Below are 61,826 nucleotides of genomic sequence, written 5' to 3'. Positions count from 1 at the left end.
AGATGAGTGAAATGGTGGAATGAAGAAAGTGGGAGAAAACGGGAGAGCCCTGAGAAAACCCACGAGCACGGTTTTCGTCCACCACAAAGTCCACACGGCGCAAGCTGGGATCGAACCAGGGACCTATCTGTAAACTAGTTTCTGTTGTTAACACGATATATATATACAGTGAAACCTCTCTAAAGCGGACAGCTGTGGGGAATCAAAAATTGTCCGCTATAGAGAGGTGTCAATATTTCTTTACGTAAATTAGTAAACAATGTAATATCCAATTAGAAAAAATAATTGCATGAATCATGTATTTCGACTGCATTATCCTCTGCCATTGAATACTCTATGTTCTCGACACAACATGGAAATAAGATGTTATAGTTTTCTGCACTTTAGACTTATCACTACTTATTACATTTACAGTATGTTCCTTTAATTTGTGGGTTAATTGCAGTCTAGTAGTGTCTTTTTTTTTTTTTTTTTTAAATATGCGTACTCGAGGGCAGAAGATTCTAAATTTGTCTTCTGCTTGGTCAGAGATTCCAGAGGGACAGTAGAATAACGTGTCATCTCAGACGGCAGGCAACTGTCAATCACTTTTGTGTCTAAAACAGGTTGAGTGGGAGAGAAATGCATGCAAAGAACATGAGGGTGTTGTTAAACAGAGAATGCTTCGTCTGGATTGCTGAGTAGACAGTTGAGGAAGCAAAATGTTGTCACAATGCTTCCTTGATGACACATGTATGAATTACTAAAAATGTATTTTTACTGTATTTTTCAACTTGTTTCTAGAGAAAGTATCCGTAATACGGAGGAAAATAATACCTATAAAAGACAGAAAATACTGTCCGTGTCCGTACTAGAGAGTGTCCGTTTTAGAGAGGTTTTCCAATATGATTTTTCCTATTACAGTGTTTGGGGATTACAAAATATGTCCGTTACGGGAGGTGTCCGCTTTATAGAGGTGTCCGTTAATAGAGGTTTCACTGTATATATAAAATGATATACGAGGAGTGGTCAATATACATATTTGCCGTCGTATAGAAATGTTTTAGCTATTTGTATGCAAATTATGTACGAAATGCGGCAATGTCTGATGAAAGTAATGTGCAAATTTTATGCTTCTAGGTTCAGAACTGTTGAAGATATAGCGTCTGGAAAGAGTGAAAGTGTGGAAGTGGCAAAAGTGGAATATCGCGCAGTCATAAAGCTCCATCTAAAGGAGGTGAAAGACAAAGACATCTATGCAGAAATGAAAATTGTTTATGGTTAAAAGTGTTTATCCTTAACCTCTATTAAAACATGGAAGAGACAGCTGAAATGTGGACGGATGAATCTAGAGAGGGAAGACCGTGTTCAGCGATTAATGACGACATGATTCGGAAAGTGGTACTCCTAGTGATGGTCGACAGACGAATAACCATGAATATTATTGTTAATGAGTTGAATATTTCCCATGGCTCTGTATCCACTATCTTGCATGATCACCTGCACCTATACAAAGGTATGTTTGCACGGTGGGTTCTCAGGTTACTCACTCCTTTTCAAAAACAGCAACGCGCTGATTGTGCATCGGAAGTGTTGGCTCTCTGTGTACCCAATGAGAACTTTTTCGATCTCTCATGACAATGGATGAATGTTGGGTATATCACTTTGACCCAGAGACTAAAATAATAAGTGAACAGTGAAAACATAGCAGCTCCCCATCCCCTAAAACGGCCCGTGTGTAGCCTTCTGCTACGGTCATGCTTTCAGTTTTCTGGGATCGCAAGCGGGTTACTCTTACGGATTACCTAACTTATGGGCATAGCGTGACTGGAACATATTACAGAGGTTTGCTGGAAAAACTTCGCGGATGCCCTAAAGAAAAAGCGCCGTGGCATCCTCACCAAAGAGTTAGCCTGTTAGTTGACAATGCTCCTGCCCACAAAGCTCAAGAAACCATGAAATTTGTCCAACGCCTAAGATACAATTACTTTCCCATCCTTTATATTCACCTGACCTCGTGCCGTCCGATTTCTTCTTGTTTCCAAAACAACATCTGAAAGGACGGTGTTTTTCTTCAGATGCAGAGGTCATTGCTGTAGTGAAGCACTGGTTTTCCAGCCAATGTGACACTTCCTACAAAGAGGAGTTGTGAAGGCTGAAAGACCTGTTGCAGAAATGTTATTAATACTTTGCTTGGTGACTATGTAGGGAAAGACTAATCATATGTCTGCATTTGGTCCTTCTCTCTCAATTCCTTCATAGTGAGGACAAAAACTTATTAACCGCTCCTCGTACAGAGTAATAAGCAATGGCTACCTTTCTTAGTGCATCTTTTTTCCCAAGTATCATGAAGTATAGTGTAAGACAGAATTAATACAACACATGAAAAAGACGGACAAATATTTTTTATTACGTAATATAACAATCGCATTATTTTTTTCACATAGTGTGTTCCTTTCTTAGGTCCAAGTTAATCAAATTAAGGCACAGTAAAATGAAATCTTTCTTTGCTTTTTCATATAACAGTACATACACAACAAGGCACAATCAATCACAGATTCTTGCTTACGAACGATATAAAATCTACTAACCATGTCTGAACATTTTTCCATTACGTAATTTGCATACAAAATATTACAAAAAATATAAATGATAAAAAATAACATTTATTTCCTCACATGCAGCCTCTAAGTATGGTTTGCATAATTCTGGCAATACACGTAGACTTCATATGTATATTTACAATTTAATATTTGGAAAATAAACTGTTAACTAATAGTTAAAAACCGTGCTAAATTCCAACTTATTCTTGTTTCATTCTGAGCCAGCCCTTAAAAAAAAAAAAAAAAAAACTTTACATAAATTTGTACTTCAACCCAGGCTGTCTCAAAATGCCCAACTGCCCTGTTTCAGAGGTAGATCAAACTTCAAGGCATTTTCACGTGAACAGGCACTAGCATAATCCATGTATCACTAAGGAACTTCTTTCATTTACCTATTTTTAATTCCTCAACTGTAATATATTACATTTATATATATATAAATCCTTTTCTTAGAAAAAGAACAGAACACAGTACCTGGTGCAATGGTATAACTCCACCTTTGGTGTGTAACACAATTCGCGCGCGCGCGCGTGTGTGTGTGTGTGCTATAGTTTTAAAGCAGTTCAAAGGTTTTATTTGCCACGTTACTAGGGAGAGTATTAAAATATTTATTACGTATTAAGTACGAATCGTAAGTATATATACTATTTGGCGCTAAAGCCACCGAAATCTATAGCCCAAGCTTTTGCTTGAAGGACCGTAGTTAGCTACCCCTACTTCAAATAATCTGCAAATTGTCCCATGATGCTTGCTAAAAATCAATAATATTCTTCATAATTTTACATTATTAACTTTGTTACATACTCGAAATCACACATGGTCATAAAAAGAATACTTTAATACGATAACTTTTGAGTTTGTTGTAGACAATTTCAACAATGATGCATTTCAAAACAAAAAAATATACTAATCTACATAGTGGCTAGAATGCTAGAAACTATGACGCAACGAGGTAATAGCAACGGTTAGTGTAGAAGTTTGGAGACAGCTTGTTATTTACTGGATTACTGAAACACTGTATACCAGGGTGTCTACTGGAATACCAGAAAGTAAATTCATGACTTTTTCATGACTTTTCATGACCTTTTTGTTCAAATTTTCATGACCATGGCGATAAAAATTTACCATTAGTAATAATTAACTCCTACCATCAGTGGTGCATCGGAACTGCGGGTTGCTAGTCTTAAATATCACTTATTGTGAATCTTAAAGAAAGAATCTAAAATTCTGCCGCCTTGTGCTCGAGCACAGAATAGCACTTACCTAAATACGGGCCTGCTCTTACCAGTGAATCACTCTATACTGTATTTGAAGTTTTAATTCTGAGTATAATTATCCATCTAGCAGAAATTTGTCTGAAATTAAGCACTCAGAGAACTGCCCAAAGACAAAACAAATTAAAAAAGAAATTCGTTTTAAAAAAATAGATCATCAAATTTAAAATCTGCAAACTCAAATGAATAATATTATTTGCATAAGTCTAAAGGCCCAAAAATACACAATTTACATTTCTTAGAAGTAAAGAAATAGCAGATCAGAAAGTTGGACAGTAAAAAGTTGTTACTATATTACAGAGACTAGAAGATGAAATGGGGAGCAGCTAGGAAGACAGTAAAGTACCAGTTAGCCAGCACTAACTGGTGGGGGAAATTCTCACAATTACTGACCTGATACAACTGTTTCAGTATATGCAGTATGAGGTACAAAAGTATGAAGTATAAAAATATACTCTGAGATTTCAGATTTTCATGACCAGTTGGGTAAATAAAGGACTTTTTCATGGCTTTCATGACCACTAAGCAAAATATATGACTTTTTCATGACTTTCATGACCAGTAGACACCCTGGTATACACTTCTTCTATGACACTCTGTGAGAAGCACTACGTTGAGTTTAAAGGGGATAAGAACTAGGGAAGATGCTGACTGGAGGTAGCTTACTTATCACGCATCTAAAGTGAGAATTACAGTGATAAACCATATACCGAGGAGTAGTTATATATGACAGTGCCAAGTAGGCCTAACTCATTGGTGAACCCATGTTTCTATAAGCCTGAGGCTGCATTTGAAACAATGGCATACACAAAGTTTTACAGGAACTAGAAAATTAATGAAAATATTTTCCAACCCCTTTTCGGAGATTGTTTGTCAACAGAAAGTCGCCTTGTTTTCAGACGCTGGATTAAGAAGGGGTACCAGGGCTAAACCCTTTGGAAAATTTTGAAATATGGGAAGTATGATTATGAGAAATTTCGAAATTCGTTTCATTTTTAGCAGAGGATAACAACTTCAACGGTTACTGTGAGTCCTCACATATAGAAAAGAATGTTAAGAAACACAGGGAAACCTTTGAGGAAGTGTTGTTAGAATGGTGTAAACGAGTGAAACATGTTCTTCCATTAAATAATACGGCCAGTTCTCTCATTAGTTCAAAAGGTTTCCAGCACATTATTGTTTCTGTTTCTGTTCAGCACCTAGGATATTCGAGACGTGGATCTAAAATTTAATGTGGGACACGAGTCCCTGAGTTCCCATCGGGACTCGAACTCTGAAGGCAAGGGCAAGCAAGCTAATCATATAAATCAGGAGACAACTCTTCCAACCTATTACATTAATTCACCACTCAACGTCCGTTATTTATTTTTTTGGTAAATCTCATTAACCGAGAAGTAACCTGCAATAAATCTTGTCTGCAACAGATTCTCCAAGTAATAAACCATTGTAAACAACCGGAGCAACCATTACACCAGTAAGAAACCACTGAAAATGTACTTCCATAAATATCTTATCACAAAACAAAACAGGTACATCGTGCAAATCTTGTTCAACAATTAACAACATACAATCCAACAATAACCTACATTTCAACAAAACCAAACCTCCTCCAACACCCAACTTGGATAATTCATGGACCCTTTACATATCCAGTAAGTAAAGCCATTCTTTTCGCATGCATAGGTACTCTATACATTACAAACCAATACAACCTATCTGCAAATACGTCAGAATGGGAATTTCGTTTCATGTCGATCTTCACTAAAAAAGTTTGCAATTTGACATGAAATCCAAAGAATCCGAACCGGGAACTAAACCATGATATTCAGTAGCAAAAGTGAGGATCTTAAACATGTAATTAAAGGGAAGCTCAACATCAATTTAGAATATATTTATCAACGTACTAAGGAACTTGAAAATAAGATTATTTATTAGTAAAATGTAACGACCATTTTCTACTGAAACTTCTGAGATATGAAAAAAGGCCTACCATAGGTACTATAGGTTACTGGTTTCCTGATAATATCAGTTGATTATATTTGCTATGATTGGCTTTTTTTTTTTTTTTTTTTTCCACATCTCGAAATTTTCAACACGAAATGATCTGTCGATTTGTAAAGGGTAAACTAGCCTCAACAGCCAACAGCCATGTTATCAATTCACAATGTCACACTTACACACGTTAGGAGATATGCCCGGCTGACTGGATTCAAACCCACGGTCTCCTAATTATGATATAAGAGTATTAAACTAGCATTAGAACTGCTTTACTTTAACAGACTGAAAAATAACTAGTCGAGAAGAATCAGCCATTAGAATACGGGAAAAAGCTTACTGAAATACTAGGGTAAAAATGTCCCGATATCGGTTTGGTCATTATTATATTTCGAACCCCTACTTACCAATTTACAAATAAAAACTAATATCAATTTATCTCAAAAATCATCTTTTACCTGGAAATTACGTTGTTCCTGTGAGAAAGGGGATAAACCATTTTCTTTTTCTTTTAAGTAAAAACCGGATTACCTCAGATTCCGATTTTATGTACTATAATCTATCATGGCCTAAATGGACCTACAGTTCAGTTACACAGCAGAATACTAACCGATAGCTTATTTCTATTTACGCAATGGTAGAATATGTCATGTTAATACAGAAGTTTATCCCCTTTACACGGAAATAAGCAACATTTCGAAGTAAAAATAGTGCCAATTTTAATTTCTTACTGGATAAAGATAATTAATACTTCTATTTTAGAATTCTTACATTAGCGCTATTTCTCATTTTTATGTATAAACAACAGTGTATGCACATAGGTATCTTAACTCCTTCATGTAACAAAAACAAACTTTTCTTATATACACATATCATACTGTTTTAAGTGTTCCAGTGCCTACTAAACAGAAAAACTGAAATGACCGAGTTATATATGGTGCTGAAATGGCAGACCAACAGGCTCGTGTATAGTTCAAAAGTGATCGCATATCAATTTACATTACCACAAAACAATTTATCATGAAATACCATTTAGCAAAAAATCTAAACATATATACCCTTAAGAGCCTGCCTTACTAAAAATATTACAAAATTTGCCATTTTTCTTTTCATTGTTGCTTGTTCATTCATAAGTGAAAGGAGATAATGAAATGCAATGCAACTTACCACAATCATAGATAATGTTATTCTACAACAGAAAATATAAACCTAAAGAATTTTCAGTGTTGCCATCCATAGAAATTACAATTTTGCCAGAATTACAATTCCCCCAGAACAAAAGTTAAGGCAGCAACTAGAGGAACGAACTCAACTGCATTTGATTACGTATTATGCTGTTTTGGTACCCTGTGAACTACTTTTTAAATAACATTATTATTTAATTTTATTAACTGTATGTTAAAACTATTTTATTACAAACTAAATACAACAATTATTTAAAAAAAAAAGTACTTCACAGGATTTCAAGGCAACACGATACCTAATCAAATGCAGTTAAGTTCGTTCCTCTAGTCGCTGCCTTTACTTAGGTTTTGGGGAATTGTTATTCTGGCAACACTGTAATTTCTATGGATGGCAACACTGAAAATTCTTCAGGTTCATATTTTTTGTTGTAGAATAACATTATCTATGATAGTGGTAAGTTACATTTCATTATTGCCTTTCACTTATGAATAAATAAGAAAAAGAAGAATGGTAAATTTTGTTTATATTTAGTAAGGCAGGCTCTCAAGGGCTTGACATTCGATATCTACAGACATCACACAAATAACCTACAAAAACAACTAAAACATCTACTTTGGTTTCTTTCTTTGTGACAATTCTATTAACATTTCTTTTTAAACAATTAAAAGAATGCATCAGAAACAAAAATTAGCTTTTTTAATTTTTTTTTTAACTAAACGGAGTACTACCCTTGCGTAAAAATTTAGTAATGAATATTAATAATACTGGACATAATTAGTAAAATATATTGTTAGTTTTACAAAAATTAGTTTACAAAACATAAAAGAAAACTTTTTTTAAAAGAGTAATCACAATACTGCACGTAGATATATATATATTATACAGACATATACAAAGATTTTTTTTACGACGGGAAGTCAAAGTGTACAGGGATTTCTGCAATTTCTCGCACTAGGGTTTGGTAACACTGCTAGTATCCAGCACTTAAGTAGTGTTGTTTGCAGCACTCCTATGTAACGTGTCACTTTTATTCCCGCGTTATTCGTTGGAGTGTAGCAGAGTGTTAAACATGGCAGCTCCATTGTCGATCTGCTCCAAAAGAAGAAATGAAGGCAGTGATTTGCTTTTTGTTTGTGGAAGATGTTACAGCTGCGGAAATTATTCGTCGAATACAAGCGCAGTGCGGTGAGAGGTTTATTGCGAAGCAAGATTTACGAAGCGCGCAGGGGAAGAAGATTTGCAACCGAAGTAAAAGCCATTGATGCGGTGCAAAATTGGTTACAGGTGCAACCGATTTTTTTTTTTTACAACGAAATAAAAAAAAAACATGAAACGTTGGGGAAAGTGCGTTGAAATACAAGGAGATTATATAAAAAAAATAAGGTATGTTTCAGTTTTCTATCATTAAAATAAATGTACCTTTTCTCAGAAGTCCCTTTACTTTCTGACTTCCCCTATGCAATGTCGGATCAATTTTTGTTACTAGCTGTCTGATATTAACACCAACATATATAAATATTTTAACCAGAATCAAATCGATGTTTGGTGAAAAAGATAAAATAATTCAAGTTCAAAAAAGTGCAAAATTCATTCATGAAGTTTGCACTGTTCCACGTTCCAGTATATTAAGTGCTAGACTTGTCTTTCAATTTGGTGAGTCTAAAATGGACGTTTTCTGCACTTTGAAGATGTTACAACTTCAGTAAAAATTGACGGGGAAACATACTAATTGTTTCATCAATTTTAATTGTTTTCATTGAAAGTGGGTATCAAAACATATTCTCTACCAGTGCTATGTCGTGGGGGGGAAGACGGCGGCCCCAGGCGCCGAAGTAAGGGGCGCAAAATAAGGGAGAAAATAAGAAAAGAATGGGAAAAAAGAGGAAAAATGTTACTCATGTTAGGGAAATGCATGTGCACGTATATAAAATGGAAGGAAAAACGCAATAAAAAGCGCCCAAAATCAAGAAAAAGCAGGGTTTATTTTTGAAGATTTTCTTACGCTTCGCGCCAAACATGGTGGCGCTTCGCGGCTGGTCTGTAGACCTCACTCATACGTACGGGGGCGCCGTTGTATACTCTCCCCCGGGGCGCTGATTTTAAAGGCATCGCACTGTTATCTACAATGTTTTACAACAGCATAATAACTCGTTAAGCATTCCTATCTGTCAAAACAAATTCTTAAATAATGACTATTAAAATTAGTATTAAGCCAGAGACCATCATTATATACGGGGATTAGGATACCTCACATATATTCACACGCTCATACATTTCCACCCTCTCTGACATTCTAATTAATCCATAATCATTCATTTTCCCATTCTGTCATCATTCTACACACTAGCTTTTACTTGTCTTGTCACACTTTTATCTTATATATGCAAAAAATTAACATTTGGGATTTACATTCTTAAGCTATATTCGACAATTGTGCACACCAATTTTGCTATTCGTACACCCAATATGCGAAATTTGTGAAAGTATCAAGTTTTGCTGCTATGTACAGTTAAGAAAAAAATTAAAAAAGACAATGCAACTTTTACACAAATAAAGCAACCTTATAGTTAAAGAGACGTAATTTATGAGTTTATGACAAACCTTTCCAACACGATGTAACCAAGCTGAATTTTGTAATATGCCATAACAATATGCATACAAGAAAGTTAAGAACTGCAAAATTTTTGAACGTAATTGAACAAAATGTGAAGTGAACAGTCCTCTCAAACAGATAACAAATAACCGTTAAATGAAAAGTTAAATGATACCTTAAACTCTTTATATATAATACAAACTGTAAAATGAAATTTCAAAACTTATCTTCATAGACTGTTTCCGAGATCCTACTTAAAGAACACTTACCTACACTTCTTTTCATAATAGTGTTATCTCACTTGGTTTTGTCTGTACAAAACGAAATTAACCAGGAATTTAATCATTTACTTTTTGTATTGTCAAAAGTGAGAGAATCACCTCTTTAAAAATAATATTAAGCAGTTTACAGGGTAATTATTTGTAAATAACTTAGGACATAAAGCTTAAGTCTGAAAAGTTAAAACTTTTTACTACTCCTCACTATTTAATTTCCTAAACTAATTAATTAACTTGTTCTGTGATTTAAAACATGATTTTAAATAATTTTAATCTTCAATTAAGGAAAACTGAGTTACTGACAAAATTAAGAAACTTTTCTTTTTATGTTGACATTACGTAACTAGGGTAAACATGTAGCTTAAATACAATCAGTGACTCCCGGCAATATACTTCATCACCCACGCTGGTTACTTTCATTATATATCTTCAGTCTTATTATGCTAGCTGTATTCAAGAAAATAATAAAAACAAAATACAATAAAACAACCTATCCACCTACTACAGTTGAATTATGATATTTTTCGGAACAAACAGAAAAAACAATACACATCTCTTTGAAAATTTAAATGTTTTGGAAACTAATACCTGTTTCTTGTCTGTACGGAAACATTCCACTCTACTTCAAATCATTTCGAACAAAAGATGTAACAATCAATACACTGCCAAATTTTTTACAACATATTTGCATTTTAAAAATTTTATTTTTTTGAATTTATTTATTTATATATTTATTTTTACATTACAGGTAGCTCCAAAGGAAACAGTGCAAAATAACAGCATAAACGTCCAAAATGGCAGATCTTTTCTATATACAAAACTAGTATATATGCAAGAATACATATTGTAAGGTAACATGCGGATGGCACTAATACAAAAATATATATTTATTTACACAACGTACACACGAACACATATGAACTACATAATTTATAAAAGATCAATCTTGTTTATAATAGTACTGTATATAATATACAAATATATATATTTATGTGCACGAGGACTAGAAGTCTGTAAAACTAATAAACTTAGCTATAATCAAACTAAGAGGCTATTTTTGGTTTATGTAACTGAACAAATAATAAAAAAGTTACGACAAAAAAGTACACTATATGCACACTATTGTATTGAAAATCAAGTAGCAACATCGTTGTTAGCTAAAAAATAAACATTTCGCTATTTATATCTTCCTTTGGTACTTAATATTTTGCTAGCAAGTTGATAGAAACAACTACATGAATCCTACCATTAACTACATACTTTCAAAAACCCGCTTTAAGAACATTTCCAGTAGTATCTAGCAATAAGCTAGTTCGCGTTTACTATTCAGTTCAAGCCGCGGCTTGATATGGAACACAACCTAACCCAGTATCTGACTCCTAAGAAACTTCGGAACACAACTGAAGCAGTATAACAGGAGAGAAACTTCTCTCATATGGACAGCTCTGTGACGTAAGTTCGTCTCTACAGCAAGAACATGTACCGTCCAGTTAAAAAAAAAAAAACATAGGTACTATGATACTGTGATGCAACTGAGCCGAGATATTTTCAACATGGATACAGCTAGGATTTCTAAATCATGCTGACCTATTCTATTCATTTCACAATATACAGGGTGACCATGAATATGCCACCTTCGATCACTCCGTAGCTTTCGTATTAAGTTTGCAATTTGCTTTCTTTTTTGTTTTTCGTTACAGGCATGCCAAATTTAACCAACACCGCTGCGGAAAAATGAAATAATTCACTTGAATTCCCACTATTATGCCATTTAGGATAAGGGAGACGATTAAAGCAAGTGCATGATGATGAATCTGGCGGAATGAAAAGTGGGAGGAAACTGGAGTACCCCGAAAAAACAGACGGACACGATGTTGTCCACCACAAACTTACTCTAAGCACCAGAACCAGGGACTCTAAGCACCAGAAGTAAGTGCTCTACTACATCGCTGGGGAAGAGAATTACATTCAGAATGTCACTAAATTGCCTAAGTGATGAGTAGCTTCTCTATTACTAATAATGTGACAAATACATATACGGATGGTTAAAGGAATATAGACACCTCAAACACCAAAATATGATACTATCGCAAAATCAACACGTTATTTGATACAACTGGTAGTGTTTTAGACTTAAAACATCAAGCAGGCCACGAATGATAAGGACGAAAGCCAATAAAGACCATCTAAGGGAAGAGTTGGCAAATTTTCCCCAAAAATTCAAAGGCCTGGCGCCGATTGTCCAAAAAAAAAACATCATTAAACGTTCAAATTCTATACAAGTTACTACAAGATCTTGATTTTTCCACCCACACCGTCTATAAGTAATAAAACAAACAAAATCAAACCACTTGCCATAACAGCCCATTTAGAGGCCCTGAGCCGCTCCAACGCCATCTGTCAGCGACTGGCTGAACTACGTCGCCGTGTCACTAACCGGCGTATCGGAAGCTTCCTAGACTTAGTAGCCGTTACGTTTTTCATTCACCTGACTCCTCAATTTGCATCACGACGCTGGGTGAATGCCGAAAATTGGAAAGTGCGGCCGGGAACCGAACCCGAGACCACGCGGACATGAATCCAACGCTGTAACCACTAGACTACGCTGTCCCCTGTCTACGAGTAATCCATCCTCTAAATATGGATGAGTCTGATCGAAGGATGAAGTTTGCAGAAAAATGGACTAAAAAATTTAACAAAAACCACGATTTATCTTCTCCAGACTTCTTGTTTTGAGAATATTGTGGTCTACTGCTACGGAATTCAAAATGCGGAACATCTTCGAGCCGTTTTTTTTTTTTAGAAATTCAAATCAGCTGCTAAACAAATGTGAAAATATTCAGCATATGAAAATATTCGAGCTTGCTTTGGTTTAAAAGTCCAAATTGATTATGTGGAAAACAGATAAAATTTCCACTGCGATTCTAAGTTATTATCTCCAGATAATATAATATATGCCTCGTTGTTAAATGTAATCCATAATCAAGAGGTGCCCCCTTAACTTGTGACTATCTTGTACAGAAGGCAGCACAGCAGGCAAATCTAAACTACAATTAAGAAAGTTTTTTTGAAGACAAGAACATAAAGACCAGGCCAGAGCATCTCTGCATTGTTCATGATAGGAGAGATGTCAATAGCAAAAGTAATTTTCTCTCGCAGTTTAGAAACGAAATTTCGGTAATTTTCTCTTAACACAACACACACACGTACGCAGTTCGTCAAAAGTTGATAAAGAACTATCTTCAGATCCAAAAAAACGTGTACTTGAAAACAATTCTTAGAAAATATTTTTTAGATGTCGTAAATCTACAACAAAACTGTATTCTTCAAAGCAAAAGTGATCCCAGAATATCCATCACACATGTTTAATGGTATGCTCCCATCAAAACTCAAGACTTCTAAGAAACCATGTGAAGTACAGAAAAATAAAATTTCTATATTATTTTAAAAGCTCTATATTATTTTAATTTCTACGAGGGACAGTCAGAAAAGTTCCCGGGAATTTCGTTGTAGCTCTTTATTACCACAATGTAAGTACACATTTACTTAATCGCTTTCAAAGCAGGTACACTCATGTCCAAAATTATTGTCGCATGTTTATCAATATGTTGTTGTAGGAATATAATTTGATAATGAATTCACCCAGTATTTCTTATAATGTTAGTATGTGTATAATTGGCAGAGACATGTATGTGGCAAATTTCATGTCGAAAGAACAGTAAATAAGAACAATAAAACGAAAACAAAATTTTCTTGTCCATTTAGCAATGTTTTGTTTTACTCATTCTAATTTTCGTATTTACAATTCTTTTCCTATGAAATTTATCTACAAATATACATTTCCCGATTATACACATAGTATCAGTATTAAAAGTAAACTGTAAAACCATTATCAAATTATATTCTTACAAGAAGATAATTATAGATATGCGACAATCATTTTGGACATGAGTGTACCTTCCGACACACACACACCTTTGCTCCACCGCTCCTGCCATTGCTGGAAAACACCGACGAACAGTCCTCTTTTAGTATGTACTGAAGTTTAACCGTCGCGTTACTTTTGATCTCTTCTACGGTGGCGAAACGAGTACCTTCGAGGCTCATTCTAAGCTTTGGGAAGAGTCAAAGATCCGATGGTGCTAAACTGCTTTTAAGAGTCTTCATCCCGGCGAAATTAAAATACCGCTAATTTTACAGTAATTATGTGATATCTTCAAATAGATAAAAGATAATCGAAATGTGGAACAAGAGCGTCCTAGACAATATTATTTTACATGAGAAACCGTCATCACGACTCACTTATCTGCTTTCGATTTCGAGCCATTTTGAAAATCGGCATTTATTTTCGCGTTTCTAAACAGCTGAAAACGGAAAGCCGCTAGGTGACTTGTGATAACGGTACTTCACGCAAAATAATATTGTCTAGGGCGCTCTTGTTCCATATTTCAATTATCTTTTATCTATTTGAAGATATCACATAATTACTGTAAAATTAGCGGTATTTTAATTTCGCCGGGATGAAGACTCTTAAGGCTATCAAAGTCTGTGAAGCAACCACATGAACTTGGATGTTTGCGCGTTGCTCGATCTATGAAACTGCGCTAACTTATCACTACTCTCTCCTCAGCTCAGCTACACTACTCGTGTACTGCCTGCTTTGACCTTTTCATTCTTGTGAAATTCTTAACTAGGCAACCTAAGGACTGTACTGCACTGAAATTGACTGTGACTGTATCACAAGTGCCAAAACAACAACAACAACATTCCGGGAAATTTTTGACTGCCCTTCGTATATATTATACAATCATAACTTCACAGAACACTAACATGTAATACTATCCAAACTGTAAGTACCGTTAATCAGACGTCAACCTTACGACTTACATTGTTTTCTTTGATTATTACACCAGAGCTTTATCGGAAAGCAGTTATCTGTAATTAATTAAATTTGCTGAGAGAACAACTTGAAGCAAATCGTTGTCGAACAAGTATATACAGAAATTTCTCTTATTTGGTAAAGCAATTACTTACAATTATTTAAAGATGTTAATAGGATGCATATTAATAATTAAAAACTGAAATCATACTAACTCAAGCACTCAAATGGTGACAGCAAATTGATACTACTTTTTAATGATCTCTTGTCACTTCGACGCGTGTATTAAAAAAAATAAAATAAATAAATAATATCTTACGACATTCCATTATAGGCACAATTTAGAAGTTACTTCAATCACTGCTATATGAAGTACTTATCGAAAACCACTCTCTTTCAACGTTTTTCAAAAACATGTTAACAACCTATCATAGTGTTAATAAATATTGGTGTTGCTTTTCCCCAATATTTTTTAAACTGTTGGTTTAACCAATAACTTAATGAATCATGAATTCTTATAACTTAAAAGTGTATTGGTTCCGATTATTGGGCCTCGGCCTCGGATGAGTGTGGTATCGTTATCTTTCCTCAGAGGGAGCCTGAGAAACGGCTACCACATCCAAGGAAGGCAGCAGGCGCGCTAATTACAACTCCCGACACGGAGAGGTAATGACGAAAAATAACGATACGGGACTCATCCGAGGCCCAGCAATCGAAATGAATATACTTTAAATCCTTTAATGAGAAACATACAACTTAGTTTGAAGATTCACTTGTAATTTCAAGTTTATTTTACGGGCACTATTTTCTTTTTAGAAGTGAACAGAGACCCGATTAACATTCTTAAACTACGTTGTAAGGATTCATGATTTGCTGATTTGCTTAAACCAATACAATTACTGATACACAGTAATATTAATTATCTACTAATCCGAATAACAATCCTTCCTATATTTCGAACGCACTCTTTGGGCATTCTTTCTCAAGGTCATAAAGCCAAGTCTTTATTTTTGTAGGGTTTTCACATCGTTCTCATATTTCAACACACAGTATATTTACCTATACTTGTGGTTTGTCTACTTGTCCCAATAAGTATGTTAACTTGAACACGTAACATTTATATTTGTTTTAAAACTGTGCATTAGCTATTACTATAACCGGCGTTTTTATTTTAGAAATTAACATACTATTGGGACAGTTAAACGAACATTGTCACAATATTTTGGGAATACATTTTTTAGACCAAAATAAGAAGAAAAAGTTCATATGGACCTATGCTCAGAAGTCTATGGGTTTCGTAGTTATAAGGTACCGAAAACGTGAAAAAATGAACTGTAAAGGTCCATAAAGGACCCAGAATATCCATTTCTCACAACCTCCGGTATTCGTACAATCGTTTTTAGAGAGGCTGCTTGGGAGTATTTGATCACTCTGCATCTACCTCTCTAAAAATTGGTGTGCAAGTACTGGAGCATTCTTAAACATGGATATTTGGATAGTTCACTTACCAGTTCCTCAGTGTTCTTGATCCGACTACGATGGCGCCCATAGTAGTGGAGCTATTAAATGTTAAAAGTACACTTATTTCACGTTTTCGACACCCTAACACCCTATAACTCCGAAACTATCCAGTTTTGAGCACAGCTCCATATGAACTTTTCTTCTTATTAATGTGAGGAAACTGTTCCCAAAACATTGATACAATTGTGAACACCATATATATATATATCAGACATAAAATGCCACTGCTGAAACGAATTAAAAATGTGACGCCACTAAAAAACAGATAACGACTTAAGCCTTGTAGCCTTGAGAAAAAATGCCCGAACAGAGCATTCGAAATATCGAGGAAAAACCAACACTTGGAAAGAACATTATTCAGGTTCATACATACTGGAGAAAAGTAACACCAATATTTATTAGCACAATGATGGATTATTCACGTGTGATTGAAAAATGTCAGAAAAGGAAAAAAGTTATTTTCGACAAAGAATGCAGTGCAGGAAACTGACCTGAACGTGTAGTTCTACGTTTTTTTATTTTTTTAACATCACATAAAGATGGTAAGAGGACACTGAAACATAGCGTCAATATGCTGTTACCATTTGTGTGTTTCAGTTAGTATACTTTTAATTTTCAGTTATATATAACTTTAAATGGCGTCAATTTACCCAAACCCAAGAAGTACATATATCTGGTTTATATACGTTTACCAATTGAGTGTTTAATATACCTAGTTGTAGCTTTATTTTCATTTTTAATAATTTTCTGAACGTCTTATATTCACTTCTAGCTTTTTCCAGAATTTTTAATTAAGCTATTTAGTTTGATCTTTTGGATTCACATCCACAGAGGAAATTTTAGTAATACAATACGTACTTTTAGTACGTCCCCTACATTTACGGTTGAATATACTAAATAATCAATGCTTAATTTACTCTCAGATTTGTTATACAAACACACTAACGAGTGAAAAAGAAAAATAATCTAATGCACAGAAAAATGACATACATTCTTTCACATGGATTTTATTATATTCTAATCAAGTAAGTTTTAAAAAAATTAGATAAGCAATTGATTCAAGTATCTCACTCAAAAGAGTATATAGTTTGTATATGCTACTCGATTATCAATTTATTTCAGAAAGCGGGTATCTGATGCCATTTTTTTTTTGAAACAGATGTTTGCACATCTTTTTAATTTCTATTTACTGATATTACTACAATCTTATTTTACATTATTTTTAGATGAGAATTCATTTTATACATTCTTACTGTTAAATAGTCTGTCTGCTCTAACTTTTGTTAATTTAATTTACCTAAAATAAAGCAAAATAGAGTGGTTGGTTGATTACCGTAACATCCCTTCTGTAGTCTATATGAGACATGGAATGCTGCTTAATGTGGGATCAGAATCACATATGCTCATACCGAGAATCAAATACAAGTCTCCCGCGTCGAATGCGTGTATGCTAACCACGTAGCCATTAACGAGCTCTAATGCAAAACAGGAGTTACAAGATACAAAAACATTCCGTGTTCATTGAAACATTAAGATTTTTAAGTCTTGTATATTTTAGTATCACATGACGGTCGTTTCACTCACTTCCCCATCTTCTTTGTCAGAAATGTGTATTTATCTATTGATATACTGTTAAAAAATGCATGACTGGGTCGAGAATCGAACACAGATCTCTGGCTTACCGTACCACTTTTAATCCTAAGACGGGAACATATTTTCTCAGAAAAAAAAAAAAAAAAAGCCTATGGACTATCATGAAACTTATCTTTGGATATATAAATCTTATCCACCCGTTTCTGCTTTATTGGTATTCTATTGAATCCTGTTACTTTTAGTTAGTAGGGATCACGCAACACCGTTATCTCCGACCTACCAAACACAAATCCGTACCTGTTAAGAGCGTATTATAATGTAAAATATAGCATAAACCCCACCGACACTTCAATAAACTCATCATAGAAAAGAAAAAAATAAGGAATTGTACTCGTATTCTGTTAGTGCTCCCACTGTGAAAAAAATGGAATAAAAATTGATTTTAAAAAATGTAAATACTTATCATCGTGTCTCCAGAGTTTTGGAAAATTGCATTTTTGCCTTAATATTCAGTTTATTTTACACAGCGGCATACTGGGTTAACTCCTCCATTTGTCATATGTAATATATATCTAGGTAATTTAACGGTCAGAGACGTTCAGTATAGTAGACACTTGACTGTCCAACAGGAGTTGTAGTACAGTCTATCTGTAGTCTTGAGTGGTCGAACCGACTTCAACAATCATAGAATGTATAGTTGCACACGGAGTGGACTGGGTAGAGGATGGTTAATGCATGGTACGGTAAGTCGGAGACCCGGGTTCGATTTCCGATCTACTCATACAATTTTTCCTCCTGGTATATCAATAGGTTAGTTCATACAGCGGTGTCCATCCTTTTCCTCCAATATTTAGAGCTCTCTCCTGGCTATACTCGGTTAGTGTACATGACTTCGGCGGGAAAAACCGAATTCAATTCCCAACAGATCTTCATGTGGTTTGGGTCTCTCGTTAAGCTCTTAAGTCCACGTCTCATAAGTCACAAAGCTGAAAGGGACACAAAATTCCACTTCCAACTACCCTTCGAATTTCCCACTCGTTCCCTCCCCCCAAATACGCAATAGAGGAGACTGCATTTAGTTGTAACAAAACGAAGATAACTTGTGTTGTAGGCTAAATTTTATTCAATTTAACTTGTTAAAAGCATCATTAGAGTAAAGTTTAACTGTGCTATTTTCAATGAAAAATTGCACCCCACCCCCCCAAAGAAAAAAACTACCCTAAAACCCGCTTGTGGACACCCTGGGCATACATCTCTGACGAAGCTGACGGGAAGCAGGAAAACTATCGTTGGGGAGTAAAATACACACGATGTAAAGAAAAGTAGAATGTCTTTACTTTAATGGGTATCCGTAGTCCAAACTTACGTATGTGCTCCTCCGCAACACCAATCCAACAAAATGCTGGTATATCACTTTGTCGTCTTGATTAAAAATATTGAAAAAAAAAAATATATATATATTTGTAAGAGAAAAAAATGCCAGTATATATAACTAAGCAGTACTTTCTTTCTTTCTTCGAAAGAGTGATTATGATCTACTTAACAGTACAGATGTATAAAATGTAATACGCTAATTACTTAATTTTCCTTCGTTCTTTTGCGTGAAGTTACAGAAACATGGCGTTTCAAGTCTGCGCTTTCACTATTTATTTGCTACGTCTAGAACTTGGCCACCTCTTAATTCGGCCATTATCATTAAAACCACATGGATAATTTTCAGTTGGTATGGAGACAAACTGAGAAATATTTCCAACAATATTACTTATTTTAATTCCCAATTTGTGAACAATGCTTGCATTTCATCACGAAGAATAAAAAATATCAGTAAAACATCTACAGTTTAAAAAGGAACTGGCTCATCGCTTCCGCACTGCTCTTTCCTTTTTATTATCCTACAAGTTTTTACTTCTATTTTTGTTCTGCGTGATTAAGACTGCTCGGGGAAACCGAATGCAGTAAATGCAGACATTATTCAGGGACTGAAATTTGAGATCATATTGATATAGCTATGTACTACTATTGCTTCGTAAACTGGTTACTTGTGTAAGTTAGACGTTTTATTTCCTTTCTTGTGAAAACAAAGGTGGCCAAATTCGACTTACAAAGATTTTACTGTATTCCATAGTTATGTAAGTTCTAAGAAAACTTTTGTTACTTAATTCGAAACGAATATAATGTTTTGAGAATATCATATAAAAAGGAATGTGAAATTTAAAAGTTTAGAAGGTTTAGCTAAATATGTAGTTTACGTACACAATTACATTTAATTACTTAATAACTATAAAAAGATAAGACTCTTTTTAACTTCTGAAACTTACTGCTACTATTGTTGCTGTTGTTGATGGAAAGCTTGGTTGAAACGAGGCAGGGGAGTGGAACTGGATGGCGTTGTCCCTTCCAGCTCTCCAGGTACAAGAAGTGAAGGGATAGTTGTAGTCGACGTGTGACTGGAAGTTTCTGGTACGGACAACGAAGATACGGACGAACTTACAGAAGAGGTTCCTGAAACTAGCGTCGACGGCGCTGTTTGCATAAGATGAAGCAGCTGGCTTTCGAGGGCTGATTGGGTAAGGGCAGCAGCTTCAGCACGAGAAATACCTAATTCTTCAATTGATTCCAAATCTAACTGTGGAGGTTCACGTAGAACGGAAATCCCTGAGCCACCATCCTGAGATGTTATCACATCACTTTCCATTGGTTCTACAGTGTCTCCTGATGTGTTCCCTGAAGGTATTAAGTTCATTAATTGGCTAATATCCACATTTCCTGAAGTTAGATGCTCAGTCTCTGCTGCCAAATCCCTCTCTATTTTGATGTCTTCATACAACTTGATATCCATGATATCCGATGGATAGGGCGGCGGTGGTGGCTGTTCTGTCTGAGGTGAGGGGTAAAAGATGGAAGGAAGCACTGGAACCTGGGTTTGAACCACGGACTCCTGATGGTGCCCAGCTTTCGACATAGTTCTTCTTAGTGTCTTCTTTTGAAATGAAGGGGTCGCTGTAACCAGTGCACTACTTTCACGAGAAGAACTAACCGAGGGTCCGGCTAAAAGAATATCGACGCCACTTGATTCTACAGATACCTCTCTTTTTAATGGATAAGATTGCAGAACGGGACTTTGTTGTATTGGATCGTCTTCCAAAAATAACTGAGATTCCAGAATCGACGCGCTTGTAGAAGTCGACGGAGTTGGTTCGTCCTTGATAATCTCTCTCTTCGATCTTGCTCTGGCATGACTCTTCTTGATATGTCTTACAAGATGGTCCTTGCGGCCAAATCTTTGTGGACAAAACTGGCACAAAAAATCCCGCCTCCCAGTATGTACCACAAGATGTCTTTTTACATCCTTTCGCGTGAAAAATTTTCGTTCACAATAATCGCACTTGAACTTCTTTTCACTTGGATTTTTCACGGTCCTAGAACCCGCGTGCACTTTTAAATGATACAAAATGTCATCCTTCGTTTCGAAAACTTTGTTACAAATTTTACACTGTAGATTTCCTTCTTCTGCCGCGTGCACTGCTATGTGCTTACGAAAACTTAAATACGAGTTATATTCCTTTCGACAACTTTCTTTCTCGCATTGGTACACTTTCTTATTTGGATTATGCACTTTCATGTGGTTCTTCAAATGGTCTTTTCGGTGAAAACATCTCTCACAAAATAAGCACTTATGTTTTCGCTCATTGGAGTGAATCAGTACGTGGCGCATCAATTTGAATTTTGACGAGAAGCCCTTAGTGCACTCGTCGCATCGGAACGGTCTCTCGCCAGTATGGGAGTACATGTGCTGACTCAGTTTTCCCGGGCTACTAAACTCCTTTTCACAAACACTACACTTGTGCTTGCTTCCTTTGGTCAATCGTAGATTAGTACCACTACTACTACTTGGACTAACAAGCATTGGCTGCAACGATTCTCCCTCATAACGCTGCAAGTTCTCTTCGTTCTTTTGATCTTTTTTGCTCTTCTTAAGTAACCTTTGGCTTAGAACTTCTGGTAACTGCTCGCTGCCCAGCGTGTGGATCGGCACCACCCCTCCTTTGGAAAATTTCCTTAAAACCATGATCTTTGAGTGTTGCTCCTTCGGGGTGATGCTTCCTTCTAACTTCTTTATTAATGGCTTTTTCACAGGCATTTGGCTCACTGTAGCTTCCGGGCTTCCCTCGATGGCTGGCAAACTTGAAGTAAAAACTGACTTTTTCTCTCTTGACCGAAGTTTTCGACTTAATTTCACATCAGCCTGGCATGGACCTACAATAAAACACAAATTATTAATAATTATATTTCTTGTGATTGAAAAAGCAAATCATAAAACCTGGAATTAAAAATCTTTTAAATTAAGCACACAACAAAAACACTGTTTTTTAATTTATATTGTTCACTTTCTTTAGATATATAAGCTAGTGCTTGAAGCTTGCAGCTAATAAAACAAAAGTGTGAGTAGCCGACTGACATGGTCCAGCGGGCTTAGGCAGGTTTCTCAACCTGTGGTACGCGAGCTACTGTTGGGTGGTACCAAGCCCGTATTTAGGTTAGTGCTATTCTGTGCTCGAGCAGAGAGGGCGGCAGAATTTAGGGATCGGAAAAATTTTAGATTTTTTAAGATTTACAATAAAGTAATATTTTAAACTAGCAATCCGCAAAGTACAGTGCAAACGCGAGAAAATAAGTTAATGTGTTTAATTCGCTCTAATTACAGTAGTTGCTAATTAGCTAGCTTGTCTGGTTATTTTTTAGTCATCCTCTCCTACCCCCATCCCAAAGGGTGAGGATGAAATTGAACATTATGAAAACTGTTACCGTTACTCAGCGACCTCGAAAACTATTAATTCAACACTAATATCTGTCGGTTTCGATTACTTTTAAAATCTCGCCCCGTCCCTGGGGAGTGGAGTGTGACCCTGAAGTCGAGTTGGATTAAAATTGTCACTATTCATCTCGCGACCACAAAATCTAAGATTTCATCTCTAATATTGGTCGTTATTTTTAAAATGCCCCCATGTTATTCTTATGGGGACTTTGCACCCGTATATCTCAGCTCAGGTGTGACCTAGAAACCTGGAACAGGTCATTTGGATCACTTCTCTGAGAGCTTTAGAACATATTAAAATTTCACGTTTTTATTTATTATAGTTCTCGAGTTGAAAAGACCTACAGACAGACAACTTATTGTATTATTAATATGAAGCTATTAAACCATTACTGACGGTGAATAATGTAAACAATCAGTTATTATTAATAATTATTGGTGTCTCACCATGACGTCTACCAATGAATGTCAGCCAATCCCAGCTTCAAAATCACGCCCCATTATATCTTTAGTAGGCTACTCTCTCTCTCTGTGTGTGTGTGTGTGGAAGGAGGGGGACTCGGGTGTCACTACGCTCCCCTTCCACTTCCCGTGGGTCAGTATCAGTGACAACAATCCCTCTCCACTCATGTAAATTCATTATGTAAACATATTTTTTTTTTTTTTACATACAAAGTTTTATAAAATGCTTCTTACTAAACTCACTATAATCTTTACTTATGTGATAAGTCCAAAATGAACAACGTCAAATACATTGCCTAGTTTTTTTGTTTTTTTTTAATTTCATTTTTTATTATTACAGTGATAAGAATAAATATTTAAGAAATTCAACCATAATTTAAGTGAAATTATAAATATAAAAATGACATAACGGTTGATTAAGAATTAACAGAATGCATTTTCTCTGGAAATAAATTAAAACCTACATGAATAAATTACAAGCAAGTATTGAGAGAATGTGTCCCCAAGGAATGAGTGGTTAAGATCGTTGCCTTGTAATCAAGGAGTCTCGAGTTCAATTCCCGGTGGGGACACAAGTGATCTGGATCCCAAGTTAAGGTGTCCCAGCAGAAAAAAACACGTACCGTACATGCGCATGTACAACATGCGCCTGGAAAACCATTGAAATTGGAACACTGTTTTACGCCTGATCATGTGCTCATGTTTTTTAAAAACATTGCATGTTCAGTCCCTGGAAACGGAAAAACACACGTAAACAAGGAAGAAGTGAACACCTGGTTTGTACCTGGAAAACACATGTTTTGTACCTATAACCGAACGGAACATCTGTGGACTGCATGTTTTGCAACTGATCTTAACGTGTTTTTTCTTCAACAGCAGCTGATCATCCGCTGAACATTGCATGTAAACGGAAGAAGACCAGTGCTATTCTAGTATTGTTCGAGAGCACTGAACATGCAATGTATAGGGATCGCAAACATGCAGTGAAAGGGGAACTGGAAATAGGCAGTTCAGACGATACGAACACTACATTTTTCGATTAGTTAATAATGAATGCACAGGTCCCAATTTCAAGATGGCAGCCATTATTTCAAACTAGCGGGCATCTACACTATAGGGAATAATTTTCTGTTTTTTAACCTGTCCCTGGTCTTTAGACCTACTAGCTATTTTCCATTTTGTAGTAATTATAAAATGTGTACACTGTTGAATGAAACTTGAGTTCGAAATTTTGCTGAAGAAATAAGAATAAAGACTGAATTTCCAGCAACACAGTGTTTCTAAACATACCAGTATCTGCTGCTGGTCCAGGAAAACAAATTCGCACCTGCAAATTTCTACCCACACAGTGAGCCTTCCAATATTGTCGAGATTAGTCTGTTTTGCTGGAAATTCAAGAATTCATTCAAAAGCAACATGTAGCTGGACACTGCATGTACATGATGTTGATACAAGCAACATACACCTAACAACAAAACAGCTTTTTTAAAATTATTATTATTATGAGAAACCCATCTGAAAAGGCCTTTTCCCGGATTTAAATCTGTCTACCGGGCATGTTTCTTTTATATTTCAGACAGTGTACTGTTTCTCTGTAACCTGCAAATACATGCTGTCACTACATACCATGTACAGTTTATGTTTATACAACCCTTTTCTGCTAAAACAAACCACCTGGAAATCATATTTTCCGTATTAAAAACATACCATGTACCAGACATGTAAACGACAAACTCCTGCTAGATGAACAATTCTCTGGAACCTGCATGAACATTCGGCAATACAGGGAAAAAACAGCTCATGTTCACAGCAGATTTCTTTTGAAATTCAGCATAGCTGAAAATCACGTTAAAAAACGGAACACATTATATGTAATGTGCAGAAAATTTTCGTTCAGCATTTAAAATACCGGCCGGCCTGGAACGCAAATGTACATGTTTACAACATCCGTGGAGTACAGTGTATGTGTTGGTACCATTACATACGCAGACACGTTTTCACTAAATACCACGTGCTACACATGAACTTACATTCGCTGATCTGCACATGTCTGCAGCCCGCAATATTTTCTTCTGAACATTCCATGTACATGCGCGTCGCACAAGTACTGATCAGTCAATGTGCAGTGCACACATGTGATTTCATGTCAGGACAAGAATTATTACATTCAAAAACAGGTGTTATTTCCCGGATAAGTGCCTGTTTCTGTTCCAAACCATTTACTTTACACGTAACACCTGTAGCACATGAGCAAAACATGCGAGAACAAGCACTGTACATTGCCTGTTTTCTCAAAAATTTTCACGAGGGGTAGGTCCCGTCCTTAGTACGTCATTATCATCCGATGGAAGGCAATGGCAAAATACCATGGACTCACCTTGCTCACGGACCTTCGGATCAAACACCTACCTTCGGCAGAACACCACATCATAATCATCATTGAGAGAATTAGGCCATTTGAAATAACGCTGTAACTTTTGTAATGTGTAATACCTAAACTGCTACTCAACATGAGATGGTATGTTTGCAAAATCACGGCTTGTTTCCTTCTTCGAGACATAAGTGTGTGTGAGGGGTAAATTATTTAGAGACAGGGGCGCACAATAGATAAATACGGGCCTGGGTGGCACGTACGACTTATAGTGGTATTACTTGTGATAGTACGCCGATGGAAAACGTTGAGGACCCTGGTGTAAGGGTAGCCAGGTAATTGAGTTTACATTCCTCTCCGGGTATGGGCGTTCATTATCATCACAATTACGGAATCAAACAAACAAAAAATACAAAATTCTTATAAATAATACGAAGATATTACCTCCACAACACAATAAAATGGAAAGAGACAAAAGTATCTAATTACTTTTTCAGAGATATATAATGAAATTAACGATTAACGCTTATACATCATACGCTAAAGGAGACCACTGTTAATTGAAATGAATGATAAGTCCAGAAACTTAAGGATAGTGAAATGAATATGCTGTTGAACACAAAGTTCAAATGGCCTGAGATCAAAGCACAGATTCATCGTGCGTTTCCCTGTAGTCTCGTGGCTAGCGTGCGCACCTTCGGTCCGTGGGCCTCAGATTCGATTCCTAGTGGATGTGCATTAACGTTGGTTCGGATTGTCTCATATAGCTTCGGTGGTGAAACAGGACGTTAACCAACCAATGGACTCATCGTACCAGAGATGAGCGCCCTACTAGTGCATCACTATCCCTCCCTTGAGCAACTTATTTGCTTAGCTCGACATCCTGATTTATTCCATCCACAAAGCTAATGGAGACTACGCCTCCGCCTCCGCCTCCGCCGAGAATCGAATCTGGGATCATGTGAAATGAAATCTTTCCGTTCAACGTCCCACGATTATGCCCTTAAGGCTAAGGGAGACGGATTATTAAGGCAAGTGAATGATGGAAGAATTGGTGGAATGAAAAGTGGGAGGAAACGGGAGTATCTCAAGAAAACCCACAGACACAATGTTATTCACCACAAACTTACTTGGTCGGAGATCGAACCAGGATCCCCACGAACCAGAGATAGGCGCTCTACCACTAAGCCATCGTGACGCAACGAAAATTAATTCTAACACTAATGATTCGGGTGGGCGGTATCAACACATTAACACACCAATTCCACATTAAATAAACAACCCTCATATTTACACAACAGCTGCTCTTTTCTTAATATAAAATTTAAAGGAATACTGATTTGAAGTTTAAATACAATGTAGAATGTTTTCCCTTCAAAAGCGGCTGGAAACAACCGTGGATTATTTTTATATTTATGAGCTACCCGAATAAATTATGTGTGTTGCTTATATGATTGAATCTATCTTCCTGTGTCTTTGTTTTTGTTGAAACCAAAGTACTGCTTGATACAAGCAAATATTGCATTTTTGAGTGCGATTAAGCGGCTACCCACCATTCACATTAATCCCAAACTTCACCTCGCTAACTGGTGCACTCGATCCTGAGTAGTGCTAATGATTAACTGTATATGCGTTTGTATGAACTTAATACGTTACAACTAACGGTGTGATTACTTAACAAATACAGGGTGATTATTTTAAAACTCATGGATTTCATTTGGATCTAGAACTTCTATCTGAAGTCCAATTTTCATGCAGTTTGTGGCAAATGATCAAAGAAGGATGGGAGATTTATGGGACTATGTTTACTGGTTTAAATTCATCAGAGGTAATATCGATCACGCCTCAAGAAAAACAGCAAATATTCGCCAGTGTACCTAACAATCGGAATGAGGTTTTGGATTTTTGAAGCGAAATTGCAGAATACACATTAAGTGTTAGTGGTAGCACCCATAAGTCACATGTTGAATAGCTAAAGCCAGTTTCTTGCGACAAACGACGGACATATTTCTTGGGCGACCTAAGGAGTCGACAACTGATATCTTTCACAACTCCCGCTTGCAGGGTCCGATGCTTCCTTATCTCATTGAAAAGCGATCCGATTTCTTTCAACTTATTCACCAGCGACCATATTATGTTCGCGTCTGGGGCGGAACGTGAGGTAAATTAGTTTTTAAATGCCCTTTGCGTATCAATAACAGGTTCAGTTCTCCAAAAACTTTTAACGATAAACTCATGTTTCTCCAAAATAGTACACTATTCTCACTGTGTCCTGATCATACCAGTAGCACAGTACTGTACAGCACAATTCCCAATACAACGGCCCAGTTTCCTGTTTGTTATTGATCTTGGCGAAGTTGCCATCTAACGAAGAAAACTCAAATCTCCACACCGTACCACACCTCATTGAAATTGTAAGGTACACTGGCGAATATTTGCGGTTTTTCTTGAGGTCCGGCCGATATTACCCCGGATGAATTTAAACCAGTGAACATAGTTCCATAAATCTCTCACTCTTCCTTGATCATTTGTCACAAACCGCATGAAAATCGGACTTCAGTTAGAAATTATAGACCCAAATGAATTCCGTGATTTTTTTTTTTAAAAAAATCACCCCGTACCATCTGATGTTGCACTATGAAAAAGGTCACAAAATTCTTTATCGTGTTATAATGCGTTCCTTACATCTGTAAGTAAATGTAAAATAAATCCAAAACAATATTTTTAGCTTAAAACATTTCAAAAATGTTCCCAGTAATAATAATAATAATAATAATAATAATAATAATAATAATAATAATAATAATAATAATAATAATATAAACAGTTCTGCGACCAAAATGATGCCCGGGACATTTTGGTCGTTTCTTATAGATTTTGGGGCGCTGAGTTCGAAAATAGTCAGAATTTGCCCATTACGTCACATTTTCCTTTTAAATATCACCATTATTATTATCCTAGAGACCCCGGATATGCATTTCGAAAGATTAGTAGACTTTTACGTTTGCAGCCCTGGCGATGTCCCCAATTGTCACAGAATGAATAATACCTCGCTGGAAAGATTATGAAACAGATTTTAACGAGGTATCATTCATGCTTCTCCGTCCAACCTTTAGAAGAAGGAGAAGAAGAAGAAATTTTTTTCTTTATTTTCTTTTACTTTTGGGGCTCTGGCAACCCTGATCGTTGGCATAAGCACGCAAAAGAATTTTTACATCAAGACCAGACATTGGGTCCACGCACATAAAAAATGAGGGGCGTAGATCCAATGGCAAGGTAGAAAAAAATTCGGAACTTCGACCTTACTAAGGTCACATTGTATTTCCCCACCACCACCATTTTCCCCCGTTCGGCAGCCCTGGCGACGCCAAATTGTTATAGGGACATGAATGAAACCTCGTTGAAAAGCTTATGGAACACAGATTCCAACGAAGTATCACTCATGCCCCGCCGTCCCATACCCTTAGAAAAAGAAAGAAAAAAAAAAGTAAGTCTTGCCAAAGCTAAAAATCAGTTTTGAGAAAAAAAATCTTGCACTGCCTAAGGATTCTGCTGAGTTATTAGAATCTCGATTGAAATAAATAAATAAATAAATAAATAAATAATAATAAAACCTACTTTTTCTTGGTACCGGTCTCGTGAAAAACTGTTTGTTCCATATTTCGCTGAAGAGCAAAATCTTGTATATTGTAATGATATTTGTGGTTTGTTGGGATAGTACCAAATACAATACGATGCATCTGATTGGAGGTTGTTCTTCGATTCACCTAAAAACAGTCTAAAAGATGTCCTGCATAATGGCAATACATATGCATCTCCTGCAACTGGCCACTCCATTCACGCGAAAAAAAAAAAAAAAAAAAAACGTATGAGAGTCTGAAATTAGTACTGGAGAAAATAAAGTATGAAAAACACAGGTGGTTGGTATGCAGTCACTTTAAAGTACTCTCTTGTTATTGGAACAACAAGCGGGTTATACTAAATATCTATGTTTCCTTTGCTTATAGGACAGTCGTGACAAACATAGTCATTGCACCGACAAACAAACGCCACAAAAAGATGCTCTCCAACCTGGAGTGGCAAATGTTGTGAGGGATGGCCTAATCCTGCTAATAAAGTTTTGCTACCACTGCTCCACATCAAGGTAGGTCTTAAAAAGCAATTCATCAAAGTTCTCCTTAAACATGGTGAATGTTTCCAAGCACCTGTGTTCCAAGTTTCCAGGTTTATCAGTTGGAAAACTGATGGAGGGCATTTTGGTTGGACCTGATACAAGAAAAGTCGTCACCGATCCTCGTTTCCTTGAAAGTATGAATGACATTGGAAAACAGGTTTGAATTGCTTTCGTAGAAGTGGAAAAGTTCTTGGGCAATCAGAAAGTGACAAATTATAAAGAACTTGTCCAAAATACTGTATGTTGGCAGCGTTCAAAGCTTTTGGTTGTTCCTTGAGCTTAAAGATTCACTTCTTGCATTCTCATGGTGACTATTTTCCCGAAAACTTGGAAGCTTACAGTGAACAAGGGGAGCGGTTCCATCAGGATTTACGGGTAATGGAAAGATGATATCAAGGCAAACGGAGTGTTAACATTATGGTGGACTATTGTTGGACGATTGTCAGGGACATTCCAGTAACATCCTAAAGTCAGGAATGCACAAGGGGAAATGTACAAGACAAAGAGAAGCGCTTCCATAAGTATGAATGATAGGTAAGCTTTATTCCAATTTCATAAACGCCTTATAGTGGAATGATTTTGGGTATAATATTTCATGATGCGTAGAATGATTCGGGTGACATTTTGTTCACATGAAGCATGGCACAGGGTTGCCAATCAAAAATAAACATTTTTCCAAGAAAGGGACTTTTTCGTATATTCTCGGTACCTAATTTTTCCCCTGGTACTGAATACCGGAATGATTGTAGTATTGTGTGGAATCATGATATTAGAGGAATAAGTTGATATAGAATTTATTTTTCTGCTGCAATTACGGAGGTCATAGGAAATTTCTAAATTAATTAAACTGGGAAAAATTGTAGGAGGAAATCGGTACAAAATATAATATTTTTCCCACTTCAGTTTTATCCGACCCTGACCAAATTTGCAGATTATGTTACCAGTATTTGAAAGTTATTTTTCGGGCATAAATTACATTTTTTACTACGCAGGATTGCTAGCCCACATTTATGAAAATGAAATATTTGAGTTTTACGTCCCACCATTATGCCGGCCATGCTAAAGAAGGCAGTGATTATGAGAAATGAATGAAATTGTGGAATGAAGAAAGTAGAACCCGAGGAAACCCACGCACAGACACACACATATTAATTAATTAATTATCTATCTATCTATCTATCTATCTATCTATCTATATATATATATATATATATATATATATATATATAGAGAGAGAGAGAGAGAGAGAGAGAGAGAGAGAGAGAAAAGAGCACTTTTTTCCCAGTTTTCAGTCCAAATTTTCCACCGGTATATCTCACTAAAAGTATTTGTATATTTTCTAAAGGTGTGGTCTCGGACGATTAAAAAAAAGTATGACTCATTACTCTACGATAATCAGGGGCGGGGGAATACGCCCCTAAGTAAAGACTTACGCAAAACACGAAAAAATTGAAGGATTTTTAAGGGAATTATTCATTTGCCTGAAAAACTGACGTGATGCACGGCAATGAAGGTCCATTTTCGGTTTTAGCACGTCGAAATCAATAAGAATCAGCAAACATATCCAGGGTATCAGAAAACAAGTTTAATTTTGCAAACCTATAATTTGCTCTGTCAAGCTAAAACACAAAATCATTCGAAAGGCTCAGACGAATTATGACATTTTGAATCATTAAAATATTCGAAATCAAATTAGAAACTGAACATTTGAAAAATGATATGAAATCCTTCTGTTTAACGTCCCGCAGTTATGCCTTTGAGACTAAGGGAGACGATAAGTACGGGAAATGACTGATGATGGGATTGGTGACATGAGAAAGTGGGAGGAAACGGAAGTATCCCGAGAAAACTCACAATGTCGTCTACCACAAACTTTCTTCGCCGAAAAACGAACTAGGGACGGCATGTACCAGAGGTAAGCGCTCTACCACTAAGCCATTGTAGCTCCCAACTGAACTTCTGAATAGGTATGGATCTGCATACTTAAAGCATGTAGTTTTTGTCTACTGTTAACACATTTACATTCTTACAAGAAAATATATTAAAACAACTACTGTTTTGTGTATCCAATCCTTTTCTCATTCCATTTAGCTTTAATAAAAACAGCAAGATACAAACTGTTGAAATAGCCGAATTTTCCATTCTACGAACATATGCTACTGATGAAAGAATCATATATTTTCTACTAATAATTTGGAATTACATTTTACAATACTATTATCTTTCACTTAATGCATTGCTATAGTCCAGATGGTGTAACGTCGTTGGCTTCCCGCGCTTAGACCTACTCGTCACTGGGGGTGTGGTAAGAGGATAGCCAATCACCACCCTTCAGATTTGCCTAACTTACTCATCGCAAGGTCATTCAACCTCAATCGTCTACTGCGCTCAGCGAGCCACCAGTATCCAAGCTGGCAACTCCGCATAAACGTCATTACAACTTTTCGCGGCAAGCCAACGACGTTATACCTTTCGTACTATAAATCTATGATATAGAGGGAAAAAATGCACGACAGGACCGTGAATTGAACAAGGATGCGTTAACCACTACGCTAGTCAATTCATTCCCTGTACATCCATACAATAATTTGTTCTTGAGGGCACTCAGACCACATGGATTATGCTATCACTTTTGTTGTGGTTAGACTCCCCAATGTCTATATTCAGAACATCTATGACTGGTTTGTGTGAATGAGCACCGGAAGCAGAGTGATAGAATATACACAGCTGTTTAGGAAGCGAACTGAATAACATTGTCCTTAACGCATCGGCACGGTAAACTGAAGACCCGGCCTCGATTTACAGTCCAGTCGTGCATTTTTCATTCTTTGTATATCATTGAATTCGTACCTATCGAGGAATTAGTACGGTACAAAATCTGTCATTTCCTCCAATTATCTTAAATTGCTAAATCCAATTACCTGAAATCTTTGTGAGGGGTTTGGCCCCCATACTGAAGCCATACTCCTTGGCGTACCATACTTTTAATTCTGTATTTGGCTCAATATCCTGAAAATAAACACAATGATATTACAAATAGTGAAAGAAAGAAGTATCAATCAATGACAAAATGTGTAAGAAGGAAATAGTCTGGGATGCTTTATTAATTATTAACATATCACAATAGCATGTAATATGGTGTATTATTTAAGATGAATGAAGACGTGGAACTCAAATATTTATTTGTCCTTTCGTAACACTGCACTGTAACGTGACTCTTTATTAAAAACTATCTGCCAAGTTAAATCTGTCCTTGCTACACATACTAAGAGAACAAGTACATTAACATATTAACAAAGTACTTCACTATATTTAATAATTACGTTGGAGAAATGATGCGGAATCTTTAGTATGCTTCGAATAAATTACTTCTACTTAAAATCTTGAAGTATAAAAGAACGAGAAGAAAAAAAGAAGAAAGAAAAAACTACGTAGAATTAACGTCAATGGAATCCAAACTTTGACAAACTATAACGTCAATGGAATCCAAACTTTGACAAACTATCAATAATAGAATCCCAGTTCTTATCAAGGCTGTCATCGTCCAAATTTAACTCAGGATTATTACCATATTTATTCGACTATAAGCGCACTTTCTCCCTTCCCCCCAAAATTTTTGGTTTAAAATTCTTGGAGGCACTTTTAATCGTATAGTTTATATTTTTTTCACATCAAGCAAGAAAATTGGCAACGGGGAACGTAACTTCATTGTTAACCATAAAGTCCTGCCATTGTCTGATTTTTCTACTGTGAAAATGAGGAAAGGGAACGAAAACTATATACAATGATTTGAAAGTGCTGTGAGATTTGCCGTAACATCATTGTCAATCACAAAATACTGCCACTATTTAATTTTTGTGTCAAAATACCGTTAAGAATTCGAGAACAAAAGCGAGTTCAAAATGTTTACAAGTTCTATTTTTTTTAGTTCATAATACTTAATGTATACATTCATCAATATCCATGAACCATCACATTGATAGACCGCCTCAAACTCCCACAAACAAATTTAATAAAACATTCTTGAAATCTGTGAAGCGTTTCTCGAGATTTATAATTTGTAGTCAACCTATACACCGTATTTCTTAGCTACTTTATTCAAACTAAAAGACCTTTTGCTCAAAATAGAAAGGATATCCCGAGTTATTAAGCTTCACTGAAATCATGCTTTTTGTTCTTGCTGTATCCGCTTATTTTTATAAACTCGAAAAAAATTCTTAATTCATCTCCGTCATCCTCAGTAAATAACAATCTTTCAACTCTGAAAGAAATTTAACCATAAATCTTAATTTTGTAGGAACGTGTGGATTTGCTATTTATGCAAGTCATGAGCAATCTAGAAATTATTTCTGTTAAATATTACGGCATATTATAAATTAGTTTTGTTTTAAAATAGCATGTGTTTGTTATCACAGACAAACCACCGAACACATTTTTATAATTTTCTTTACATGAAGGTAGTTCTTCGACTGGGGAAGATATTTATATCATTTCGTTCAACATTGAATTTCTGCGGAAAGAAGGCGTTCTGGTTTATGCAACAATAAAATATTTCCTGATAACGCAATAATGATAACATTTGATGAATTTTGGTTAAAAGAATTACCTATTATTTTATTTTTCGAATAGACTCTTAGGGTACATCACGGAATATTTTGTCTGCAGATTGAAATTTGGCAACCTTCATTCTTAATCATAAGAATGCGGATTTTTAACCTATAGAGTTAAAAAAAAAAAAAAAAAAAAAAAGTGTTGTAGATATTAATATTGTTCGTATATAACTGTTATTTTCAACTGTTTTTAGCAACAATTGAGGAAGATGACACCTAAAATGTAAAACAACCATCGCAAAAGATAATCTATTGTTTTTATGCTTTGTGAAAAGAGGATCTCAAGGGGGAAATCAAGATGGCGTCGGACTTGTTAAGTATTGGAGCTTCATGCTCTTTAATTATTTCAATTTTAATTTAGTAAACAATTTTACTTTTAGACATAATTTAGTTTGTTGCAATCCTTATATTATTTTACATAATTTTCATATATCCGGTGCCTCTACCCTCCATTTATTTTTACAGAATAGTGTTAAAACAAAACTACTTGGAACAGGCCAATTCATCCATGTTGGAACGGACCATCTTATTCAATTATAATTTTTAACAAAACGTTTAGAAAAAAACTAGTGAAGCAGTCAACTGTGCCTTAGTGCTATGACTTCCTTTATAAAATCCCCCGTAAAGGGAGATAACTGGAATTCGAGGATCTCAAATAGAACGGTTTGTAAACTCTACCAGTTAACGTTCTTCAAATTTAAGATTGGATTTTGAAAGCAATAGAGGTGATTACTAAAGTAATTCCAAGTCAAATTATCCAAGATGCACGAACAGGTTAATGAGCTCTTGTATTACTGATTTTATTTACAATTATTTTCACATTTTTAATGGTACCAACCAGAAAACGATCAAATCTAATATGCTACTCTCATCTGATTAAACTAAAACACTGTCTATCCCTATGCTTTGGCTTAATCATCATCAGAAAAGCAAGTACAGAGTGTCTACTAAAATTTCAAAATGAATTTTCGTGATTTTTTCGTGACCTTTCTTTCCCAAACCATAAAATTTATTAACATTCCGAAGAACGAATTTGGATGCGAATTGGGCCGAATTTTCATGCATGCGATAGAAGCGTGTTTTGCTTGCGATTTGGTAGCATCTAAAGCCGACCATATAAATTTTTGGTAATGATTTTTGAAGTTTTATAGAACAAAATTTACCAGTCTATCCTTATATTTGTACACAGAAAAGAAATCGTGACTCAAAAGCTAAATTTCTTGACTTTCATGACCGTTTTCTGATTTTGTGACTTTTTCATGAGTTTCGTGACCGATAGACACCCTGAAGTAGAACTTCCGCTGTGTTCTACGGACTAGTAACACACTGAAACGTATCAAGAATGCGTCTCGCATATTTTTATTAAAATGAAACCCGTGATATGGTTCAGTAATGAATGTGGTGGAATTTTCGTTAACACCAGTTTTATCTTTTCGAAGTATGACTGACGAAGGAAGTAGCAACGGCTTCTCAAATATTTCCATAAATTTATTGCCTAGGCATATTAACTAATAACTGTTCATTAACACACATTACAGCTGAGCAAAAAGTGTACATGAACAACAGGAGATACATCGTTAGAATTTGCGAAGCAATTACTATCCATTTGAGAGGAGTGTGTATGTGTAGAAATTCGATATGGAGCTAAAGTCGGACAAAGCTCAAGAGGAAGGAGAGGGTGCAAAATATGGTTCGCGATAACTATAAGGGGTCTTTGCTAGCTGTAAATAAATCTATAAAATGTTCAGATCAAGTCAACTTATATCCCAACATAGCAAAGATTATAGAGGTAGTAATTTTTCCCCTCCACTTAAGATGATCATCACAGTAATACTAGAAATATCAACAAAACTAGATAAAATACAAGAAATGACAGCTTCGGTGAACACAATGTTAAGGACTACTCCATGCATATTTTACGTACCTCGATTTTTCCGACTTAACTATGGTACAAAGTACTGCCAGCATTAAAATAGACATCATTCTAGTACAGAGAACGAATTATTGACTAAGGCGTATATATACATAATCGAGAAAAAAATTCTTTACCTTGGTAGTAACAAAATATATATCTGACTGATACTGAAAGGCAACTAAATTTTGTTCTTCTGCTCCCTTGGCTGCTCTGACGAACACCATCCAGTTGCAGTATTTTTCGTCATTTGTATTCAGACAAACTGGCTCCTTTCCTTCAACGAACACCTTGAATTCCAGTTGCCCTTCAGATGCATTGAATGACTTCACTTTTCTTCCTTGAAGAGGACCGAAACGCGTTCGTTTTTTAATAGCTTCTTTTGCATAGACTGAAACACCTGAAGGAAGGACAGGAAATAACAGTAACTCTCACCAACAGGTTTATTACACATTACAATAAAAAAAAAAAATCCACTATGAAAATACGAGGGACGTTCCATATTGATTTACACTTTCCTTTTTCTTCTTCTTTCAGGGTCCACCATTGAACTCGCCATTACAGTTGGAATGAAGCAGTACTTAGGTCTACCTTCATGTGGAAGAACAATACAAAGAAGTGTAATCCCTGGAAACTACAGTACATTTCATCAACAGCTCTAAGTACGTGAGCGAACAACATGGAAGGTGATAAGCAAGGGCAGCGCTGGTCAACGTAGTTTCTGTGGAAAGAAGGTGTACAGACTGTAGAAATTCATAAGCGATTAGTGGCAGTGTGTGGAGATACACACCATCATGCAAAGCCGTATACAACTGGGTGGACGGCTTGAAAAGTGGACGCACATCAACGGAGAAGGGAACCTTCTGGAAGGAAAGTGACTGTGACAACACCAGTGAACATTTCAAGAGTGGAGCAGCTTATTCATAACAACAGGTGCATCACGTTCACCGAACAGGAGGCGGCACAGGACTTGCCAGAATCACTCTGCAGCGCATAGTGCACGAACACCTTAAGATGGGTAAGGTGTCTGCCAGGTGGGTTTCCAAATCACTGAATGCAGCATAAAGACAACAGCGCAAGGACGTAAGCAGTGATCTGCAACGCTACGCCAGAATCCAGAAGGCTTCATGTCCAAACTCGTTACTAGCGACGAGACCTGGCTGCACTACCATGAGCCAGAGACCAATTTCCGCAGTCTGTATTATCCAGCGCTGTCCTTGCTGATCATCTTTCTTGTCCGCTCACGTACTTACAGCTGTTGGTGAAATGCACTGTAGTTTCCAGAGATTACACTTCTCTGTATTGCTCTTCCGACTTAGGATTTATATTTCTGGGGTCTCGGCATCTAAGGCCATTTAGCCTATCACGTTTGAGGGATGACGTCTCTCGGCGAGCACACTATCCGGGGAAAAGGATGGAAGAAGGAAGGAAGCGGCCTGGGACCTATACGTTAGTGCCCACCCCGGCATTTGCCTGGTGTGAATGAGGAAAACTTAGGAAAACCTCATTCAGGGAGGCCTGAAAAAGCGTTTTACACTTTTTCGACCGACTGCCCCCACCGGGAATCGAACCCGGGACTGCTCGCACCGAAGGCGAGAGCGTTAGCGACTACGCTACGTGGGGCTACTGCTCTTCCGACGTCAGACCTAAGTACTACTTCCTTTCAACTGTAATGACGAGTTCAATGGTGGACCCTGAAAGAAGAAGAAGAAAAGTAAAGTGTAAATCAATATGGAACGCCCTCGTATAGAGTATATAGTGTAGGCTTAACCTCGAATTCATTTTCGTTAATAAAAATAAAAGTGGTGCACATGACTCCGTGTTTCGCTTCCAGTATAAACACGGAATCTGCGGGTTGATTGCTGATATCAGGCAAATGAAAGGTTATTTGTATAACTAATTGTGAAGTTCCGATGTTGAAAATCAGAAATAAGAGTGATGGGAGCCAATGTGTTGTTACAATTTTAGTAAAAATACCAGCAAATGTACTCACAACAGGAATCCGAATATACTCAATACAAAGACTCAAAAAATTCGGGCACCAAGTCATCATCACAACCAAAAATTTGAGTCTGGCGTCCAGCTTTTTGTGACGTTAACATTTCCAGTAGTTCTGATTCTTATGCTCTTGTACGAATTAAAAACAAAGTACAATAAATTCATTATATAGTTCAAAGAATCTAATACATCTTAAAGCTTCAATCATATTTAATTTCACTGCATTACGAGTATTGCCTACTACGAGGGCCATTCCAGAAATAGTCTGCAAAGCGCTGGGAAATTGTTCGTACGGCTGTTAACAATACTGTTGTGTTTGTTATTTCACTTACTCCCAAACAAGCCTGCGCGTAACTCGCTGGGACGCTCAGTCTTGGCTTGGCAGCCGCTTGGCGCTACCACTAAGTGCAAAGTTCGCACAGTTAGACCTATTCGGTTTTTGAACACAAAACGCGTTAAACCTACTGAAATCCATCGCCAATTGACAGAAAAAAAATGAAATCTTTGAGTTTTACGTCCCACGGTTATGCCGGTGAGGCTAAAGGAGACGGTGATGATGAGTAATGAATGAAATGGTGGAATGAAGAAAGTGGGAGGAAACGGGAGAACCCCGAGAAAACCCACGCACACGGTGTTTGTCCACCACAAAGTTCACTTGGCGGGGGCTGGGATCGAACCCGGGACCCCAAGCACCAGAGGTGAACGCTCTACCACTGAGCCACCGCGGTCCCCTATGCCAATTGACAGAAGCGTATGGCGAGTTATGCATGGATATAAAAAACGTCCGCAAGTGGCGTAGGGAAGATTCAGGTCGTAATGAAATTCACGACGTAGAAAGAAGCGGAAGACCGTCAACTTCCGACGAGACAGTTGCGAAGATTGAGCAAAACCTGTTTCCTGAGCTGAAAGAACATTTGGTTGGATCGTGTTTCAGCAACGACGAGATGAAAGATGATCAGGGTTTGAAAAAACCCGGGCTTTTTTGAAAAAGCCCAACCCACCTGGGCCCATATGGGTTTTTTCGGGTATTTTCGGGTTTAATTGGGTTTTTTCGGGTTTAATTGGGTTTTTTCGGGTTTAATTGGGTTTTTTCGAAATATTTCAATGTCTTTGGGGTAAAAGTGTTAAAATGTGATTTATATTTCAAGATTGTCATTGTCACAACTTCCAACAATTTTCTTCTTACTGCTGTTTTGAAAAAAATCGCCGCCATTTTGAAATTTTACATTCGATCGCCGAGAAAATCTATACAGCAAATTTAGCATATCTCGTGCTTCCACCGTCAAAATTTCAACTTAAAAGACTGAAAATTGCACTTCGTAGCGTGGATACTCGCTGTTTCGAAAAAAATGGTCGCCATTTTGATTTACGTTGGTATGCCGCCAAAATCTATACAAGAAATTTAGAGTGTCTCGTGCTTGTATTCTGAAAATTTTAACTTAAAAGGCAGAAAATTGTACCCTGTAGTGTGTGTGGTAGAGGCAGACAAACGAGTTGAGTTGATTTTGTGTTTAACGTCCCTTTCAGCAACGAGGCTATATGAGACGGGGCCTACTGATCAACGTGGAATCCGAACCACATGAGCTCCCTCCGGGAAGCAAATCCGGGTCCCACGCCGAAGACGCGTACACTAACCGCATAGCCATGAAGGAGCTCGGCAGACAGACGAACAAATGCAGATCAAGTCATTCAGAAGCCTGACTGACGTTCGCCAAATATGAATACCAAAAGGGGTCTATTAATTTAAAACAAAGATACAATTCATGTTGTATGGAATAAATAAATGTTTTAAAATGTCTTATATGAAATTAACATCTTCCAGCGTAAATAAACCTGCCATATTTTCTTCATGAGAATACGGGACACCTCAGATCCCCCTCTCCTCAACTTTCCAACACAGTGCAATGAACTGTAGTCTGGTTATGGACAAAAGTATAATAGGCCGCGGTGGCTCAGTGGTAGAGCGTTCACCTCTAGTGCATGGGGTTCCTAGTTCGATCCCAGCTCGCGCCAAGTGAGCTTTGTGGTGGACAAACACCTTGTGTGTGAGTTTTCTCGGGATTCTCACGTTTCCTTTTACTTTCTTCATTCCGTCATTTCAATCATTCTCATCATCACCGTTACCTTGAGCATAGCACGCATAACCGTGAGACTAAAACTAAAAGATTTCATTTTATTTAATTTTTTTCAATAATATAATAGGCGAAAGTCCACTAAGCAGTAGCTGCTTTTCTCTTTTAGTACCCTGCAATTAATTGTATAGACTGAAGATGCCTAAAAACTTAAGATGTGCTATAAAAATGCTTTACAGGAAAACAATATGCAAATTATTTAAATCAGTGGTACAATCTACTTTCAATATTTTTCGCGCGTTTAGCAATATTATTTACATGGATGTATCTGCCAAAATTACGTTCGTTAGTTTAATCTGATGAAAAGCTGATTTTTCTCCTTGTGTCGTGTATAATTGTCAGGACCAGATTTACATTTTTCTAAGACCTGGACGAAGCACAATTCTGTGCCCCTAGCCTCTCAAAAAGATTATAATTCTTGTTAACTTATCTAATGTGTTGCTGAAGAAAAGGTTAGTCATCTTCCCTGTATGTATGTTCCGGAGAATATCCGAGTATGCATCAAGTGCAATGGAAAAAGTAGCATTGCAAATTTCGCTCGCTATCAAGTTGAACATGGTGGTGTTATAACTTCCTCGAAACTGTTACATGCAACAGCGTACTGTTCATTCACTAATTACAGGATTCCCAGCCAATGTTAGAATTTTTGTTTTTTACTTTTCGAATAAGTTGATATTGATAGCAGAAATGGAACGGAGTTAAAATACGGGACATTTCCCTGTCCCGACTAAATTTACGGGGACGCGGGACACTCGAGCCCAAAAACGGAACATTCCCGTTTCTTACGGGACGTATGGCAGGCTTAAGCGTAAAATAAATAGTTTTATTGTTGAAGTATTCATTTCCGATCCTTCTGCGTTTAATTCGGGAATTTCTCGAGCACTTCTTTCACGGTGTGTACATCAAAACTTCCACTAGTACGGAAATTTGAACTCAGCACTTGAAATAGTAAGCGTCACATAGTCCTCGGAACTCCGAGCATTAAGTTTCTTAAATTTGACAAGAATTTTTACGCTATTGCTGGTGTTGATTCTACAGAATACTTATTTGAAGAGTAGCAACAAATGACTGAATTAAACTGTTATTGTTGGAAAACCAAATTTTAGTTGAAGAACCTTGTGTTTTACATCAAAGGTAAGAAATAATACTAATAGTTTTACTAATGTATTTACATATGTACTATTAGTACCGGTACCTATGACGAACTCGTCAAACGTATGATGATAACGTCCCTCGGTGTCGTCAATTCGACGAGCATACTATTCACGGAAAATATTTTCTAAAGTACAAAATTGCTTATTTTACTTCAAATAGGCTATAAGCATAACCCATACATTAATTTGTTCTATAACTAACTCAAGCTAAGGTAAGTTTTTTTTTTTTTTTTTTTTTTTTAATTCATTTAGTGCATTCAGAACTATATAAAGGTCTTATGTTGAATGTTGTTGTATACCTTAACGTGAAAGCCTCTAATTCGCCCAAGGAAAGTCTAAAACCTGATAAAAATCACTTACAATGTGATCACCTTAGTTGTATCAATAATATACTAACAAATAGGTCAAAAACCCAGGTGGGTTTTAAAGTGGGTTTTTTCAGATGGGTCCAACCCGAAAAAAACCACCGGTTTTTTTCGGGCTGGGCCCACTTGGGCAAACCCTGGGTTCAATGTTTCCTCAACCACGGCGGAGCTGGTATGACACGGATATACATCGACCGAAATGTCGATTATGTAGAAAAATAGATAAATATACAAGCTTTAAAATGAAAATGAAATCTTTGAGTTTTGCGTCCCACGGTTATGCCGGTTAGGCTAAAGGATACGGTGATGATGAGAGATGAATGAAATGGTGCAATGAAGAAAGTGGGAGGAAACGGGAGAACCCCGAGAAAACCCACGAGCACAGTGTTTGTCCACCACAAAGTCCATACGGCGCGAGCTGGGATCGAACCAGGGACCCCAAGCAACGGAGGTGAACGCTCTACCACTGAGCCACCGCGCCCCCAAGCTTTAAAATGGTTTGAACATATTTAAAATAAACTTTTCTTTACCGTCGTATATCGCCTTATACACTGGTGAGAAGTGATTATTCTATTTAGAAGACGCTTATTTTTAATGAGAGATCAAATAAAGTACGAGATGACATGAACTACAAAAATACCTGAGAGATAACAGCATCGTAGTTTCGTTTTGAAAGTAAAGCATGTGACTAGATTCATTAAAACACTTCAAGTATTAACACATTTGAAGAGCAGAGCGAATTGGCCAAAACTTTCTTCCTCAGTTAAAATTAAATAATAATTAATTAGATAATGTAACTAATGCTGCAGTCTTACCTTGTTCCTCTTGTTTTAGCGCTAGTAGCTTAGGCAAAGACTGTCTCGCTCGGCTCAAAACGGGACTATCAGGAACAATTAACAATGGACCATGCTGATTGCATTCACCAGCGTTACTTTTCTCACAATCCTCACACCCTGAAAAACAACAAGTATTGCACAAGTGATTATTTACTAAACAAAATAATCTAGTAAGCATAAGTTACTATGTGTACACTTACGTTGAAATCGGAACAAAGAAAAAAATGTTAACAACAAAAGTTTAGACAAAAGCCCATGTGCCACAACTTCACAAATATCTTCTTTGGAAGGGAAAATTCAGGAGTTGAAAGAAAAGTTGAGACGCTTATAGAAAACTTTTCTATTGCCTCTTTTGGGTTTCACATCCCTTTTTAGTATCGTGGCAATATAAAATGTGGATCTACAGATTACTGGGATATCCGAACATGAACTCGCACTTGGAATCAAACCCATGTCTCCCTCGGCGACGAGGGCAACGTCATTTAGCTACGGGAGAGCGATGTACAAGTAAAAATCTGCTCGATATGTAAATGTTAATTAAGGGCAATAAATTATTACTGAAAAAATTTCCATTAATAATTGTTGTAGTCATCGATCAACGTACAATAGCGTATTTCATACACCAAATATACAACCTTGATCTAAAAGTTCCCCGAATCACCACCGTGTGGCACTCTAGGTCACCTGATTTCACTTTTCCTTTTTTGTGGGTTGAAATACCTGTCAGCACTATTTCCTCCAAATATGAATATCCTAGTTTGCCATTTGTGAAAGTGGCGCAGTGCTGAGTACATCTGTTTGGGTGCATGTTTCTATTTTTGCAATGGAGTTAATTTTGCAACAACGAGTGTGTATTAAATTTTGCGTTAAAAACGAATTCAATGATGCAAAGACCTAGGAAATGTTGGAAAAGTGTTTTGGCAATGATGCTCTAAAATAAAAAGTAGTTTACCAGTGTCACGAACGCTTTACGTTTCGCCGTGAGTCAGTCGAAGATTATGAACGCAGTGGCAGGCCGTCGACATCGAAAACCAACGAGAACATCGATAAAGTGAAAGAAATGTTGGCAGAAAACCGTAAATTAATAATCAGAGAACTAGCAGATGAACATTCCTTACGGATCCGTTCAAAACATGATAGTGAATGATTTTGGTTTGTGCCATGTTGCAGCAAAGTTAGTGCCGAAAGACCTGAATTTCATGCAAAAAAGGGACCACGTCAATATCGCCAAAGATATGGTTTGCAAGGGTGAATCCGACACAACAAACGCATCATTACTTGAGACGAGACGTGGGTTTATGAGTAGCTATGACACGCAATCCAGACAATAGGCGGGCGAGTGGCGAGCACCCAATGAACCAAAACTGAAAAAAACACGTAGTTTTCAATCGAAAACGAAAGTGATGCTCACGGTTTTCATGGACTACAACGGTGATGTATTTTTGCCAGAAAGTCCGACAGTCAACAAGGAGTAAGATTTGGGCGTTACGAAGCGTCTGCGTGAAGCAATTCGCCTAAAAAGAGAAGATCTCTGGACAAACAACTCGTGGATTGTGAACCATGACAACAGCGTCGCACAATACTATCATTATCCGCGAGTTTCTCACCAAAAACGACAACGAATACCATTCCGTAGCCACCGGATTTGGCTCCGTGCTACTTTTTCCTGTATGATCGACTGAAGAAATCTTTACGGGAAACGCGTTTTAGCAGCCGAGAAGAGAAAATAAGAAAATCGAAGACGGCTCTGATGGACGTACCAAAAATCGAGTACTACGTATGTTTTGAGAACTGGATCAAGCGCTGGCATAAGTACGTTGCAGTCGATGTGGATTACTTCGAAGGGGACAAAATCAATTTTCAAGAATAAACTTGTATTTTTAATTTTGTAAATGAATTCCGGGAACTTTTTGATCCAGGTAGTATACATAATATGAAACGTTTTTCAGAACAAACAACAACACCAACGTGGCATTAGGAGCTGCTAGTGAGAGTACCACTAAAGAATTCTGAAAGGAGGGTATCCTTGATAGTGAATACGAAAAACATACTCGCTGATATTGGTTTCACATTCCACTTACAAAATAGGTGAAGGTAATTTGTCAATAGGTGATACACGATGTGAAACATAACGTCACTAGTAGGCATGAAGAAAATGAACTTTTACATTAATCAAAATTAAAACAAATAAAAATAAAACTAACTTTCCTTCTATACACAGTTTTACTCCATTTTTACCGAAAGAAAACTGGTGAAAATCACAGGAAGGTAATTCAGGTAATAGAGGTGGTAATACTCTATCGTTATGTCCTACATATGTTCAATAACTTCTATATGCAAAATATTGAATGCGGCAATATACAATATTAGCTAAATAATGTAATCTGTGTTTTGCACTGCTATGATCTTCAATATATTTCTCTTAATACAGTAATTCAGCATCAACTGTTCCCGTTATTATGTCAGTTGTAAAGTCACGTAACCAGTCACCAGAAAAAAAATGATTTTTTTAAGTTTAGTCTCACTGTTATGTCCTTTGGGTAAAAGAGGCGGATGATTAGTGATAGTGAATAATTGCGTAATTAACTCTTTATGCTCTTCACCAGGAATCGAACCCAGTACCACGTGCATCAAAGGGATACGTGCTAGTCCCTTGACTAGTGGGGAGGTCTCCACTCACCGCAAATTAGCCCTACACAGAACAACAGACTTGAAAAGCAAGCAAGGTTTTCCCGCGCTAAATATTAGTGGAATGGATAGATAGTGCACAGAACACGCACAACCGTAGTAAGAAGAAAGAACCCGGGGTTCATTTCGTTGTCATAACTGGCTATTTCCGTAATGCAATCTAGCTTTGACAGCAAAATTAGGGAAATTAATATTTCATACACGTAACGTTTGGAGGTGATTCCTGACACCAAGTTAAAACAAAAAGTATAGATCAATCAGGGTGCACAAATGCTTGCTTTCCGAGCTATAGACTACCGAAAACATGAAAAAACGAACTTTAAAGGTAAATAGCTCCAATACTATGGGACCTACTGTAGTCGGGTCAAGACTTTATTAAAGAACTAGTATATGACCTACCCAAATATCCATGTTTCAAAATTCTGAGGTGCTTCAGCAACAATTTTTATAGAGGTAGTTGGTGAGTACTTCAAATTAAATGCCCGCAGCCAAATTCCCTTTAAAAATGGTTGCGTCAGTACCTTAGAATTTTGAAACATGTATTTCTGGATAGCGCTCATATTAGTTCCTAAATGAAGTCTTGACCCGACTACGGTAGGTAGCACAGTTTTGGAGCTATTGACCCTTAAAGTTCATTTTCCCAATTTTTCGGCAGCCTGTAACTCCGAAAGGAAACATTTGACACATAGGTTGGTCTATACTTTTTGTCTTATCTTGGTGTCAGAAATCACCTCTCAAACGTTGTCAGTGTTGTTTTGAAACACCCTGTATATAACAAAACTGAAGGGATGTAACCGCTTTCCGGATCTGCCCCCTTCTGTCTTACCAATGAGTATTTTCAGGAGACCTGAACTTACTTGGTTGAGACACTGAAGAACATTTCCAAAAATAGATTACAGAACTTTTCCGAAATTGCCCGTCGGTCTCAATAATGAGATGAGCATTAGGTACTGAGAGGCTCAATTGTCTCGTCTTGAAATCCTCACGGACGATCAGATGGTCGTTCAGACCACAGCGCACACAAACACTATTCATGCATGTAACGAAAAGGCATGGAGTAAGATGACACTATGCTTATTTATTAAAATACTATAAAAAAAATAATGTAGAGAAACGATCACAACACTCAACACTGAATATATATATATATATATATATCATTATTTTCACTAATGAAATAACACTTCGCTTTTTCAATACATTATAGCCCTTTTATCACTATATAAATATTTAAAAAATCATGATTGAGATTTCACTATAGATGCTTTTCTCACACCATCAATGCACATGGGGGATTAGCACTATGGGAGTGACACCGGAATAATTCCACGAAGTAATTTGTAGCTCCTGCACAAATCCACAAAATTGACGTTAGTCTTCAGCAAAAAATGTAAACCGTTGTCAAAATAGAATGAAAATGTTGGAGGACGCGTTTACAACTGATAAGCACTAGGTATGCGAACCTTGGACTTCACTGATTGGGGCTAGCCATAACTAGGTCCTTGACTGGCTAATAACGTATGCACCTTAACATAATGCGATGCCCAATGCAACGTACGTGGTTGCTGCTTCGAAATACGGAGTAACACTCCTTGAACTGTAACGTTCGAGATCCGAGCCGGATTGACCAACTGGTCAATGTTGGCAGTTCATTATCAAATGCAATCAGGTTGCATCACCTGTGTGTACATGCAAATTGAATGTCAAAAGAATTGACGTTAATTTTCAGTCCACTGGCCACGACGCACAAGACATTGCGATAACTTGGTTGTGGGAACGTTCAGATAACGAACTAGCTGAGTAATATAATTGTCGTCACTCTGGCGTTCGGGCACTTGGTTTGCTCTGGCTCGCAGTATTTCCATTAATGACTGGAAGATACATTTAATTCAGTTCCAAATAACCAAAGAACATAGTCTTTGCGTATTAATAAGTGAGGAGAAGCTTTGTCGCTCACTAAAACATTCTCGGTGAAAAAACGTTTCAGATATATATAGAGTGAAGGAGGAAAGACTCCTTTGTCCTATTGTGTGGGAAAGAAAACGGTTCCCACCGAAGAAAGGGATTACGCAGAAACAAAGTATAAATCGAAGAATAAATTTTGTCCTTCCAAAATATACAGAGCGTCTACAAAAATAACTTCTATAACCTGGTGACGGTTATAGGGACATAAAAAATATTGTAGTAAAAAAAATTGAAAAGGTTAAATATGCGTTGTACAAGCGGTCTGTATAATTTGAACTCTGGTATTATAATCACATTTTTTAATATGGACTAGCCAGTACTAAAACTTTGACTACATTGAAACACAAACTTTCAACAAATGTATTAATGGGAGTTTGCATTTAATTTTTTCCAACGTCTAATTTGTACTAAAGGTGATATCACATTACATTTCATACTAAAAATGTCAACTAGGAAAGGGTTGGATGCCGTAGTATTAACATTCACATGGTGTGCCAGAGACTCAGCTTCAATCTCCATCTGAATCTCCAGTTGTACACTCATGTCCAAAATGATTGTCGCATATCTATAACTGTCTTCTTGTAAGAATATAATTTGATAATGATTTTACAGGATATTGATACTATATGTATAATCGATAAATGTATATTTGTGGTAAATTTCATAGGAAAAGAATTATAAATGTGAAAGTTACGAGTGAAATAAAATGTTGCTAAATGGACAATAAAATTTTATTTTCGTTTTATTGTTCTTATTTGCTGCTCTCTTGGCATGAAATTTGCCATATATATATAGGTCTTTGCCGATTACACACATACTGACACTGTAAGAAATACCCGGCGAATTCGTTATTAAATTATATTCCTACAACAACATATTTATAGACATGCGATAACAATTTTAGACATGAGTCTACATTTGAAATTCTTTGAAACTCTGTTAAATTCACTTGTTCCTCCAACTGAACTGTCATCTTTCTTAACGCAGACGTCAGACTTGTGCAAGGACTGGAATTTGGCGTCACTCTGCAGCACCGAGGTGATGTAAGACATGGATGTACAACTTAACGTGGAATTGGAACCAAATGAGATCCCGAAGGGAATCAAAACCTCGTCTCCGCGCCGAAAAACACTTACATATCTGAAAGAACGTCACGAGATTGACGCATATATCAAAACTACATATAAATATCCAGTATCTTCGCTTTGAAAGACCCTATTATTACCATACCAAATGCTTTCTTATCCTATGATCTGATCATTCCCCCTGGAAACCTATGTTGTTCCCCACAGCATCCCTCAACAATTACCTAACCCATCTATATAGCATCCCAACGCATGAAGCCATCTATTCCCTATTTCTTCACTGTTATCATCCCAGTTTTCATTCTCTGCAGAGACTTAATTTTGCTTACCTCATATTTACAACCTTAAAAGAACTGTTAAGTTGCCTACCGCAGTATTGTATACCGAAGACTCCCTAACCATCACACATTTAATTACGGTATTATTTTTGGGTATGTGTGAGTACTGAACGATAACTTTTGATCTTGAATATAACGAGATTTAAAGTGCTGGCCTCTGTATGATCACACAGTAACCGCGAGATATAAAGTCCATTTACTCCGCAACCAATAAAGGTATACGATCCTGCTTTATACATACCGGTGTGGAAGAATACAGGCTTTCTTTGTAGCTAGGTAACTCAATTTTCAAAATTTTGGGGATCTCTCTTTACGTAGCAACTCAAAAAAAGCCCTACTGATACCCTAACTGAATTTTCTTTGCAAAAGATGAATTGCAAAAAATAGCAATAACGACTATATTTTTGTTAGTTTCTGCGGGATAGACTCACTTTTGGATATAGGGTTTAACTCCTTATTCAGTATGATCTAATTTCCTTCATTATTGTTGTTATTATTATTATTATTATTATTATTCCCCCCTTTTTTGTCATTCAGCTAAGAATTCACGGACAGGGTTAACAGCCTGAGTCACCCATATTAACATTAAAACACAACTTTCGAAGTACGTGTTGGACTAATTACAAATTGGAAACGTGAAATAAATGATACTTACACAGATTGGAGTCATTAAACATGTTATGCCTGATAGATCCAGGCTTCTATCAGCACACTGGTTGTAAGGAACAGCAGTATATATCATCCATATTCCTCATCTGTAAAGAAAACGTTAGAAATTCAATGAAAAATATATATCACCACAATCTTAATTTAGATTCAATCTGTCGGTTTGAAATGAAATGAAATTTTTGAGTTTTACGTCCCACGGTTATGCCGGTTAGGCTAAAGGAGACGGTGATGATGAGAGATGAATGAAATGGTGGAATGAAGAAAGTGGGAGGAAACAGGAGAACCCCGAGAAAACCCACGCACATGGTGTTTGTCCACCACAAAGTTCCCTTGGCGGGAGCAGGGTTTGAACCCGAGACCCTTAGCACCAGAGGTGAACGCTCTACCACTGAGCCACCGCGGCCACTCTGTCGGTTTGAAAATATCTAAGATTAAAGAAAGGAATTAATTTCTCGTTAGCTACGTAAGTCAATATCCACATTAAAAACTCTTTTTAAAAAAACACTATACCCATTTGAGAGGAAAGGTACCAAACCAAGCACCTAATTTTCATTACAGTACCGGAATTAGGCTACATCAAATTCATGAGCAATCCCATGCAAGTAATACTAACATAAATCCGTAACTTACGATATTAAAAGGATAAACTGATGTTCTGCTATCAAGAACAAACATTACATTATAATTGTTTCACTGAATTCTAGAATCATATTTTTATCTTTTATACACCGGGCAGGGATTTGAAATCGTCCACTTTCACGTTGGGGGTCCTGATAATCCCCTAATTATCGTTGGGTAATGATTGATACCTCGTTGGAAAGCTTGGAACACTGATTCTAACGAAGAACACATGTGCAATTCCCGCCCTATTCGTAGAAGAAACGAATAATACTAAAAAAAATTATGAAAAAATAAGAATTTGGGAGCCGTGGCAACCCTGTCACTCTACGCTGACAAAATGAAGCTAATGTGTAGGCAATAAGCTTTTGACAATAATATAAAAATGGTAGCGATTGCTGCAATACAAAGTGAGATAAAAATTCACAATAAAATTCCTATAAAAACGCCCTATATATTATTTTCTAAGTTGCTGCAGACCTTCATACTGAATTTGACATTCCCCCTCCCTATAGTACGTTATATGTACAGCATTTCTTTCATTATTTTCCGTAGAAAGTAAAGAAACAAGAATTATGCTTCTAGACCAATTCAGTGAAAAGTTATCTTGTCTTATATGGAACCACCCACATAATAAATGTAATTTACATCAAATAACACTCAAAATATTGCCTAACTTTGGCCTACCCCTACTCCTCTCATATAAGCAACAAGTACTTTTGCAGGGTATATTTCATTGCTTCACATACCAATCTTTATGACTGTACAGCCAAGGGGAAATTTCCTCCCCAAAAAACCTGATGAATGAAAAAAAAAAAAAAAAAAAAAAACGAACTTTACCCTTTCCCTCTCCGCCGTGGTACTCTCAACGTACACTTATGTCCAAAATGACTGTCGCACATCTATAACTGTCTTCTTGTAAAAATATAATTTGATAATGATTTTGCAGGGTACTTTTAATACTGATACTATGTGTATAATCGGAAAATGTATCTTCGTGGTAAATTTCATAAGAAAAGAATTATAAATACAAAAATTAGAATGAGTAAAACAGAATGTTGCTAAAGTTGGACAAGAAAGTTTTATTGTTCTTATTTACTATGCTTTTGACACATACATGTCTTTGCCGATTATAGACATACCAACATTGTAAGAAATACCGGGCAAATTCGTTATCAAATTATATTCCTAACAACATATTTATAGACATGCGACAATAATTTTGGACAGTGAGTGTACATAAAACGCATACCGGCGGCAAGCTTCATTATCCTTCAGGAATACATTGATACCAAAATTATTTTCTTAGCCTAATTAGGGGCTGTGCTATTAAGGTTTAAAGACTTGGCGTAGCAGTTGCGTCCTTCGGTATTTAAAGGTTAAGGGATTAAGTGAATGTTTTCTCTAGTTTCTCTGATACACGAAACCAGTTAAAATTAACGTGAACGAATTCGAGTTTTAGTCCGTTATAATAGTTACTACTCAATAATTTCTTAAATCACTAATTGATTTACTTTTGCACTGATGTTCACCGAGTTACACGTATAAGTTACATCAAGAAATAAATAATCAATGACTCATAGAAACTCTCATTGTTAATGTATAAAGAACGGCTAAAACTTAAGTTCTTTCATAGAAATAGCAGCAATTCTTTTTTCTACATAAACAACCAGCTTACCAATGGGACTTAATGTTTTTTGGAATCCCTGCACCGAAAGTACAAAATGTATTTACGATATGTGTTAAAATGGTTAACAAAGTCACTGGATAAGTTTTTGACGTTGTACAGAGAAAACACACGCAACCATTGAAGTAAGTGTTTCACTTACCTCCTTAAAATTAGATTAAAAAGGAGTGAATTACTGTGTTTAAATAAATATTTTACAATCACAGTTTATGGTACAGCTATCAGCTAAATTATATTCCTTAGCTTACAGGTAAAACTAAATGTTTTGCACACCTGAAACCTAAGTATTAATAATGCTAAGTAGTCTATTACTATGTATTCAAACTTGTGTCGAGATGTCGCACGTTTATTCGTGAATATCTAATGTGATCTTCCAGGATGTCCACTAAAATTCCAAAATGAAATTTCGTGACTTTTTCTTTAGCAAACCTTAAAGTTTAGTAACTCTCATGAGCGATTTTGGGTGCGAATTAGGCCGAATTTTCATGCATACGTTAAGAAGAGTGCTTTGTTTGCGAATTGATAGCGTCTAAAGACGACCATTGACGTTTTTTGTAGTGAATTTTGACGTTTTATGGAACAAAATTTTCCAGTTTGTACTTATATTTGTAGATAAAAAAAAATCGTGACCCAAAAGTAAAATTTCTTGGCTTTCACGACAGTTTTCTGATTTCGGGACTTACAAAATAGTTTCGAGTCGAGACAAGATTTGAAGTTGTATCGACTCGAAACTATTTTGTAAAAGTGATATCTCGTCTCGATAAATGTATATGTTCCTATTACAAGAATTTTCTCCCGTCTCGAATCTTTTCGTAAAAATTATGTCTCGTATCGTCTCGAACGTATACCTAGGGTGATAATTAAATCAAATATTCATAAAATTAAGTTTATTATTCTATAAAGCAAAGTGTTCCCGGTCGATGAGTGTGTAAGCTCGTTGTCTTGTAATCAAGGGATCCGAGGTTCGATTCCCGGTGGAGATACGAGTGGTTCGGATCCCACTTTAAACTGTAGACCTCATCGTTAGGACGTCATTTTCATCTCATGGAAGGCAACAGCAAACCACCACGGGTTCACCTTTCACAGGGAGCTGACCATAGCTCTGTAATAATATAATGAAGTAAAATATTCTGTTTAACGTCCCGTGATTATGCATCGAGGCTAAGGGAGACGGTAATGGTGGAATGAAGAAAGTGGGAGGAAACGGGAGAACCCGAGAAAATCCACCACAAAGCCCACTTGGTGCGAACTGGGATCGAGCCAGGGAGCCCACGCACCAAAGGTGAACGCTCTACAGGCTACCACAGCCTGTTTCGACGCAGCTTAATACGTCTGTCAGTCACTGGAGCACAGCACGTTGTTTCTTCCGGAAACTACGCTAGTCAAACCATGACACAGCAACCGAGACATCACACAAAAGACGAGGTGCGTAGTGTCGTTCGATTCTTGTATCGCATGGGGAATAAACAGACAGAAATTCTTTAAAAACTGATACAGGATTATGGATAAAATATGATAACACGTGAACAAGTGTACAAGTAGGGTCACGCATTTTCCAGCAGAAAACTTGATGTGCCGGATGAAGAAAAAAGTGAAAGACCACTCTTTATATAGGGGACACGGTGACTCAGTGGTAGTCTCTAACACTGAGCCATCGCAGCCCCTTGTAGCTCTGTCATAATTAGGAACATTTAACGTCCGAATCTTACCTTTTTCTTTAGTAGGTAAGCAACCTCATGGTAGAGGTCTGCACGAGCTCGGGCCGTTAATTTTTAAATAAACAATCACATTTCTCGGACCTTTTCAGGCGTAATACAACGATATTTATCGGACCATTCTTTCTGGAGAACTTTTAACACACACCTAAATTTGTAACTTGAGACGCCCACACTTAAAATCACTGTGCAATTGAGAGAAAAGCTAACTGTGTAATATAGAAAAAAAAGAAAAAAAAAACTAAAAGTAACAGAAATAAATATGCTTAGCTTGATTGTGAGTGAAAATACTGAATTAAGGAAAAAGGGCATTGGGAACAACCTGTCTTGGTTTTTTCTTAAAGACAATACCAATTTATATTATATGAAAATTTATATCTATCTATCTATATATATATATAAAGATAATTCATAGTTAACTAAATGTAAACAATAACCTTTATTTCCTTGTTGTCTCTGAATCATGAAACCTTTTAAACTGCAAAATTAAACATCTAATTGTTGTAAATAAAAAATACAATTTTGCCTTAATTATTAAGTTTCTGTAATTCGGGCTTATTTCGGGATCATTTGATTATCACATGGGGTCGGGCCTAAATGCTAAAACCTATTTCTAACTCGGATCGGGCCTCACATTATTAATTCACGGACGACCCCTTACACGCCTTCTGAAGAGAAAATTTCTCTTTCTCTTATTATTTTTTCATTGGTACGAACCGGCAAGAGAATTTTTCCAATTTATTAAACCAATAATTTGCGACAATACGATGCGGCAATGCGACTGAAGACGGTGGCATTCTTTCCATAATCTCACCATATACACAAAATACTAAAGTAACAAACTCTTAATTTCTTCCCCAACAAGCCTTCCGCGACCTGGCTTGAGGATGTCATTGCCGAATGTGTGTTTGAAACAGAAATGGACTCGTTGGTAATAAATTAGGCGGCATTATCACAGAAAAAAAAATCCAGTTCCTAAATAGATCAAGGGTGCTCCGTCCTGTCAAAGACAAAATGTGTCCTTGTATACTAACTGCGTCTAGTGCTTCGATTCAATGACCACACTTAAGGGTTGAGAAAGGTCAGCGTAAAGAAAAGCACCTTATCGAAGTTCAAATCAGTGATCTGTTAAAACTGCTGGCATTAGTTTGGCCCCAGTCTAACCGGTTGATTCGTGTTGAAGAAGTTCTTGTTCTCGGAGATGTTTCTCTGTTTTTGAAGTAGTGTTTTTCTTTCGTGTGTTTGCGCTTCAGAGCAGTAGTGAGTATGTGAGGCGCATTATGTGATTATTGTCTGTGAAAATCAAATCATGTCGGGTCCGTCCAAATTCACAATGTGCTCTGGAAAACCTCTTAGAGGGCAGGCCAGAGAAATTGTTTTCAATGTTACAACTTATTTGCAAAATCAGAAAGAGTTACATAAACTTAAGTATAAAGTTGTCGAATCCACAAGCGCCGCCACGGGAGTATCTAAATGGATGGTTTCTCACGTTTTAAAAGAAGGAAAACAGTCGCTGACTAAAGGTGAGCTGAATTTATCTACACCGACAGGTAAAAAGAACCCAAGGAAAAAGCGAATACAAACAGATGATTTTGCTAAATGTGCAATTAGGCGAAAAATTCATGGATTTTACACACTAAAGAAAGTAGTTCCAACATTACGAAAACTAACTAAAGCTATAAGAGAAGACGGCATATTAGATTGTAGCAATGAGTATTTAAGGTGTCTTTTAAGGTCTATAGGTTTAGGTGGGGAAAAATGTCAGTCAAGGAGAAAGATTTTGATTGAAAATCCGAACATTGCTGAGTGGCGTGCACGATATTTAAGGGACCTTCGTAAATACAGAAAACAAGGTAGGCCAATTGTTTATGTTCATGAAACCTACATTCACGCATCACATTCAGTACCAGCGCGTTGGCAAAGGGAAAGTGAAATAGATGTAACACAAACTGTTGGAAAAGGCCACGTCTTATTATTGTCCATGCAGGAGGGGAATTTGGGTTTGTTGATTATGCTCTATTGATGTTCAAATCTAAGAAAGAAAGAAGAAAAAAAGTGGAGATTATCATGATGATATGAACAGTAGAAATTTTTCAAAATGGATCGATGAAAAACTACTTCCTAATCTTCCCGAAAACAGCGTCGTTGTCGTTGATAATGCCAGTTATCACAATGTTCAAATCAATAAAAGATCATCTATGTCTTCACTTAAAAGCGACATGATACAGTGGCTATCAACGACAGAAAAACCTATAAACGAAACCGAAATTGAAGCGGAGAATAGAATAAACACATTGTGGAGAATGAACAAAAGACAATTGTTCTTAAGAATTCAAAGTGTATCTTATGTGAAACAATACGCGATTGACAAGAATGTTATAAACGCGGGGCACACTATAACTAAACTTCTACCTTACCACGCAGACTTAAATCCTATTGAACTTGTGTGGGGAGAAATCAAGAGCAGAGCAAGGCAATGCATTTCCGATTCGCAGGACCCAAAGAATTACTGGAAAAGATAATTAATGAATATTCACCACAGAAATGGGTAAAATGTTGTGAACACGTAAAACAAATTGAAGATTCTTACTTTGAAAGAGACGGACTTATGGATGAGTGTGTAGATGAACTGATAATTAGACTTGGTGAAACCGATTCACTCAGATTCATCAGCCGATACGGACTCAGATGAGTGGGAGAGTGAAACTGAAGAAGAGAAGGAAAACATTTAGAAGGTGAGTTATGTTCTATCGCTTATTTATATTTCATTAAAATTCATTGCGAACTTTTCTACCGTTTTAATTCATATATTACGTTGGTAAGAAATACTCCTAATCATACTTAATTCATTTAATATTCAAAGAGAAAATATTAAAATACATTAAAAATTTAGTGCAGTCAATATACAGCATTTAACACTCAAATGTCGTAGAAAATCCTCAGACCATTCCGCTCCCTCCAGATTGCAACACTGTAAATCGGCATCGTCGCGGAGAAGGGAGTGGGGAAATGTAGGATTAGGTGCGCACAACAGCTAGGCTGCAGCGTTCTGTTTACAAACATTTTTTTTTTACTTATAATGAGAAGTATATTTGGAAGCTGTTATAAAATATTCCGTAGGTCTAATTGCGAGACCAGGGTTAACTGTTGAACTTGATTAAGTTCTCTTCGGTAGTAGAAGTATTTATTATTTTTACGGTTGCAACTCCATTATATTCATCTATATAAATTTTTAGGTAGGCTACGTTGTTATTTTTAATGTATTTTTGATTTTTACATAGCAGTTGGTATTTGGGAGGTTAGGGGGCTTTCCTCCTTTCAAGTGAATAAAAATTCATGTATTTCACTCGCTTTTGCTATAGGAATTGCGACATAATGGTTAGTTTTAGATTTTTATGAATTTTGTTCTTTAACTTGCTGGAGTTGGGAGTATGATGGTCCCTGGTGAAATATTTTCATTTATTATTTTAAACATTGAATATTTGAAATATTGATCAATTTGGAACTATTCTAGGAGTGGAAATTAGAATAGTAATAGATTTTTCGTTACTTAAAAATACTATGTTTAACATAATTAGGGCCACATTCTGTGACCTGAGCAAGGCTTTCGACTGTGTTGACCATAATATATTATTAAATAAACTGGCGTATTATGGTGTAGGAAATACTGGTCTAAATTTATTCAGGACTTACCTTAAGGATCGTAGAGAAGTGGTATGTGTGGGAAGGGAAAAGTCACTAGTTGCACGGGTTCTATACGGTATACCACAAGGCTCAGTACTTGGGACTTCTTTTTACTATAATGGTTAATGATTTACCAAATTGTGTAACTAGTCACTTAATTTTATATGCAGATGACAACATTTCTCAGTGTTAGCCATGACTTGGAAAAATTAGAAGAAATCACAGAAAGAACATTATCTGAAGCAGGATCGTGGTTTAAAACGAACGGTTTTTTCCTTAATGAAGGTAAAACAAAACATTTAAACTTCAGTTTAAGAGATATAGCAACCGAGAACAATTTGGACAGTATAAAATTTTTGGGCATTATTATTGATAACAAATTATCATGGGACTCTCATATTCAATATATTACAGGAAGACTTTCAAGAGATATATTTGATTTTAAAAAATCTGAGGAACCAGGTACCACAGAATTATGTAAGATCCGCATTTTTCAAAGTATCTTACTATATGGTATACTGTTATGGGGAAATGGTAGCCATGTGAATGACGTTCTGTTGTTACAAAAAAAGTTGTGAGAATATTGATGAATACCGAGAATACGTGTCATTGTAAACCATTATTCATAAAACTAAAAATAATGACGGTAATCAATTTGTATAAATATACAATATGTTGATGTACATAAAGGGTAAACCGTCAGAAATACACTACAGGCATGACATACACTCATACAACACTAGAAATAACAGACGTGTCAAGGTACCATATTTGAGATTAACAAAATCACAAAATAGCTACGAAGCCATGAGTGTAAGGTTGTATAATAAATTACCTATAGTTGAGTTGATGTTAGTTTAGCGTCCCGTTCAGCAGGGAGGCGATATGAGACATGGACCTACTGATTAACGTGGAATCCGAACCACGAGCTCCCGCCGGGAATCGAACCCGGGTCTCCCACGCCAAAGGCGCGTACTAAATTACCTATAGAACTGACACAACTACCTATCGGTAGTTTCAAAAATAGATTATATTCTTAGTTAGTTAACACATCATTTTATTCAATAGATGAGGTTTCGAATATGATAATATTTAATTTTTGTAAGGTAATAATATTTAAGTTATGTTATTGTGGTGAACTTTAGTACTTATTGTAGATAATGAACAATCACTATTGCTGTACATTATTGTAGTAAGTTATAATTTGACGCTGTCTATGGCTATGTAGCTGATTCGACAATAAAATTTATTATTATTATTATTTGTGAAGGATTTGTAGCAGGAACGACCATGATTCTTAAACCAGTTCTATTTCGGAGGAACTGGTTCCTCGGAACATTAAAGGAACTGTTCCGAGTAATCTGTTGTTTTTGGAATCGAAATCATTGAACAAATCGAAAATCAATTACCTAATCGTGTAATCTTGCTTGTGCTTTTACTGGAGCATACTTTCAAAACGTCAAGTATTTACAGTCATTTAAAAGGATGTTTAAGTCTCTCAATACGGTTCGGAATGGATGATGTTACAGCTTGGATATTATTGACCATATTTTGTATTTATGAATCAGCTTCTAAATTACGTATCTCACGCTAAAATTTCATAATCTGTCTCTTAATTTTGATATATAGTGATTATTTGTGGGGAGCTTGCAGCTACTATTTTCATGAAACGTAGAAACGACGTGTACAATTTTCAGGGGCACTTATGCCGTTAAGCCCCGCCAGTTTTTCAATACGGCAATAATGACTTATGGATAGGTTAGGATAGTTTGGGTTAACTTAGTTCAGTTGCCTTAATACGTTGGTTTGGCGCGGCGGAGCTTATCGGAACCTAAGTCCTTTTCAGGTACTATATGGAGTTATGTAAGAGAAAATTCTTGGATACTTTCAGTTTTTAAACGCAAGTATATTAGAGGAGTAACATGATAAATGTTGGCACTTTCATTAACTTTGAGCATACAACTAGGACATACCCAAACATCCATTACTTATTCAAATTGAACACCTTAATTGTCTTCGTATACAAGAAGTAGAGAAGGGATTTAAAAATTTATTGATATATTCACTTTTCTTATACTGAGACGTTATCAGTAAATTAGGCTTTGTACCAATAATCATACCTTAGGTTAGCACGTAATTCTAACCAACGTAATATATAAATGATATTCTTTTAACTCTACTGTCACAACTCATGCAATATGTATTACATTTGTTTACATTATATGAAAGCATAATATTTGTCTTTGTTTAAATCCACCACCACAAAATTACCTAGAAGTTTACGAGCTGACTAACTAAATATGTTTCACACGACTCATTTTCACGAACAACTGCATTGAAATACATAACTATCTACTTGATATTTTTTGTTACAATTACATATTTATTAAAAATATATCAAGCGGGACTGACCTTTTCAACATTGTTTTGGTTACGACGCAAGAACCATTAACTTGCACGTGAGTAAATTAAAAATGTCTTAACCAGAAAGCAACAAAGCGACATCACTAACTCATTCTCCGAAATAACTTGTCATTGGTAACCTTATAACAATAATTTTTTAAAGTAATTGATACCTTCTCCAAGTCATTGTTATCTTTCTCCGTCCCATGGTACTCCCTCTGACATTGCATCTAGTCGACATGTTTTGATTGTGAATCATGGGAAAAATTACGCGGGAAAGTTTTGGCCAACAGGTGGCACTAGTAAACAACTTACTAAGCATTGTTACCAACCATGTGGGCGTTTGATAAACAAATTGTTTGATTAGTTTGTATTTGGAAATTTCAGTGGTCGAAGTGAGACGGTAGGCAGTGGTATGCCATACCACCACTGGTTTTTCAGTGATGTAGATATACCGTCTCTGGTATTTCGGTAATCAAGACATACCATCACTGGAAAGTGGATCCTAATATGCCTTTAATGAATCCATTTTTATGGAGTAATTGACGAATAGCTTTGTACGTAAAAGATTTAATTTCTTATTTAGAAATCATTTCTACGTTGTCAACACAGACATTTTTGTTTTTCTCCTACCTTTTGTTTCTAAATTGAGGTGTCTACAAAGAAATTCACCTCTTGCTGCTACGCAAGAACTCGTGTTGGTTGCAGATAAGGGTCCCATGACTTTAAGGAATGTATTGTGAGCCCAATCCAAACAAAAAGTAATGTTTGGAGGCAACTCGTTTAAACTGAAATCGGAAAGTATTGTTATGAGTCCGTCGGGACTTTTTTGTGCCTACAATGATATAGATATACAGGGCCTTATGCAGAGTCGGTTTGACGTATGATTAACCTTATACTAAAGGCCTGAATACTGCAGGAAACATATGTTAGTCGAACTCTTTAGTATGACACTAATCACACTTCAGAACGACTCTGCATAAGGCCCACATAGTTCAGTCCGATATTAGTGAAGGAAAAATATAGTTTACGCAATCAAAAAAAAAAATATGTATATATATGTTTTCATTAAAAAGTATTTTTGCGGCTTTCTAATAATTGGGCCACACTGTGAATATGTGTGCAGTGATTTTGAGCATGAGTGTTCCCTAATATTTATATTTTGGGAGGGGGGATTGCTTTTAGATAATTCAATCTGACATTGTTACTTAATAGAAGTTAAACATTTTCAATATGGAGTTTTTAATAAAAATCACATAGCAACTTTCTTACATGTTTCCCCAATAAATTCATTTATCAGGAAGTTAAAACTCATGACATGAATTTCACTGCATTTCCTAATTATCTTACTACAGCACAATGGGAGGCCAAATTTTTTTCCGTGGGTCTATCATACTCTCCAGTCGATTTGGGGTTCAGAAGTTGTTCCGCGTGAAACTGTTTTAAAATATTCATATAAAATCTGTTTTTGAGCATTTTCATGTATAATTCTCTAAAACATTAGGGGGTAATTTTTATTTTTCCCAGAAAGCTGGAGGCGGGGAGCAAGCCTCTCCATGTCCCTTTATCCGTAGAAGCTCTCTCATGAATTGATTTTGAGTCATTATATAAATAGAAATGCAATATTTTATGGGGCGTTTACACTTAGTCGATTTGCGTTCGATTCAGTTGAATTGACGTCACTTTCATCTTAATCGACCGTGTAAACGGAACTTCAACTTAATCGCTTGTTGATCGAAGGCGACTAATCGACTGGCAACTGAATTAAAAGACGTTCTATTTTCTGTGGTTGAAGTAATTGAACACATCCATCAATCTGATGCGACCTAGTTGCTTCGATTTAGTGGCAAATGCAGCGAGTCGATTTAGTCGTGCGACTAAATCGACTAAGTGTAAACGCCAGTAGTAGGGACCCGCGTTGGCCCGAATGACTCATCCTCACCCTCTTTTACGACCGGGGTGAAAGGTCAATGACCTGGCCCGGGGTCAATGACCTAGGGGTACCTAGGACCACCCCCTCTAAATTTTGGCAGGGGTACCTTGGCCCACCCCCTAAATTTTGGCAGGGGTACATAGGACCATCCCCCTTAAATTTTGGAAATTGCCAAATCTAAAAATTGGGTGTGGTAGCCTAGGACCATAGTATGTACCTCTATCAGTATTGGGTGTCTATGTCGTTCCCTTTCATGGGTAAAAAATTGCCAAAAATTCAAATTTCGGGGGTTTTTGACCTAATTTATCCCC

At 36.5% G+C, this 61,826-nt stretch overlaps 1 protein-coding gene across 2 annotated transcripts; it reads right to left on the bottom strand.

Annotated features, from left to right (window-relative positions):
* Positions 1-2,362: 2,362 nt before the first annotated feature.
* Positions 2,363-59,882, bottom strand: LOC145670030 (uncharacterized). 2 transcript variants are annotated; one of them, XM_081738375.1, is made up of 6 exons: positions 59,756-59,882; positions 49,462-49,561; positions 42,710-42,847; positions 36,383-36,645; positions 32,645-32,732; positions 2,363-22,157 (listed from the first exon to the last, which is right to left on the bottom strand). In XM_081738375.1, exons 2-6 carry the CDS (start codon positions 49,481-49,483, stop codon positions 20,224-20,226), a joined length of 2,445 nt encoding a protein of 814 aa, XP_081594501.1. In that variant the 5' UTR covers positions 49,484-49,561; positions 59,756-59,882; the 3' UTR covers positions 2,363-20,223. The 2 variants fall into 2 exon arrangements, with proteins under 2 accessions (XP_081594501.1, XP_081594504.1); XM_081738378.1 differs by having other exon boundaries at positions 59,592-59,838.
* Positions 59,883-61,826: the final 1,944 nt, after the last annotated feature.

This window comes from Thermobia domestica, chromosome 2 (genome assembly GCF_964235325.1).
Source record: "Thermobia domestica chromosome 2, izTheDome1.hap1.1, whole genome shotgun sequence".
Taxonomy (NCBI): Eukaryota; Metazoa; Arthropoda; class Insecta; order Zygentoma; family Lepismatidae; genus Thermobia; species Thermobia domestica.
The sequence above is the reverse complement of the archived record's forward strand: the minus strand, read 5'-3'. Positions and strand labels throughout refer to the sequence as shown.

What these genes read in the sequence shown, in the direction of transcription:
- LOC145670030 (XM_081738375.1), bottom strand. Translation starts at nt 49,483, where the DNA reads ATGTTTAATGACTCCAATCTGT. An exon ending in GTTTAATGACTCCAATCTGT is followed by an intron (nt 42,848 to 49,461) that starts GTAAGTATCATT and finishes GTTGTTTTTCAG; the next exon opens with GGTGTGAGGATTGTGAGAAA. An exon ending in GCTAAAACAAGAGGAACAAG is followed by an intron (nt 36,646 to 42,709) that starts GTAAGACTGCAG and finishes TCCTTCCTTCAG; the next exon opens with GTGTTTCAGTCTATGCAAAA.